This window comes from Podarcis vaucheri, assembly GCF_965113315.1.
Source record: "Podarcis vaucheri genome assembly, chromosome: 1".
NCBI lineage: Eukaryota > Metazoa > Chordata > Lepidosauria > Squamata > Lacertidae > Podarcis > Podarcis vaucheri.
Genome location: NC_138759.1, coordinates 21,746,729 through 21,818,817, shown reverse-complemented (window position 1 = coordinate 21,818,817; position 72,089 = coordinate 21,746,729). Strand labels below are relative to the sequence as shown.

At 41.2% G+C, this 72,089-nt stretch overlaps 1 protein-coding gene across 4 annotated transcripts; it reads right to left on the bottom strand.

The window, feature by feature from the left end:
* Positions 1–21,468: 21,468 nt before the first annotated feature.
* DICER1 (dicer 1, ribonuclease III) lies at positions 21,469–71,752 on the bottom strand. Of its 4 annotated transcripts, XM_082228746.1 has the most exons (29): positions 71,487–71,660; positions 61,934–62,000; positions 60,644–60,739; positions 58,221–58,413; positions 56,709–56,871; positions 56,049–56,179; positions 54,593–54,727; positions 53,192–53,352; positions 52,736–52,904; positions 50,385–50,857; positions 48,797–48,929; positions 47,578–47,820; positions 46,412–46,566; positions 44,761–44,893; positions 43,941–44,016; positions 41,000–41,139; positions 39,722–39,901; positions 38,335–38,548; positions 37,343–37,496; positions 36,729–36,911; positions 35,916–36,021; positions 35,264–35,439; positions 32,309–33,089; positions 30,899–31,054; positions 25,272–26,154; positions 24,875–25,143; positions 23,937–24,099; positions 23,769–23,844; positions 21,469–22,986 (listed from the first exon to the last, which is right to left on the bottom strand). In XM_082228746.1, the coding sequence occupies exons 4-29, from the start codon at positions 58,362–58,364 to the stop codon at positions 22,821–22,823; spliced, it is 5,763 nt and encodes a 1,920-aa protein (XP_082084872.1). In that variant the 5' UTR covers positions 58,365–58,413; positions 60,644–60,739; positions 61,934–62,000; positions 71,487–71,660; the 3' UTR covers positions 21,469–22,820. The 4 variants fall into 4 exon arrangements, 3 of the variants coding, with proteins under 3 accessions (XP_082084872.1, XP_082084873.1, XP_082084874.1); XM_082228747.1 differs by lacking the exons at positions 50,385–50,857; positions 52,736–52,904; positions 53,192–53,352; ... (5 more) ...; positions 61,934–62,000; positions 71,487–71,660 and having other exon boundaries at positions 47,578–47,705; positions 48,797–48,926; XM_082228748.1 differs by lacking the exons at positions 21,469–22,986; positions 23,769–23,844; positions 23,937–24,099; ... (7 more) ...; positions 37,343–37,496; positions 38,335–38,548 and having other exon boundaries at positions 39,769–39,901; positions 41,019–41,139; positions 71,487–71,746.
* Between the last annotated feature and the right edge of the window lie 337 nt (positions 71,753–72,089).

The window sequence follows — 72,089 nt, the reverse complement described above, 5'->3', positions numbered from 1 at the left end:
CAGTAAAGGGTCCTGTGAGCATAAATCGTAAGAGCTTTTGGGAGCTGTTTCCAATTTCTGCGAAACAGTAAATCCACTTGTTTTTATTTCTCCGTTCTGTAAACATTTCTCTGTCTCACATGGTAACAGCTGTTTACAGAGAGCAGCAGTAACAACATGGGACAATGGGATTATAGTATTACATGAATATGTCCAAACCATCATAAAACATAAATAAATCAGAAATTAGAAAATCTGAAGATTATTAAATGGGTTGTATTATGAAGCATAGCACTTCTTGCCTCCTGCTGCAGTGAACTCTATCTGTAATTATTTTCTTCAAAAGCACAAAGCAGTCTTTAACGGCATAAGAATAATGGGAATACACTTTTAATGGTAACAAAAATCAATCCTTTACAGACTAGCATTAGAACAGCTTGTGGGAACAGGGAATAGGTCATAATAATGCTCTATACAATTTTGCATGGGGTGGAGAAATAATAGAACTTGGGGTCATCCAATGAAACTATAGAAGATTCAGGAGGAAGGATTTCTTCACTAGGGATAGTAGCATCTGTCATAGAAGCATAAAATTATAAAGTTGGAAGGGACCCTGAGGGTCATCGAGTTCAGTGTTTCCCAATTTTGGGTATCCAGTTATTATTGGACTACAACTCCCACCATCCCTAGCTAGCAAGACCAGTGGTCAGGGATGATGGGAATTGTAGTCTGAAAACAGCTGGAGATCCAAGGTTGGGCAACACTGATAGTCCAACCCCTGCAATGCAGGAATCTCTGTCAATTTCAGTTCTCTCGGTTTCTCATTTTTCCAACCTTCAGTTCAGTTCTCCACATTTCTGCAGCAATTTGTGGGTTGTTGTTGTTTTTAAAGAAAATCTTCATGAAAATTCATCAGTTTTAGTGCAAATTAATCCTGTTAAACACTTTTTTGCAAGCAAGTTCCCCATATGTAATGCAGTTTTGTATGTTAATTTCACAAGTATATTCATTTTTATGCACATTAATATATGGAGTTTTGCAAACAAGGACTGGTTTGAGAACTGCATCACAAAATATGGATAAGTGTAAGTTTATTGTTGTCTCCCATACTGTTTGGGAAAGTGCCAATTCAATATATTTGCTTTAAAATGTGGAGGGAATTAAATTTCTTCACACACCATGTAATACTTTTATGGACCTCACTATCCATGGCTGTTAGTCATAACAGTTACAGAGAACCTCCAGGCTCAGAGTCAACACACTTGTGAATACCACATGCTATGGAGCAACAATGGAAGTGGGCTGTTGCCCTTGCCAGGTCATGCTTGTGGGCTTACCAGAAACAAATGGTTGACCGCTTTAGGGAACAGTATGTTGGTCTAGACCAGCCTTCCTCAGGCTGGTGCCCTCCAAATGTTGCAGGGCTACAACTCCCATCTCCACGGACAATTGTGCAATACTGACTGGGACTGATGGGTTTCCAGAGGACCCCATAATGAGGAAGCCTGGTCCTGGTGGATGGTGGGTGTGTTGCAGCAAGGCGATCCTTCTGTCCCCATGTTCTTATAACCCACAGTTATTTTTAAATGTCACAAACTAATTTCAATCTAACACACAAAGAGTTGCTGTTGCTCATTCACAGTGCCAGATTAAACCCTGTGGAGTCCCCTAGGCAGTTGAAATCTCGGGGTGGGGGGCCTTGCAAATTATCTCCTAATACTCTCGAATATTCTACTAGGGCTGGAGTTGGTGGGACCTCATAAAAATAAAAATTATAATTATAATAATTATACACACACCGCACATCTGGCTGGGTTTCCCCAGCCTCTAAGGGCAGCTCCCAACAGAATATTAAAAACACCATCAAACATTAAAAACTTCCCTAAACAGGGCTGCCTTCAGATGTCTTCTAAAAGTCAGATAGTTGTTTAGTTCCTTGACATTTGATGGGAGGACATTCCATAGGACGGGTGCCACTACCAAGAAGGCCCTCTGTCTGGTTCCCTGTAACCTCACTTCTCACAGTGAGGGAACTGCCAGAAGACACCCGGAAGTGGACCTCAGTATCCGGGCTGAAAGATGAGGTGGAGACGCTCCTTCAGGTATACTGGGTTGAGGACTTTCAGGTATACTGGGTTTAGGACTTTAAAGGTCAGCACCAACAATGTTGAAGGCGTCATTATGCTTGGGTTTAGAAGACACTTTAAGGAACATCATGAATTCCCAGAAAGCAACACACTAACTCACAAAAATCTTTGTATCTGGAGGTTTCTCATGAACTAAGAAAGCTTGATTGCAATTTTCTTTCAAAATCAAATCAAGATTATTGATTTCGTGGGGCCCCTTAAAGTTGTGGGGCCCATAGGTCAGTGCCTACTCTGCCAATCTGGTAATCCAGCACTGCTCGTTCAGTGATTGCTTGATCGTGGGACTGCCGTGTGTTGGTGAAGAAAAGGATCTGAAATGAACCAGGTGACATGGTTCAGCAGAAGCCTGTTCATCTGTGTGACACAGCCTGCAGATCTACTGATCGAAGACGTGCCTGTTTTATCTCCATATGCTCTGCTGACATGGACTTTATTATTTCTGACAAGACAAAAGTTTTTGAAGGACATTAATCCTAACTCAATATTTCTCAGGTGTTTTATCCCGTCTGAAAAGCTACCAATCCCTACAGACCCTCATTTGCTTCTTGCCCTTTTGGTCGCGTTCTCTGGGATTGATCAACATCGCGCTCTTTGCAGAACCTGCCATGGGGCCGATTTGTCATATTTCTCACACAGAGTTCTTTCGGTGGGGGCAAAGTGGATAGACAAATGATTGCCCTCAAGACAGTAATATGATGCACAGCCGGAATTGTTCTTTTGCCTGTTGTACATAAGAGGAGGAGGTTCAGGATTGAGCAATTGCACACACAGTGCTCTTCTTACAGAGCTCAAGAACAGCCCACCGCTAATGGCTCTTAGGAAGCTCAAGGGCTGACCCATCAGTCGTGAATCCTCCAGGATATGCTAGAGTCTAATCTGTCAGCGTTCTTATGGCTGCCATTAAAGGTGGTAGATATTCAGGTCCTGTCACATGACAGGGTTCTAACCCCTGAAAGGAGTCTGGACCGTGTCATGTGACTGGAGCCAGACCCATAAATACCACTCACCAAGCAGCACTTTTCCATGTCATGCCTTTATTGCACAAGACGATCCTGTTTCCTCTCTGTAATATCATGTTGTATTTCCCAGTATTCCCTGTAGCCTTTAGGTCAGTACTTAGGAAGCTTGAGAGCCTTGGCGTTTCATAAAATCAAATGGATTTTCTAAAGCTAATGAAAGAGCTAAAGTAAGGCGCCAGATGTCTGGATTTGACCTGGGAAGCACAATAATTATCTGCAGGAAAGCCTTTCTCCTTGATGCTGAATATCCAGTGTATATATATATATAAAACACAGCCTTTGCCAACTTGGGCCCCTCCAGATGTTTTGGAGCCACAGTTGCCATAACTGAATCAGGGAACTGTAGCTTTGCACCCTAAAAGAAGCATTAGGCCCCCCCAAATGCCACTTCCACACCACAAAGTATCTCTCTCTCTTCTCTTTGGCGATCACTCATAGCCGAGTAAGATTGTCTTCCATAAACACAGTTTTAACAATGAGTCCATAAGTGACTGTGAAGGCCAATTCTGGATCCACACGTCCTTCCACAGCGGGGACATTGGTTTCCAGGCGGGAGTTGATCACGGTGTGGATTTGTCAAGCCTGCCTTCCTCTTAGCATGTTTCTCCCTTGCGTCCTGAGTTCGAGTGTCTTCTGTGGCATGCCATAGAGTTGAGTCTGGCCCAATTCTTTCTTTTTCCACTAGGCACTGCCAACTATAGCAACTTCACACAAAACCTCACAATTTCAAATGTAATGTTTATTTAGTTTGTCCTGGGTGTATCTAGTCTCTTGGTGTCTGTCTGTCTTAGGAGACAATGGAGGAGTGCACCTTTGGGCGTGAAGTCAAGCTGTTGGAAGGTTGCAGCGCCTGCTGTGGCTGTAGAGACCGATATGGGAGAGACATGTTTTGCTGCAGCTGGGGCAGATGAAGGCATCCAGTTTTGGCGTTTCTTCTCTCTGCACTCCTCCCAGTGGTCATTCCTCCTCTGGTCACAGCTATGGATACACAACATGGCTGCCTGTCTCCAGGCACTGTGGTCGTCTGCAAGGGATTCCTGCATGGCAAGGTTGATGTTGCCAGCCTTCATGTTATTTTTCCAGACATCTTTGTAACACTACTTGTTTATTTTCAGATGAGCCATCATAATGATCATCCATTTCCTCCTAAAATAGATGTTCACCGTCTGCTGAACTTAAATCCTGGTTACCACAGTTGGGGAGTTTGCACGTATCCATGCACATGAGCCCATTTTTTAGGCACACACATTTTGGTAGCTCACACTTCCTTGTGCAATTGCAGGCTGGTAGACGAAGCACAGCCTCAGATGCTGGCAGACTCTCTAGCCATTATATAGCTAGCCACCCATCTCTGACTTCCAGCCCCTGCCCACAGGACTTGGTGTTCTTGGGTCCTGCTCTAAACACCTTCTCCATATCATGGGCTGATAACCTGCACATTGAGCGTGTTTAATTAAACATTCCTGCATGGCGGCAATTGGTAGACCTCTACCTTTCCTTTCTTAGCACAGAACAGGTGGTACCTTCGATCCTCAACATTCAGTGCAGAAAGTATAGGAGCACAAAGACAGCATAAAGACCTGGAGATACTGAATATAACCTAGAGTATCCACGAGTGGGGATGCGGGTGGCGCTGTGGGTTAAAGCCTCAGCGCCTAGGGCTTGCCGATCGAAAGGTCGGCAGTTCGAATCCCCGCGGCGGGGTGCGCTCCCGCTGCTCGGTCCCAGCGCCTGCCAACCTAGCAGTTCGAAAGCACCCTCGGGTGCAAGTAGATAAATAGGTACCGCTTACCAGCGGGAAGGTAAACGGCGTTCCGTGTGCTGCGCTGGCTCGCCAGATGCAGCTTTGTCACGCTGGCCACGTGACCCGGAAGTGTCTCCGGACAGCGCTGGCCCCCGGCCTCTTGAGTGAGATGGGTGCACAAACCCCAGAGTCTGTCAAGACTGGCCCGTACGGGCAGGGGTACCTTTACCTTTTTATCCACGAGTGTACAAGTTATAAGTTAGTGGAGGAAATGTCTGTCAAAAGGTAACAACAAACCAGAATACAAATGAAATATTACAGAGAGAAGCCGGGGGTGGGGGTGGGGAGGAGTTAATCACCATGGTCAGTAAGAAATGCTGTAAAATAAATAAAGATGGCAATGAGGAGGTGCCTTCTCACTATACCTGAAGAACGCTTCTGCATGCATCCATGCTGATCCAGAAGGCTCTGAAGCAGTTCTGGTCTGATCTGCTGACACAGAAGTTGTTATGTGCCTGGGATTTAGGAATAGAATTGTAACGTAAGTGCATTTGCCAGTAAAAGGAAGTCAAGTTCCCTAGAAATCTTGGGAAACAAACAAGAAAGCATTTTTTGAATTGGATCCTTGATTATTCGTCTGCGGAGATAATGGGAAAACTATGGACATGTTGACTTTATGTTCCCAAACTTTCTGCTCTTCCAATTCCATTCTTCCAGGATAGCAGTTGCTTGTACTGAAGTGAACCTCATAATCCCCATTAGTTCCAGTGGTGAAACAAACAATGCCTTGCTCCACCACAGCTAAGGGACTTTCCAGACAATCAGCCTGTAGTGCAGCAAATTGGGCAGTTGTTGCTCATTTGTCACAGCAGATCTGCACAGTTCCCCCAAGGTTTATGCTTCTGTTGCAGAAGCGTAACTTTTCCAGCGCTCAAACCACAATGTGGAAGGAGAAGTATTTCCCTCCCTCCATAGTACATCGCAAGTACAGTGGTACCTCGGGTTACAGACACTTCAGGTTACAGATGCTTCAGGTTACAGACTCCGCTAACCCAGAAACAGTACCTCGGGTTAAGAACTTTGCTTCAGGATGAGAACAGAAATCGTGTGGCGGCGGTGCGGTGGCAGTGGGAGGCCCCATTAACTAAAGTGATGCTTCAGGTTAAGAACAGTTTCAGGTTAAGAACAGACCTCCAGAACGAATTAAGTTCTTAACCCAAGGTACCACTGTATTCTTGCCAGTGCTGTGTGCAGTATGATTGTATGAGCATCATGAACATCTATTGGATCATCATACCTGTGATATGGTTGTTGATGAATGGCGATGTCCATCATGCCTAAATAATTTTTGAATTTTGCATTTAGAAGCCGAGCAGTCTTGCACCCGCACTCACATAAAACAGCCTTAAAACAAAACAAAAACCAGCAAGGCGACCTCCGTCTTCCATTCTGAGAACTCTGCCTTTTCATTTCAGGTATTGTAGAGTTATAGAATCATGGGGTTGGAAGGGACCCAAGGGTCATCTAGTCCAACCTCCTGCACTTCAGGAATTACAGCTGAAGAATCCCTGGCAGATAGCCATCCAACCTCTTATTTAAAAACCATTAATTAAGGAGGTTATGCATTTACTTATATCATTTCTGCTCTACTGCTCCCATCCCAGCTACGTAACACGGCTCACAGTATGAAGAAAAAACCAGGACCATCAAAAATAAAAATAAAAATGGTCCACAGCTCTAAAGCAGTATAATTCAAAATCCCTTTAGAATGACAACAAAAAATGAACTGGACAATTCATTATTCATTCTGATTTGCTCTCTGCCGGTTTTATGTGCCCTCTCTGAGTTTCTCTGGATTGCACACAGGATTTTCCATTGTTTTGTTTTTATTTTAAGCAGTAGACACAATTCCCTGAAGCAGCCCTACTCCCACACTATCCATTAGGTAAGGGCTGAATGGCATATTACTGGCTTTGAATCAGGACTTAAGGGGCTATTCCACAAAGGCTAAAACGTGATAGCCTTTGCTTAGGCTCTGCATTATATTTGTCTGGCAAGTGGAGCAGAGTTGCTTGGCACATTAAGGATATAAGATGAGCCTGCTGGGTACATTCTTTCACCTTTGGTGGACGTGCCCAAGGATTAAGGCTTTCTGGGAAATGAGCTATAATGAAATGAAAAAGGTATTTAAATATACCTTCCTGAAGAAACCAGAGGCATTTCTTCTGGGCATTGTCGGCCAATTGGTGCCGAAGAAGGATAGAACTTTCTTTATGTATGCTACAACAGCAGCAAGAATACCGGTACTTATTGCAAAGTACTGGAAGACACAAGATTTACCCACTCTGGAAGAATGGCAGATGAAGGTGATGGACTATATGGAATTGGCAGAAATGACTGGCAGAATCCGAGACCAGGGAGAAGAAATGGTGGAAGAAGACTGGAAGAAATTTAAAGACTATCTACAGAAATACTGTAAAATTAATGAATGTTAAAATGATGTTGGACTGAAAATAAGTGGTTTTGGTAGTAAGGTTAATAAGAATATGTAAATATAGATAGTTATTTGGATGAAAAGATATAGTTATAATAGGTTAAGATTATAGTGTAAAGATAAATGAAAGAGGGTAAGGATTTGCTGAAAGGACTTTGTAAACGGGAATACAAAAGGGGAGGTGTGAGGAAGTAAAGGAAATAAGCAAATGAACTTAAAGATATTGAAAAATGGATAATTTCTTTTTAAGATATTGTTCTTTCTTTTTTCTTTTTTTCTTTTTCTTTTTTCAACTATCGGCTTTTTAGGTTTCTTTTTTCGTGTTAGTTGTCGTTCTCTTTTCTTTTTTTTTCTTTTTTGCATGTGTAATGGTTGGTTTAATTATTTTTAACTTTTTTTAAAAAAAATTATGTTTTGTATGTTTTGTGTAAAATCTCAATAAATATATTTTTTTTTTAAAAAAAAAAGATGAGCCTGCTGGACTAGGGCAGGGGCACAAATAGACCAGCATCCTGTTCTCACAGTGGCCAACCCAATGAGTCTGATGGGAGTTGCAGACCCAAACTTCTGAGAGGTACCAGGTTGGCAAAAGCTGATTTAAATTGGGCGCAGATATGGTCAGGTTTGTTGTTTTTTAAGCGCTTCCCACAAGTAACGGCAAAGGGCAAAAAAGGGGGTGAGAAGGTCACATATTCATACTCTTATATTTCTTCATTTATTTGATTTGTATCCCACTTTTCCTCCAGGGAGCTGCAAGTGGTTTTTGCCTTCCCCATTTTATCCTCACAACACCCCTGTGAAGCAGGTTAGGCTAAGAGGCAGTGACTGGGCCAAGGCCACCCAAAGAGCTTCACGGCCAAGTAGGAATTTGTACCCTGGTGTCCCAGGTCCTAGTTCAGTACTCTAACCGCTACACCATACCCATCAACTGCCCCAGAAAAAAACGGGGCATCCATTTTTTGTTGCACGACAATGGTGCAAAATGGCCACCGCTATCCCATGCAATTTCAGGCTGCACTTTTTCAGGCATAGCACCCATAAACAAACATTTTGGGGCAATGTGCCCCCAAAAGGCACTTTTGCATGGGTCACATGACTTACACAGAAGTGCGGGCCCAGAAGATAACATGCAAATAAATATTTTGCAGTTTAGTTTTTCAGGTTTTAATTTTGTTTCTTTGTCATGTCTTGTGTTATTTATTTGTTTTGAATAGTATGTATGTATGTATGTATGTATGTATGTATGTATGTATGTATCTATATCTATCTATATCTATATCTATATCTATATCTATAGATATAGATATAGATATAGATATAGATATAGATGATATAGATATATATCAGCAACCTCGTACCCAGTGGCTCAGGAACACTACAAAAGAACGAAAGATCAGTGCATTTTGGATATTAATGGTTAAAATAATAGAATCATTGAGTTGGAAGGGACCCCAAGCGTCATCTATTCCAACTCCCTGCAAATCAGGAATCACAGCTAAAGAATCGCTGATGGATACAAGAATGCATTATATTAGGGAAACTTGCACTGTGAAATTATGCACATGAGGGAAAGTTGCATACCAAAATGTGTTATGTTAGTAAAATTCGTCATGAAATGCTGATGAATTTTTGTGAGGGCTTTAAAAATGATGAAGAAAAGAAATTGCAAACCGGCGTGGAAAGCCGGAGAGCCGAACATAAGAGTGGGAAAAGGAGAAATTGAGAGAAAGCAAACTTGACAGATTCGCCCATCCCTTCGCTCTGCACATGTTGCCCCCATTCCAGTTTACATTTGTCAACCATAATTTATGCCCCTGCATAATTCATTGCTTAAAATAAATATTGAAGCCCAAGAGGAAAGCTCTGTGCAGGATTTGTAACGTTAAAACAGAAACGCACACCAAAAAAAAAGTGCCAAGTAAATGGAAGTTGTGGTTAACTTCAGTTCCAGTCTTATTAGCATTCTCTGGGAGTACTGTAAAACAGACTTAGCATTTAAAAAAATTGGGGGGGGGGGTATTTTACTAGCCTCTATTGTGTCTGTTGAACTGCTGCTCTGTCTTTAGTACAATCTCCCGCAATCGAAATCTTCTATTAAAACCACCTGCAGGGCTTTGTCAGCTGAGGCGAAGGCTGTCAAATAATGGGCCTGCTTAAGCCAATACAAGTCATTAGGACGGAGGTGAATTAGAGATCTTGACGTTGCCAATAGGAGCTATCTATGATCAATTGATACCTTCCTCTGATAAAGTGGGGCTCCGCAGAAGACACCCGCTCCCCCCCCCCACGGTCCGTCCCCCCCAGCCTCATCCACCTAGGCCTCTAGCCCTGGATCCAATTAGGAGTGAGGAATACCAGGCCCGGGTTTGTGCTGAAAGGCCATCAGTAGGCCTATCCATTAATAACTCTCCAGTGCGCTGTACATTGTAATTGTCAGGCTGCAATTTACAGTAATCCTCCGATGCAAGGGGGGGGGGAGAAGAAGAAGAAGGGGGGGCGGACTTAAAGAGCTGCAGCTGATTTGAAATTCATACAACCAGTTGAAAGAGAGAAAAACAAGATGCACGGGTTAAAAGGCCAGAGCGTGCAAGTGTGTGCGTTGAGTGACAGACATTTTAGTACTAGCAAGGGACCATATTTTAAAAGGTCACTGAAAACTTTTGGCTTGGGCCCTCTGACAAACAATGAACTTTCCATATATTTATTTGCCATCTCTTTGTTTTTACAGCAAGCAGAATAAATGAGTTAAATGACGTTGCGGGGGCCTGCACATTGTCAGCACAGGTTATAAGTCATTATTAAACTCCATCAAATCAGACCCAACCCGGTCTAGGCAACGAGACTAAAAGTTATTTGCATTCCTTCTGTCATAAAAAATCATATCCCCTTACCCCGAGACTTTCGTTTCTTTATTAAATGCAGCCACAAGAGTATTTCAGGTCTGGCAACGTGAGCTCAGGAAACCTTACTCTGTATAACTCAGTGTAACAGCTTAGAACCAATTCCACTAAAATGTCCCAGTTGAGTGTATCTGGGCACTCAATCAAGAAACACATATTACTTTTAAATAAGATTAGCCTTTCTATTTTGCTGCTTAAGTTAAAACTTTTCATGTCATTCTCTGGCTTTGTGTAAACCCCAAACCTTCCTTTCTGGGGTTTTTTTTTGGGGGGGGGGGATGTGTCGCACAAAATTAAAAACCTGAGGCTAAAGGTGTCTGAGCAAACGTCACCTAATGGCAGGGCCGGCTGGTCGGTGACGAGCAAGTGCTATTAAAGAAGATGGATTTCCCTTGTGCTTCCCTGGGTTTGTAATTATGCTGGAGCGGTTAAGTGCCTTTTCCTTCCAATGGCAAAAGCAGCATCTCTGAGTCAAGGACTTAAATGACCTCTCCTCTTGCCCTTTCACCTTCTCCCAAATCCCAGGTCAATACTTGCAATCCCCTCCACGGTCCTTTCATACCTTGCCATTGGGCTAGAGAACACATGGCCCACTGGAGATTATTGGATTCCAACTCCCATTAGACTTGGACAGTGTTGCCAATAGCCACGGATGATGGGAGTTGAAGTTCCCCACAAGTTCCCCACCCGTCCTATAAAGTAAGCACTGGATGAACCCAATACAGTGGTACCTCTAGTTACGAACTTAATTCGTTCCGGAGGTCCGTTGTTAACCAGAAACTGTTCTTAACTAGAGGCATGCTTTCGCTAATGGGGCCTCTTGCTGCTGCTGTGCCACTGGCACACGATTTCCGTTCTCATCCTGGGGCAAAGTTCTCAACTCAAGGTAATTCTTCCAGGTTATTGGAGTTTGTAACCTCAAGCGTTTGTAACCTGAGGCGTTTAATAAATCATACCACTGTATGAGGCTCCCCCTGCTTGTTGCATACATACCTGCCAACCACAAGATGTTTAGGAATGCCCTCCTGTATATTCCCCCAATTTGAGATCTGGTGATAAGGTCTACGTATCCCGTTGTTCTCTTGTGCTTTATTTTGCAATGCCAAAATTGGCTTCTGAGTGGCTTGCAAGTTTAAAAACCAATAACACAAGCATTGAAGTATAAAAATCCACATTAACATACCCAATAAAACAATTTTGCCAAAACATTAAAAGGTAAGCATCCATAATTAAAACATAAAAGGATCATCATCCATGATCAGAACATGATTAGCATCCATGACTAGGTAAACGTAAAGGGACCCCTGGCCATTAGGTCCAGTCGCGGACGACTCTGGGGTTGCGGCGCTCATCTCGCTTTATTGGCCAAGGTAGCCGGCATACAGCTTCCGGGTCATGCTACCAGTATGACTAAGCTGCTTCTGGCGAACCAGAGCAGTGCATGGAAGCGACAGTTACCTTCCCACTGCAGTGGTACCGTTTTATCTACTTGCACTGGCGTGCTTTCGAACTGCTAGGTTGGCAGGAGCAGGGACCGAGCAACGGGAGCTCACCCCATTGTGGGGATTTGAACCGCCGACCTTCTGATTGCCAAGCCCTAGGCTCTGTGGTTTAACCCACAGCGCCACCCGCGTCCCAGCATCCATGATTACACTTCCATATTTCACAGGTGAAAACAGACACACCTTGGTGATGCCCTTAAGTCTCCTAGAATTGTAGAATCACAGAATTGTAGGGTTGAAAGGGAACCCTACAACTGAGAGCCAGTGTGGTGTAGTGGTTTAAAGCGGTAGTCTCGTAATCTGGGGATCCAGGTTCGCGTCTCCGCTCCTCCACATGCAGCTGCTGGGTGACCTTGGGCCAGTCACGCTTCTCTGAAGTCTCTCAGCCCCACTCACCTCACAGAGTGTTTGTTGTGGGGGAGGAAGGGAAAGGAGATTGTTAGCCACTTTGAGACTCCTTCGGGTAGTGATAAAGCGGGATATCAAATCCAAACCCAGGTGTCATCCAATGCTGGAATCACAGCTAAATAATTTCTGACAAATGGCCTTCCAACCTCTGTTCAAAAACCTCCAATGCAGTAGAGTCTACCACCTTCCAAGGCAGAGTTTCCCAAACTTGGGTCTCCAGCAGTTGTCGGACTGCAACTGCCACTATCCCTAGCTAGCAGGACCAGTGACCAGGGATGATGGGAACTGTAGTCCAAAACCAGCTGGAGATGCAAGTCTGGGAAACCCTGTTCTAAGGTATTCCTTTCCCCTCTCAAATACCTGTTACTGTCAGAAAGTTCTTCCTAATGCAGAGCTTTCCAAACTGTGTGTCGCACACGTAGGTGTGTCAGCTGCAGAGTGCAGGTGTGTCGTGTGAATGCTGCCTGCAATCCTCCTGGGGCTGGAGTGGAGTTAGTTGAACCTTGTTTGCTAGTAAAAACTGAATTACTGTGTTGCAAAATGATGCATGTCTAAAAAGCATGTCACCAACATGAAAAGTTTGGAAAGCTCTAGCCTAATGTATAGTCTCATTCTGAGGATCGCTGGCCAAGCCCTCCAGGCACACCAAACACTTTGATGAAGACTGTATTCCAGTTGCTATATGCTAGGGTTGCCATATGTCTGGAATTTCCAGGACATAGCCGGAATACTGCAGTTGGAAGCAGTGTCTGGGCAGAAATGGCAGAAATGTCCGTGAAAATCCTGGTGTGTGGCGATTTTGCCCAAAAAGCTCAACACGTTTGGCCAAAAAAAAAAAATATATATGGCAACCCTACTATATGCTGTATTCATTCACCCCAAAGTAGCCTGCAGCACACCACTTGAAAAAGGATAGGGAATGCTATACTAGAAATATATAACTGTCCTCTAATATGTCAACTCTAGTTTTAAATAAACCTCAACACACAAGGCCAGCCCAGGACATTTTGCAGCTGGAGGCAAAGGAAAAGATGGCCTCCCATACACTGTTCCAACTGGGAATGGGGGCGGGGGCTTCCGAAGTTGATGGGCATTGCTATTAAAATGGTGTACATGGGCCACATCTTGTGATCAGTTACGTAGGGCAGGGCTTACTCACCCCCACCCCAATATTTTATTCAAGTTGGCACTTCTGCAGGAAGGTACTTGAATGGTCCTTTGTAACAGGTTGTGGGGCTGAACCTGAGGGCAGCAGACTGGCTGTGTGGCCTAAATACCGTATTTTTCGCCCCATAGGATGCATTTTCCCCTCCAAAAATGAAGGGGAAATGTGTGTGCGTCCTATGGGGCGTATGCAGGCTTTCGCTGAAGCCTGGAGAGTGAGAGGGGTCGGTGTGCAACGACCCCTCTCGCTCTCCAGGCTTCAGGAAGCTATCCGCAAGCCTTGGGAGCCCGCGGGAGTTCCCGCCAGGCTCCCAGGCTTGCGGACAGCAGCCTGCATCCCAAAGCCTGGGGCGCCCTGAGCAGCGCGCCCCGGGCTTCGGGCAGATATCCGCAAGCCTGGAGAGCCCGGCGGGAGTTCCCAAGGCTTGCGGATAGCAGCCTGTTCTGGGGGCTGGGGAAGCTCGGGCTTCCCCCGCCCCAGCCCCACGCCTGGGGGGGGGGAATAAAACTTTTTTTATTCCCCCCCCAAAAAAAAACTAGGTGCGCCCTATGGGGAGAAAAATATGGTAGCTCTGTCCTCCAACAGAGGGGAATGCCCCAGGAGCAGCATTCAGGAGGAACAGCCAGGGTTACCAACTCTGATCACCACACTCGTCGATACAGTGGTACTTCTGGTTACATACGCTTCAGGTTACAGACTCTGCTAACCCAGAAATATTACCTCGGGTTAAGAACTTTGCTTCAGGATGAGAACAGGATTCGTGCTCCAGCGGCGCAGCAGCAGCAGGAGGCCCCATTAGCTAAAGCGGTGCTTCAGGTTAAGAACAGTTTCAGGTTAAGAATGGACCTCCGGAACGAATTAAGTACTTAACCCGAGGTACCACTGTATTTGATGTCTGAGGCAGGTACCTCAACCTGCCTAATGGTTTTCATCTGCCAATGGAAGTAAGTCTTGGTAGCTCCCACTGCCTGAGGCAGCAGCTTCACCCTGCCTAATGGCGCATAGGAAACTGTTTTGCTGGTCTGACTATTTGCCATTTAGCTGCCTCGCCAGCTTGCTGGTTCTCGGATCCTTATAACTAGAGGTGCTCTGACCCTGAGCTGTGGTCCTTTTTCACGCGACCATTTCATTACGGAGTGAAATGATTCTAGCCTGAATGCCCTGTTGCTAAAAGTGGTTTGGGATAGGAGGCAAGACTGTATGTGGAAAAAAGAATCATATATATGCTATTAAATCAACGAAACTCCATTCATCATAGGTGATGAATTCTGACTTTGTGAATTTTGAATAGGCAGTTGCGACTCCATTGAGTTACTGCAGAGATTGGTTATGAAGAGTGTTTATGAATTGCTTTTACAGTTCTTTCTCACACGAAAAGTAGTTTTATGACAGCTTATGGCAAGAATTGATGCTGGATTCATGCAGCATGATTAGACCTTAAAATATTTTCACTGGGATTTGTTCACTAACGGTATATAATGAACCTTAATGTAATGAATTAGAAGGCTGTGTGGAGAAATTCTGCAGAAGTCTTATTCTCTCTCCCCTCCAATCTCCCCCGGCTTTTAAACTTGCAGTTTCTATTTTAAAGCAGCAAATCTCAGGTCGGCATTTTACAACCATGGCCCCAGCCCCCAGATGCTCTCACACCATAAAAAGCTGTGCACGTGTTGCTGGGCAGGAGAATCTCTCGTGCTGAATAAATGGATGTCAAGTCAACTTTGACAGAGGAGTGGGGAAGGAGCAGAGAACAGTGGTTCTGCCCCTCAAGCACGTGATTAGACCTCTCAAAGCTAGATTTGATCACACACAATTTTGCTTCTATGGCCACAATCCAGGGATCCATCTGTGGAAATCTCTGTCTCACTACGAATACAAAAGAAAGTTCTTCACACAGTGCATAGCTAAAATTGGATAGCTCTGAAAGATAAATTCAGGGAAAATAAGGCTGCTCTGGTCCATGGGGTCACGAAGAGTCGGACATGACTAAACAACAAGGCTATCAAAAACTACTAGCCATGTGAGCTACATTCCATCTCCAGGGTCGGAGCTGCTGGAAATCACAAGTCAGTAAGATTAGCTCACTGATGGCATTTTCCTCTTATTCTCACTATTATCTACTGGGTAAGAGCCCATTAATTTAATGTGCAGAGCAGTAAGGCAACCTTGATCACTCAGCTACTAGCTCTTCACTTCCACATTACTAATGCTCAAGTGCAATGAATACAGTTACCTGGAGTGCTGTTGTTTTTAAAGTATATGACTCCATAAGATCTGAGTGTCAAGTTACGATTCCAAATACATTTTGTGAATATTTGAAAATAGATATCCCTCCTCCCAAACTGGTTTCAAACCAAGAAATGCAGTCACTTATATGATATCCTAGTCACTGTTGTGAGTTTTCATACATTTACTTTTTTCCTCTGAAATTGTAGTGAAAGAACCAACCTCACCCCATTCAGCCATGCTTAGGAAATAATTGAATGACCTCAGCACAGTCATTAGCTGTCAGTCTAACCAATCTCTCAAGTGTGTTGTGCAGATAAAATGGAGGAGGCAGAGAATTATGTACACTGCCCCAAGCTATTTGAAGGGCAAGGTAAAACGTGATCAATATTCATGTTAATACTAACACTTCTACATTTACATGCATTACATAAGGCTTTAAGGAAAACAGTAAACACAAAAATGAACAGACCATAACTTTATTGGAGATATATTCAGCTACAATTATTACAAAAAAATCTATTAAAGGTAATTGTGATCCATAAGGTGCAGACTGCAAATTTCTGCAGCATGATTACAGTATGAATGAATTACATTTTATGTCCCTTAGACAGCTGCAGCATGTGATGGGAAATATTTTATTGTCCATCAAATTATGTTATTCATTCTACTTGATTTTAACCATCTTTACAGTCAAACTATTTACAATAAAAAAGCCTGCAATTTTCAATGCTTGTTCAACTTCTGTTTCTCTAGATAACTTGCTGCTGTAGTAAAACTGAGTGCATCAATCATATCAATTTAAACAGTCTGTGGTTATCCAAATTAAACATATGCAAGTGGGGAAGCTATAAAAGGACTTAGGAAATAAAACTGATAGATTAATGTTGAGTTACTCTTCCATGAAGTTGCAATTAACGGTTTTGGGCTGGATCAAAACTAAGATAGTTGAACTTAAGTTCCATTGAAAGCAATGGATCAAACTTGTCGTAAGTCCCACTGATATCTATAGGAACTAAGTTGAACTCGCTTAGTCAAGATCCAACCCTTTGTATTCTACCTGACTTTATGGATATCTGTTATCAGACTTCTGCTGGTGAAAATGTAGGTTTCAGTTACATTTCATGGTTGTAAAGTCTTAAGGATTTAAAGACACAGTCTTATAAATATTAACACATCTTCGCTTCACTGAAAGTGAAAATATTTGCCATTTATAGTGTAACATTGCCCTAGGTTCAGTCTCTTTAATTACTCACACACAACTAATTCCATTACATTCAATGAGGAAGGTAGAACAGCGCATGGCTCAAATATTGTCAAATAACTTTTTTTCCGTTAGAAAAGGCTGTGACTTTGGGGAATGCCAGTTTATGCCACTTGCAGATGTAGCCTTACCCCTTACAGGACTTCTCACAGTTCAATCTGGTTAAAAATTCTGCCCTCTGCACTTGACCAGATGATACCTACAGATAGATCCCTTTGTATTCAAAACGAAGGAGAAATCTTATTGACTGTTATGTATGCATGTTCAGTGAATTTACAGCAAGGCAGGGCAAGGGAAGGGGGCTGGGAAGAGTCCGTTTTAAATGTTAACCGTTTCACAAGACAGTAAAAGGATGGCAAAAAAAGACACTGCTGTGTTCTGCTTGTGCAGTGTGGATCTCACGCCTCCTTTTTGCAGCCCTTTGCATCCACTGAAAAGATAGGGGAGGGACAGGGACTGGTGGCCAGCCAAATGTTCCTGAACTACAATTCCAATCAGCCCCAGCCTGCATGACCAATGGTCAAAGATAATGGGAATTGTAACCCAGCAACATCCAAAGGTCATAGATTCCCCATGTCTGGGTTAGTGGATCTCCAGAAGGAAATAGGATGAGGTGTGGGTAGCTGCATCTGGGAGAGAAGACTCATTGGAAATTGGAGAATACCCCTCCCTTCCCCCTTGCAGAAGCACCTTCCAGTCATGCAAGGGGCTCTCTGGATCCTAGAGCAAAGTCTTTCTTCCTTAAAATATAGAAAAAGTTACAGACAAAAAACCAACAAATAGCCTATTTCAGTTGTGCAATTTAAGTGACACATTGCAGGTATTCTAATCATCTTTTTTCAAATTCAGTAAATCAAAGCAGCAGCAAGGCCCAAACCACATTAATTCCTCTAATTAAGTATCTTTCTCCTTGAAATGAGGTAAAGCACGGTACCAAGTGCAATGCTTATTTGTGCTAAATGAACAGAACAGCACAAAACAAAGCCATAACAAAAATAAAAATGCAGCATAGTTAGGAGGACTGTTTTAAGTATACAGTGTAACAGAACACACAAACACACACACAAATCCAAAATTAGGTTCATGCCAATTAACCCCTCTGCTGTCTACATGAGGGGTCTGTGTGATACATTGTGAAGACAGGCTTGCAACAGTCCATTTCCTCTCATGCTTGTAGCATGTCAAGGGATTTCGATCCCAACCTTCAAAGGGTGAGATTTAGGTCTAAATAGCATACATTTTCCAATACTCCAACTGTACTAAAAAGGGGACGTGGGTAATGCAGTTGCACAGCATGGAAACTAGTGTGTTTTTGCATTCTAACAGCATTATGTAATATTTGAATTAAATCATACAGCAAAAAGGTTGTTGCATTAAACACGCACACACACAAACAGCAGCAGGACCTACATTTACCATTGGCCCCTACTCAATATTTTCAGTTTCAGTTCATTAGCTTTCTTCAACAGGGAGGCATTGAATACTTCTGATTAGAGAGTGTAATTATTCCTATTGCCATCAGGCTACACTCTTAACCTTTGAAATTATCCAAGTATGAAACATTTATGTGAAGCATTTACTATCTTTCAGTCTCATGAGATTGGTTTTGATTTTACATATGGCATTTCACAAAAAGAAAAGAAAAACCAAAGCTTATATATTTGATTGGGATAATACATGCCCTTTTTTTGAATTACAGAAACTTGCGAGCTTCTAAATGCTGATCTGGGCATCAGCAAAGAAAACTATCAACATTAGTAGCTATTATTTACTAGAGCTGCAAAATCCTTGCTGTGGGCTGCAATTGTAGATTTAACAGTGTTTATTCATAAACTACCTATGCATGAATAGAATTTAGATGGTAATCCTCAATCCACTTACCACTGAAAAGTCTTGTTAAACTCTGTTTGCAAGAATACTTTTACAGCACCTCAGATTAGTGGTTTGAGGACTACAGCTTTACCTAAACGTTGTAACAAATGTCACAATACAAAGCTAAATTTCGGGAATACTATGCATGTAATGGGCATTTTCACAGACATTTTCACAGCAGCTGCTCATACTGAAGCTGAAAAGGGCCCACTGGAATCAGCTGGAATCACCTGAAGGGTGTTTCTCTGTGCCATCCTGGACCCAGGTAGGTTAGTGCTGCCTAGAAGTCAAAGGCAGGAATATCAATAGGTTCACGGGAAGTTTTAACCTCTGCGTTCCTGTGAGCAGTCTCCAGGTACAGTTTTGCCAAGCCAAGAAGAAGAGACAGACAGAAGACCACGCATACCACATGCAGACAGGTTGAACTCAGTTAAACATCTCTGTGTGTGCATATAACCACTCCCCAAAAGTTTGATCTGTAGGCAGCCATTCATGGAAAAAGTAAGATGCGGCCCTGGGTGCCAGGAGGAGAAACACCCTTCAGGTGAGCTTAACAGACCCTTCTCCTGTACTGGCATACGGGACCCAGATGGGATGTTTGAAAGCTGACCAATATCAATAGGGTTATTGGTGGCTGCCTAGGGTGGAGGAAGCACACTTTGTAAGACTCATTTTCCAAAGGCCACTTCAGCTGAAGCAAACAGGTCTACCTTATAACGACAAATGACCCTGTAGCTCCCTGGCATACCTCCTAAAGAGGTGTGTTGGTTGAAAAATGCTGCTGGAGCGAGCGGTAAATTTGTTGTGGTGGGCAACTTTAGGAAGTCACAAGCCAGGGAAATGCCAGCCTTCATCTGCTTTGCCCGGGTTGAGGGCAGAAAAGATAACAACAAGGAATCTTTTTATGTTTGAGTCCTAGAGATGTAGCGCTTTAAGGTATCTTAGGGAGTGCCACACTTTCTCAGTGGGGTGGAGTGGGGAGCTGCAGAAGGTAGGCAGAATGACCTCTTGGTATCAGTGGAAGGTCAAGTTGGCTTTTAGGATGAAGAAGGGATCCACGTGTCTGGGGAGGTGCACAAATGTTTGGCCAATGAAGCCACTAGTCTTGTCAGTACAGAGACTTGAGTGTCTTGCAAGGCTCCAGAAAATACTTGGATGCCCAACATTTGGACACAGTGGCCCTGCTTCCCATAACTTTGCCCAACACTGCTTTCATACGGAGACTTGAGTGCAAATCAGGGTAGTCATGACATACAAAGGCAGGCCGCAGTGGCACAAGCAGAGCAGGCACAAGCCCTGGCTGTTGTGCAACAGGTGCTGCAGTAGGCTGCTGCTGAATAGGTTAAGTTGGGGGGAAAGAAATTTGCAATTTCTGCTAACAAAAATTGCATGTCGTTAGTTAATTGTAGCTGCATGAATAGGAAAAATTATTTGACTCAACAGCTAGGGAGTTTAATCAGAGAGGGAAGACCTGGGAAAATCAACAGTGGGAGGGGTAGAATCCATTGCAGAAGATATTTTTTTTTTCGGAATAAAAATGATTTTAACAACAACCAAACCTCTCACACACAGAGACAACACAAATTGTAAGAGAAAAATAAAGCTATCTGAGGTAGCCATGGTGAGCTAAAAAGCAGGAGGATGCTGAACTCTGACTAGGACTTGGGTAGATGGGAAAATCCCCCATGGAACACAAAAAGCAATCAGTGAAAAATACAAACAGATCAAAGCATGCAAGAAGAAAGGAAATTAGAAGGATCCTGGCCAAGTTCACAGTACAAAAAGAGCAAGTAAAGAAAGAAGCAGGTGAAAGTAGAAAATGCAAGCCTGAAGCAGAGGAGAAATCAGAAACCTTCCTAAAGCTGCTGTTCTCGAGGAACGTATTTGAAGACCGATTCCAGGAACAGTTAAAACATCCTGTGACTCTAATGACATTCCCGTCTTCGAGCTCTAGGCAGCACTAACCTACCTGGATCCAGTGTGCCAGCACGGAAGAACGGTCATTTTCCAAACTGAAAATGAGGCTTGCTTCCTCATCCAGGGGGGTGGGGGTAGGGGTGGGGTGTCTGCAGCAAAAAACAAAGTAACATTTGAGCCATGTGTGTAGTTCATCCTTGCACATGAGCTTGTCTTTTAATCCTTCCATTACATTTTACTTGCTCACTATGACTGAAGTCACACAAAAATCTTTCATTTCACTGTCATCGTTAGAAAGATTTGTTAAACTAAATTCTGTATTTCAGAAAAAGTTTAATGTCTTCTGCCACTAAGGTATGATCCTTCTCTTTTAGAAAGGTAAGCCAGATGTTTTTCCCTCTAAATTTTGAATGCACATGTGTGAGGAAGGGGGGTGTCTTTAACACAGAACACAGTATTATCTGTAATTTAACACATAAAACAGCATCAAGAGCAGACCACTGTGCTGGAAAACATTAAAGAAAAAACTTGCTCAGCTCTCTCAAACTTCAAGCATAATTAATGGGGTAAAATTGCAGCAAACCTCTATTGATATTGGTGGGAGTGCAAGACGACCCACAGCTTTTTAAACAAGGTAAAATTAAGAGGTATTATAGTTACAGTGCAAAAATTAAAATTTCAAGCATAATACATACACATAGCACCAAAAACAAACAAAAATGCATGCAAAAGGGAAAAAAGACACAAAAAGAACAAAGAAGAACTGAGGTATTTAAGTGAAGGGTGCCTACAAATATCTAAAGAAACTTAGGCATAGCCTAAAAAGTATGCTTTCATATCAACTGAAACAACAATAATGAGCTAGTTATTCTAAGGTAAAGGACCTAAATCACAGATGTATCAAAAGTATGGCAATTTCTCTCACACAACAACTTCCATGGCATTTAACAGCACAGCTTTGGTAGGTGAAATATGCATGCAATTCTGAAAAGTACAGTAAGAAATTTACGTGGAAATCGCTCTTAAAGGTGTAAAGGTGCTCCGTTTGTTAAATATGTATCCAATATAAAATCTGCAGCATATTTTAGGTGCGATATGTCAAAAGTTCTTTTTAAAGCAACAGTTTGCACTGTGCAGTTAGCTAGTATTACAAAGTTCCAATACTGGAAGCAATGCCTGCAATCCACCAAGAAAATCTCTTGCACAAGTCCCTTGAAGGGAAAGGAGGTTCCACAAGAGTGATGGACTGTGCTCAGTCTCGGTTTCTGTAACAATGGAAATCAGCGAGAGACTTTTCTGTTTGCAATAACAAATAAGATCTGTACTAACCATTTCCTCTGAATTGTTAAAAAATAACCTCACTACATATATATGAATACGATTTCTATTACAGTCCTGTAATAAGTTAGGTCACAGCTAAACTAACATGTTGTACTGTAAATATGGAGCTTCATCATTGTAAAATGCGTTCTAAAAATGAAGGGAATGTAATACAGTTTGCTCCAAGGAGTTCAGAAATGAAAGGTTGCATTAGTGAGGGCTTATGTACTTTTAAGGCAAGAACCTTTTGATGCAAGACTATGCGGCATCAGTTTTAAAATCTATCTGATGCCAGACATTTCAATTTAAACCTGTCCCTAACAAACAAGTGCAATAATGATTGGGAATGCCATCTTAATGCAAAGATGGCATGGAAAGAACAAGGACAATACTGGCACACTTAATCCTTACACCAAATCATCCGGTGCAGTTTATAAACTGCTTCGTGACTGGCACTAGTGCACAGATTTGAGGAATTTCAAGATTACTATATATATATACATATATATATAAATCTAGTAACTGCAATAGGCATAAGCTCCCTGGCCTTTACACACTAAGCAAAGCTGTACTGACAAAGTAAACCAAAGATACCTGACAACAATTATTTTGAACACTTGCTAAATGTCATCATTAAAGCACTCTTGTGATTAAACAAAGCAGAAGTGAGGAAAGAAGACAAGATTGTGTTTGCGCAAAAAAACCCTATAACTACATTTCGTTCCAAAATTATGTGTACATGTTAAATGTTGTTAGCTATTTGTTATCAAACTTTAAATGCTGTCTTCAGTTTGTTCCTCTCAACATATATCTTTTAAATTTCTCTATTGAGTGTGTGGTTGTTGTTGTTTTTAAGAGGTGTCTCAGCTATTTGGAACCTGAGGTTGATTTGCTTTGAGGCTTCGTAGAGCTCTTCTTGCTGCAGCAGATTTGGCTATCCGATAGCTTCTTCCAACACCTTTGAACTTTCCCTTTCCTACAACTTCCACAGTTACTCTGACCTTTCCATCATAGGTTCTTTCCGCAGGACTGCGTGAGTGGAGGGGGAAGCAGGAAAAACAGAAATAAACACATATGCCAATTAAAACAAAGATACTCAAAGTGGAATCAATTCCGGAAGAATAACCATGTTAATCTAAAACAGTGTACGGTCCTGTGAAACACAATTTATTGCAACATGAGCTTTTGTAGAAGCAACAGCCTGCTGCAGGGATGCATAAAGTATAAAGACATTGTGTACATATACAGACATGCATCCAGTGGGAGGAAACAAAATCCCATCACATACTTCAAATGGAAGCAAAAGTGTAGTTGGAAGTTCGTTACTGTTTTTCCTCAGTTTTGAGATTTCTTTTCCAGAAGAGTATGTCATTAAAATTATTACAAGGACACTGGGTGGCATCCAGCTAAGCAGTTCTACTAGCAGACGCACTTCTAACTGTGCAGCAGAACATCCCACTCCTTCTCCCCTCCGGTCCCTAAATCTGCTCCAAAGTACTGGAGGAAACCCTAGAACATATTAAAGGGGTGTACAGCAAGAGGAGGAGGTCCACTGTTAGGCCAAAAAAAGAAAAGCTTGTGCCAGCAGAGCTGTTTAGCTAGACATCACATATTACTATTAACTCAATTTCTTACCTGACCTTCAATATAAGGTCACAAACAGTTTTAAAATGCAGCAATTTTAAAATACAGGGGTTTTTTCAATAATACAAATATAATTCCTATTATACAGTAAAACACAATTATAATCCATTGCAAGGTGCATGACTTCAGGAATATTTTTCAGAAATATTAAGCAGCTTAATTCTTACCTAAATTTAGCTGTCTCTGGCTCCATTTCCAGCAGCTCTCGTACTGGGGAACGGGGCACGTTTGCAGAGAATTTCTCTGTGATTAAAAACAACAACACCATGTTTGTAAACCCTCTTAACGACAAACAATGAATTACTGAACATTTCTTCTGAGAGCTCCAATGTTACCTATTAATGGCCTCATCATTGGATAGTACACTTGCCAAACCATTTCAAGAGACATTCCACTATCCATGTAAATGGCACCAGCGAGTGACTCAAATATATCCCCCATGGCCTTTGGTACTTCTATGTCCTCCTCTTTTTCTTCATCTTCTTCAGATCTTCGGAGCTAAAGCAAATACCAAAACAAAACTGTGTTACAAAACTGTTGCAAATTTTCAATTATAAAGGATTTATTCACTCAGAACTGCAAATTTCCAACTTCGAGACGAGCAAGAATGGATTAAACAAAAGTCTGACATTAAACTGGTATTAAGCTAGCTTTGATATCTAGTCCTCCTCCTGTGTGCTATTCAAGTTCCTTGAGATCAGCCTTCTTTTTCTTAAAAGTTTTCTGTTCTTACAGCTGTGAAGAAATGTTTGAGCAATGCCTGTTGAAGTCTGAGAAGCAAGAGGGTGACTAAGATAATCAGTGACTGGGAACAGGCTTCAGTGTCCCCCACTCCCAACTAAATAAACCTCCAAGAATTATATGCAAAATTGTAGCATTATGCAAAAGAGAAATGGTGTAAATATGCTCCACTTAAGTAATTTATACTGGTCTCAGAACACTGTTTTTATTGGCACAGAATTTGAATTACTTGGCTACAAAGTTTAATTTAAAAAATAAATACAAATGCAACACACAGCCCTGGTCATAGGGTCAGTAGTTCACAATAATTCTGAAGTAGTGTGACAAAAGTCCTTGCTTGTATGCGGCACAGACAAGGATGAAATTTAGAATGCAGCCAGAATCCAATAACTAGTTGCTATTCACAATGTCCTATTCAGTAGAAAGCCTCTACTTGATCTTGCCATGTTGTGCTAGATGTTTAAATTCTTCAATATAAACTCACACTAAAATGAGCTTCAACACACGCAAATGATTTTCCAGTGCCACTAACCTCGGAATCCATTCCTTGCATTTCGTTTTTTTCCATCTGAAACTGCACAAAGTCATCAATAACATGAAACAGCTCGGGAGAGACAGCTTTGAAGTATTTGTGGTAGTCATACTTTACAGCCAATGAGGCAAAGATGGTGTTGTTAACAAGAGCAGATCGCAGGTCTGTTAGAACTCCAGGAGAGTGCTGCCGTGGGTCTTCGTAAAGGTGCTTGGTTATGAGGTAGTCCAAAATTGCATCTCCCAGGAATTCCAACCGCTGGTAACAATCTTAACACACAAGGGTTGAGGGATTGGCAAGAAATAGACAGCAATATAATTAACAATCCTCCCAAATAATCTGCATCTCTTAAGGCATGTAAACTTAATGCAAAAAGGGGATTTTTCACATGACTTACCAGTAATGGTGTTGTAATGATAGGAGGCATGAGTAAATGCCTGAAGTAGATAAGCCTTATTCTTAAAACTGTAGCTAATTTTCTTCTCAAAGTTTTCAAAGCCAGATATAAGGTGATGTAAGGTTCGCTCAGCATCTGGATGATCAAACATACATCTTGGAGGAATCTTTAAACAGCCATACATCAAGTCTTTATACAGAGAAGACTCTTGATTGGCTAGAGAGGCAGAAACACAGATTGCTGAAGAATGTTTCTGCTGGTGGTTAAAATGCTCTCTGTAGGAATACAGAGCACTCTCCCAATCAGTTTTCTTAATAACCGGAAGCACTTTTAGCCCCAGTGAACAGAGGAAAAGCTGGGCAGCTCTTTCACCGCAGCTGGTCAGATAGCAGCCCAGAAGGGCTTCCACACAGTCTGCAATGCTTTTGTCAGCAATGCATTGTTCTGTATGTAAGTCATAGGAGATGGACTGTTTTCCAGCATCAATACCACAATTTTCCTCTGATGGATTCCAGAAACCCACTACAAAGTCATCCTCTTCAACAGCCTTGCTAGGGTCTAGATAGCACATTGCATCCCAGGAGCTGTAATCAAAATCATCAAAATCTGATGCAAACTGGACATTAGTCAAGGTTGATTTTTTGGGTGCTTTCCATTCATAACTGTTATCAGTGGGTGAAAATGGGGAAAGGGATATTTTCTTCACAAATGCTCCAGAACCCATTAACATATTGTCAATGAATTTGATATGCTCCTGATCGTATTCCATAAAGTCATCCTCAAAGTCAGCTTCCTCCTTGGGTACTCGCCACATTAAGTCGTCATCATCGTCATCATCATAATCACCATCAAGTTTTCCATTAGACATCAATCCCTCTTTTGCCTGAAAGTAGGAAAAAAATAAGACAGGAAGACAGGAAGGGCCACTTAGTTTAATTACAAAAATAATTCCACAGCATCACAATAAAATGGTTGTGGACAGTATTAACTATGCCTTTCTTTCTTTCTTTCTTTCTTTCTTTCTTTCTTTCTTTCTTTCTCTCTCTCCTACATTAGATCTAAATACATTATTTATGCTGTCCAAGAACTATAGATGCCTGAACCACCTAGAAACAATGCTAGGCATTGGGAGACACTGTTCTACAGTGTTTTCAGTCCTTTTTGGAAAGTTTGTCTCAGAATGTGGCACAGCAAAACTACAGAGAAAACAGAAATCTCTATTATCTTGGACTACTGCAATTATATTGTGCTTAAGCAGAAAAATGTCAATTTCTCACTTTAGTAAATAGAGCTTTTTGCAAATCAGTGAGAAGCCGATTTGCTCAGCATGAATGAAACCAGTTTAGACTATTGTTAAATTATATCTATAAACAGATGCAAGAGCTGTAGACCAAATATTTTAAGCAGGGGTTGACACTGATGTAAACAATTACTCGGATAGTACTGAAACACCATGCTAGGAATTTGATAGCTTGGTAAATGCCATAGGTTTAAAGAAAGTTTTAGCTTTCAGATACATATTATATTTGGGGTGGGGGGGATCACAACAAATTGTGATTTTTTTTAGTTTTAATACATAACATTTTGGATATTCTGCCAACACATTGTTTTTCAATTATGATTTAGGACAAGAATGATACTGGAATCAAATCTGCAAAGTAAACGAAGCTAAGACTGAAATACATCCAAACAGAAACAAGCCATTTCCTTTCCAATGCTCTTTCGTTTTTACAATAGAGTAAGAAGAGACAATGAGGGACATCCAATTGTGCCTGTGAACCAGTAATATGAATGGACAATTGAACATTGGGTTTTCTCATCCCTGCAGTCCCTTGTATGCCTCCCAAATCTGCTTTGGACGGTTATGTGACCTGAGCAATAGGCCTGGGCAACATATCAATAAAAGGTAAAGGTAAAGGACCTCTGGACGGTTAAGTCCAGTCAGCTATGGGGTTGCAGCGCTCATCTCGCTTTCAGGCCGAGGGAGCCAGTGTTTGTCCGCAGACAGCTTTCCGGCTCATGCGGCTAGCATGACTAAACTGCTACTGGCACAAAGGAATATTGGACTTTTTCGTCAACACAGTGTGCGCAGCGACTGGAGCATAGAAATAAAAGGCTGTCCGCAATATCTTTGCTTATTTTTATTTTCGAAAACGTAACAGTCAAAAGCTGCAAGCTATCACCAGTCCTCACCAGCAGCTTACAAAACATTTGATCAACTTAAATACAATTTCAAATAATCAATTATCCTATCACATCCCTTCCTGCATCCGGTGCAGAAAGTAACTCCCCTTTCTAATTAGGGGAAAAGTCAAGAGACCACAGGTGTGCAGCTAAGTAGGTCAAACTGCAAACATACACCTGTGAGCTTCAATTAACCAACCCCGTTCCTGTGTAGCATCATTGACCACTTTAAGATAAAGAAAAACCAACATGAAACACTGTGACGGAAACCAGAGTGCAGGGAAACACCGTTTACCTTCCTGCCACAGCAGTACCTATTTATCTACTTGCACTGGTTGGCAGGAGCTGGGACAGAGCAACGGGAGCTCACTCGGTTGCAGGGATTCAAACCACCGACCTTTTGATCGGCGAACCCAAAGAGGCTCAGTGCTTTAGAACACAGCGCCAGGACTGGTATGAGGAGCAGGCCACGATATCAGCTTCACTGAGTAGTATATCACTGGTGAAACTGCCACTGCTCCTAAGTCCCTCTGCTAGCAACTTCTTCCAGCGAGCGTTGCTAGCAGAGGGACTCAGGACAGGAGCAGTGGCGGTTTCACCAGCGATATATCTGCCCTCATACTGTGTAGAGAGAGAAAAAAGCTGCATTGGTGAGGTGCCGATACAGCTTGTTCCTCCCTCTGCATCTTTTAACTGGTCGGCTGAGGAGTATGCGGTTGCTGCCCCCTTCAGCCGAGCAGTTAAAGGATCCCCCAGCCTGGCGCTGGCTCCCCCACGAGTGGGAAGAGCACCGGGGACGGGGAGCCCTCTCCACCCTCGGTAGAGGGCAAAGGATCCCCGCTGCTCTCCCCTCTCATCCACGAGCAGGAAGAGCACTGGGGATGGCTCAGCTGGGCATCAGGAACCCTCACCACAGGCTCCTATGGTGACTGCAATAGTGAGGCAAGAGAACAAGTTTTCTTATGGATCAGTATCTGGTTAAAGAACATTTTCACAATGGTGGGAATCAGTGGATTATTGCAATGACCTTTACTAGGGTTAGTGTTGTTTTAACATGCTCATTAGCAATGAGGAGTCGTGTGAGTGCTGAGATGGTCAAGTTTGTGGATGACACCAAACTATTCAGGAGGTGAAAACTGAAGAGTTCCAAAGAGCTCTTCCAAACAATCAAAGACGATCAAGTTTAATGTAAGTGTAGAATGACTCCCATCTTGCAGCAAAAACATCAACTGACAGGACCTTAAAAGGCTGTGACTATGAAAGAGATGCTACGTCTTTATGGATGAAGAAGATGCCAATGTAGAAAATAGTGACAAGGAAAATAATAATGTTAGGGATCAATTTTAGCATAGTCACATTTGAAATATACCAAGCATAGCCTGATATTGTTGGACTACAACTACCATCACCCCTTACCATTGGCCAAGATGACATCTCTCTCTCTCTCTCTCTCTCTCTCTCTCTCTCTCTCACACACACACACACACACACACACGGAAATACAGTTCTGATTTGGCTATTTCAAAATTCCCAGATTTTTTATTATTATTGCAGAGTGAGTGAACAAGACTCAGACGGACAGAACAGCTTCTTCCCTTTTTTCCTGAGGAATTCCCACAATCAGTGCATTCAATCTATACAGCTAGAGTGTAATGGATTCCCTGTGTGCTAGTGCTTGTCTTATCCGTATACCTTCAAGTGTTTCATGGTGTTGGCAGAAACATTCCCCACCTTCATGTCCCCCTCTCAATTTGTGTACCTTCCCTTTCTATAACAGCTCACGTGCTGCTAAGAGATTATAACATACAAACTATATTACATGTTATGTGCACAAGTTATATCATTAAAACCATTCCATTTTAAGAGCATAATAAAATAATACTGTTTGAAGTGAGTATACTTGAAACGTTTTACTCTACAATAAATATTTCACAGTGCAAACATTAACAGTCTTTCAGTGTGCCCTCTGGTGGCTCTGTAGTCAAAATATGAATTTCAGAAAACTGATGAGCTCAAATAAAGAATTATTTGCTTTTTCGAATCAAAATATGAATTTTTTAATGGAGGAAAGCTAATCATAAAGCAAAGGACCACTGTAGTCCCCCCCCCTATTGAGCTGTTTTATATGAATATTGAAAAAGAAATAATAAAATACAAACAAGGCTATTATTCAGGAAGTTATATTACCAATGAATCAGCAGAAGTCTAGCAATCTTTCTAGCAATTTGACATCTGATTATTTTTACCAGTCAATATTCTTTACTCAACAGTGAAAGAATTCATAATACTAGACACATCTGGACTTTGTCCAAACACTATCTGTGTCAGTGTTTCCAGTAAATTGAGCGACGGCTTCAGAACTCCAGTAAATCCCACTAGGCAGTGACAGTTTTGGCAAAGCAAGACAAATATTAGTTCAGATCTATGTTTTTGATCCTTAATGAAGATTTAATGAATGTTAATGAGCTAACAGTCCCATTGCAAGATGCCAGCAAGATGACACCCCACACTGAAAGCACTACAAGTAAAACCTTTACTTTTGTACTCCCTGGGATAAACACACCAGCCACAATATAATGCAAGTCGCATATGAACCAAGCATAAGAAAAGATAAATGTAAACTCACAGCTTTCCCTACATCCCCTCTTGGAAGGAGAAGAGGATTGCTTCGGTCCAGTAAACAACATGCAAATCTGTACATGCAGTCTTACAAATATTTCCATGCATATTTATATATCTGTAGAAGCAAATAATTACTGCTCCTGAGAGGAGGGGAGAAGCATGTGAACCTGAGGATACTGACTGGTAGTTCACGTAACACCAAACCATGGTGAGGGCTACATCTGAACCACCTTGTGTTTGACACTGCAGCAAGTGCATGGGGCAGAGAGGGGTTCTTAAGAGACAACCCTCTGCCGTGAGACATAGTAAAAGCTGCATACACACATCTTTAACCCAGACAATCTTGCTCTTTTGGTCACACGAGGCTAGAATTGCTGAAAACACATTCTTTATCAATTTCCATAATAGGTGCTAGCACCAAGGTAAAAAGGCCATCTAGATTTTAAAAAACCCTTATTTTTCATGAGTATTCATCTTCATTCATAGCAAAGAGATAAATGTTCCTGAGGGACATTAGGAGTTTCCTAACAGCACGCCAAGGAAAATATTGACAGTATATTTTCACTGCAAGTATTTCTGTTCTTTTCCACTTTATTAGTGAACCAATTTCCACAAATTGCCCTTTGTTAGTACTCCAACATCACTTTGCTCCCTATTTTTATTAAAGCAGTGGTTTAAGAGGAGTTAAACACAAAGATGTAGTAGGTGATATTCTGCTGAAGTATGATAAGAAGCAGAAACCCCATTTGCCTGTTTCACTTGTAATGATATACTTATACACCAAGACATTCCATTTTATATGTATTTCAACAAAGGCTTACCATTTCATCTTTTTCCCATTTGTCTGTATTACTCTTGTCTTGGTTTACTATGTAACCAGGAGGAAGCCAGTTGACAGGTGGGTCAAAAATAGATACCACCATGCGACTAGGAAGCCCTTTCTTTTTTCCAAGACGATACAAGTTACAATTGCTGACCTTTAAAGAAAAAGAATTTATTATAATCTATAGGCAATCAATAATTCTGAGAACACAGTAAACACAAACTTTGATTTAAAACTTCCATTTATAAGCTTAATTTTGTGGTAAATTCCCCCATATATCTCAAAACCACAGCATTTAAATACACACACACACACCTCCATAATTGTTATCTAACTATGCTCAGATATGGGCTGTTACCTACTATTTGTGGTTTATCCAAAAAAAATTAATATACAGTCCGTGTGAAGGACAAGGAATTAGGACAAAACAAAGCTGCTCTTAAGTTTAGGGTGACATGATATAAGATAAAATCCCATGCTCCTAATATTTGCATTGTATCTTTTATTGAAATCAGGAACAGTAAGCTATCATGTTTCACACTCGAATCAAAAAGAAAAACTCTTGGTGAACAAGGATATTGTAGAAATGGGAAAGGTTGAGGAAAGGGCAGCCAAAACGATCAAGGGGCTGGAGCAATTTACCCATGAGGGTTTACAGCATCTGGGGATTTTTAGCTTAGGGAAAAGGAGGAGAGTAAGGGACACAACTGAGGTGTGTGAAATTATGTATGGTGTGGAGAAAGCGGATAGATAAAAGTCTATTTCCCTCTCTATTTCTAATCTAAGAACTTGGGCAATCCCTAATCATGCAAATCACTGTGCGAAGTGCTTCTGCAGATTGGGGTGAGCAACAAGGGGTGGGGTGGGGCAAGTTTAAAGGGAGGGAGAGTTGTTCAGGTGTGGGGAAAGGTCAGCTGCCCCTACTCAGATATATTCAGCCGTCCCTTCTCAGTGATGATAAAGCTGCTTGCCTTTAGAAATCCCTATTAATTTATACTAGCATTGGTTATATACATTCAAAAGCTGCCTTGTGGAGTCAGACCACTGGGTCTATCCAGTTAAATACTGTCTACACTGACTGGCAGCTGATCTCCTGGTTTTTGTCTCTCCCAAGGTAGAAATGCTAGGGATTGAAATGTAGGAATTTTTGCATGAAAAAAGGTGTTCTTCCATTGAGCTATGGTCCTTCCACACAGCATATTTCTATCCTGCCCTTCATCCCAGGATCACAGAGTGGTTTATAAAATCACAAAAATACTTAAATCATGCTAACAAACAAATAAATCCAGTGGCTGAAGTTCTTAAGAAATCTGTGCATTACAGTGCTACTGGCATACCCATCCATTTCCATCCTGTATGTGGACTTATTATTTTTGGAACAGTTAAGGATCATGGAAGTATTACTCACTTTTTTGCTTCTCATATACGACAGGCGTCCCTCATGAGCATCAGGGTAAGTGCAAAACAAATATGTAGTGATGGCATGCTTTAGAAATGAATCACCAAGCATTTCAAGACGCTCCAGATTAAATCCATCGCTAGCATTTGAGAGAGTCAAAGCCTGAAGAATGAGACCAGGGTTTGGGCCAAGGGTTTTTGAGGAGTATCCCTTGGAAGGGCTTGTTACAGAATCCATTCTTTCCTTTGAAAGATCACAAGCATCTGAAGCACTGGTGTTCAGGGCCATTCTGGGACATCCATCTGAGGTAGATTTGTTAGCATTTCCATCAAGATATTTATTACTCAGTAGAGTACATTCATTGCTGGGCTTGAGCTGGTTCTCACTGTTGTATAAATTCTGAATAGGATACGAGGTAGTTGGTTGTACAGGTATTTCCTGCCTGGAGTAATTTAGCTGATTTCCTTGGCAAAAGTCTCGGCTAGCTAAGTCAAAATTGCCGTTGGCAAGATTTTTATTGTAAGAAACACCATTAACTGTTGCCAGTTCTACCGAGACGTCATTTTGGAGTTTACTAGGTGACTCAATCAATGTTCTGTTGCTCACAGACATTTGGTCATGCTTATCTGCAGAAGAGGTTTTATTAGCACCTTGATATGCAGCATTTTCAGGGACTACAATTGCGCTGTGCTTAAAATAATTTTCATTCTCTGCTACAGAAGAGCTAGAAGCAGAGATGAAGGATTTGCTGTCAATAGACTTCTTCCACCCAAAGTCCAGGTTAGGATATCTGTAAAATAAATTAACTGATTAATCATGTGTACACATACATGTAGATAGATGCTGATGTGATGATTATTTTTTACTGTAAATGTTAATTATCTGAAAGCATTTTAATTGATTTTGTTTTTACTGATAATGTTAACTGTTCCTGTAAACAGTTTAGAGGTTTTATGACAATCAAGCAGGATTATTGGTCATCCTCTCCCATCTTTGGAAGAACTGTACGGTTCCCGTTATCTTAGGAAAGCAAATAACATCCTGCAGGATTCATCTCACCCGGGACACTGTCTGTTTGCACTACTGCCTTCTGGCAGAAGATATAGAAACATCAAGTCAAAGACAAATAGACTGAAAAACAGTTTCTATCCAAGAGCTGTGGCCCTTTTGAATGCTGTAACTCGTTAGTGTGACCTGGGAGTTTGATGGGTGTGGTGTGGGTGTGGCTGGAATGTGGTTTGTTTGGTTGTTGTTGTTGTCTTGCTTTTGTTGTTTTAAGGGATGGCATCCAATTTTGTTGCACTTGTGCAATGTTGCACTTGTGTAATGACAATAAAGAATCTATCTATATAAATTTTGTTAGCTAAATAAATAAGGCACAGGGCCACAACGTTGGTGCTTTCCATCTACCTACAACAATCGCACACCCAAATAGCCCAAACTGAAAACTGCTTTGGGAACTCACATTCCAAGTCAGCTCCTGAACAGGAATTGAGCCACTCCTAGTAGCAAAAGAGGAAGATCCCACTCATAGGAGCCAACTTCTAGGGGCCAATGACCCTCTCCCCCATAAAATATTTGAGGAGGGCAGACCCCCGCAAAATTGATGGGCATTGTGATTCAAATGGTGTGTGTATGCTGCATCTTGTGATTATGTGGGGCGGGGCTTACCTCCCCCCCACCCCAATTTTTTACTCAAGTTGGCACCCCTGATCCCGCTGTAACACTTCATTATGCTGGGCAGTGGGCACAGTGTAACAGTTTGATACCTATATTTTTTGATAGATGCTGGTTATAAAATACAAAGAACCACAAGCGGAACAATATAGTTGCTTGCACTGTTCTACAAATACGTGAGCCACATGCTACTATAAGAACTCTGAAACTACCGTATTTTTCGCCCTATAGGACGCACTTTTTCCCCTCCAAAAATGAAGGGGAAATGTGGGTGCGTCCTATGGGGCGAATGCAGGCTTTCACTGAAGCCTGGAGAGTGAGAGGGGTTGGTGCGCACCGACCCCTCTCGCTCTCCAGGCTTCAGGAGAGCTCCAGCGCCAGCCCCACAAGGTCGGGGGACAGAGGGAGGCGGAACGCCGCCATCCCGCTGTCTCCCGAAGTGGTTTGGAGGCTGACGGCGGGGAGAAGAGCGCTTCTCCCCGCTGCCTGCCCCACCACTCCAGGGACAGCAGGGAGACGCGCTGCGTCTCCCTGCTGTCCCCGGACCTGATCGCAAGGCGGGCGGGGGGGGGGGGGAGAAGAGCGCTTCTCCCCGCTGCCTGCTGCCTGCCCCACCACTCCTGGGACAGCAGGGAGACGCGCTGCTGTCCCCGGACCTGATCCCCAGGCGGGCGGCGGGGAGAAGAGCGCTTCTCCCCGCTGCCCGTCTGGGGATCAGGTCCGGGGACAGCAGCGCGTCTCCCTGCTGTCCCCGGAGTGGTGGGAAATAATTTTTTTTTCTTTATTTCCCCCCCAAAAAAACTTGATGCGTCCTATGGGCCTGTGCGTCCTATGGGGCGAAAAATACGGTAAGTGCCTAAATTAGTTCCCTGCCACCCAATTCCTTTTCCTTCTGCCATGCCTTTTAGATGAATGATAAAGTCTGGGATTAGGAATAGTCTTTTTATTGATCCTGGTAAGCTGCTCTGGAAGACTTTTTTGGTGGATGCATGGGATAAAAATCCTTCAAAGACACAACTACAGAGGAAGAGTCTGCATAGTGCTATAAGAGGCATGCTATATAATATATATCATGCTTGCACATCGAGAGCATTATGTTTCAATTTAGCTTCAATTATTGCACAACATATTAGGTGTGAGGTGTATAAATAGCCCTTCCATGAGCAGAAGATGGTTTCTACATATGGAAGGCACACCTTTGGCAAATGAGAAGCTACCAGAGGACATAGCAATGGCAAAATGTCAGACAACATAACTTTATAGAGATTAACTACAGTATTCCAATACCTGAAATCTGAAGGAAGTGACTTAACTCCTACACCTGCATCAATGGCGGTTTGGGATCTGAGTTCCTCAGCTGTCAAAAGGCAGTGAAGACGATAAAGAATGCTGGGGAGGCAAACTGCTTTTCTCCACAGCGATGCTGGAATAGGATGGATAGCACAGAGTTCTGGAACCAGAATCTTTAATAAAGAAAAAAAAATGCCTTTAGTCTCTCGATATTTCAGAGCACAGGTGGCAACCCACAGTTTAAGGACCTGATTTCCCACCAAGGTTTTATTTCTACCCCCTTCCCTTCCCCAAGACCAAACTAATTTTGGCAGCAGCAGCCAAAAGGGAAAGGAAAAAAGGGAGAATATACAGCACTGGGAAGGATAAAAGCCCAACACCTTGATAGAGTTGCAGATTCCCACCCTACCCTCCACTCATCAGATCGAACATTTGATGAGTTTGGAGTGGGAAACAGCTTCTCTTCAGACAATCTAAGTGGAGGAGTGCATACCTTGGAGGGGGGGACGTGCAAAAGCGTGCGTGAGGTGCAGCCTCCAGAGGGTTGGGGCAAAAGTGAATACCGTCCTCAGACCAAAAGTGGTTAGTCAGCCCATTTTAGGGTACTAAAGAGGTGCTGAACACCATAAAATAGGAAATTTGTCATTACCTGTTTGTTCTGTAGACTTTCCCACTTAGCTTTCCTCTTCTCAGCACTACTCAGTGGAAGAGCTTTCCCCTTCTGATTCAGATGACGAGGAGTCAAAAGATTAAGTCTAAAGAGAAAATGGGAAGGGCTGTTCTTTAAAACATGCAGTATAACTTTGCATTTCACCCTGGAAGGTGGTGCAAGGAAAAATGAGGAAAAGCTTGATTAAAAGATGTTAAAACCAGGGATGTGGGAAAATAATATTAGATATGTTACCAGACTTAGAGAAATTATTTTTGTTTCCCTTGAAATTCCCCAGATATTTCTCCTGAGCAGGAACCACCAAATGCATTTCAGGTAAAAACTACCGTATTTTTTGCTCTATAAGACTCATTTTTTCCCTCCTAAAAAGGGGAAATGTGTGTCCGTCTTATGGAGCGAATGCAGGCTGCGCAGCTTTCACTGCGCAGCGATCCCTCTTACTGTTCTGGCTTCTGAGATTCAGAATATTTTTTTTCTTGTTTTCCTCCTCCCAAAACTAGGTGTGTCTTGTGGTCTGGTGCATCTTATAGAGCGAAAAATATGGTAATTTCAACTCTATTTAACAAGTGGGGCCTGCAGCAAAATATTGCAGCACGGAGAGCAGCTGTTCTGGATTCCAAGCATTACATTCTATTCTTCCCCTTCCCATATCTCTCTCTCCCCACCCTCTCTCAAACATACGGCATTCTGCAGCCAATTTTTTCCACTTCTGCAAACCTTGAGAGATCCCATGTTGACTATATTGAAACAATACAAATTAGAACTATTTTAAGCTATCAAAACCCTCTTTACCTTGAAGATGTGTGGTCCACATCCAGCAATGGCTGGTTGAGATTGGTCAGGTCAAGGTTATACTTGGTTTTATAATATTCAGCAAAAGTTTCATATTCTGGGGAAGGAAATTTGCTCAGTGGAGTAAGATCTGTGTAGACATCAGCAACATAAAATCGATGAGGCTGATCAAAATTTCGATACCTAGACAGAAGCAGATATTTGGGTTGCAATGTCAAATGTTCTGCTGAACAGGTTCCCTAACATGACCTGAAGTTATACATCAGAAAAGAAGTCCTACTATACAACCACAAGCAAGTCCAAAATAAAATATAAGTTATTTCCATTAATGCTGAGTGGAATGACTGGATTTATCAAAATAGTTAAGCACTGGCCAGGACACAAAGGGCTACTCTGGGCACATCCAGTAATCTGTGCCAATGATAATTTTATTGGTTTTAATTTTATTTTTTTATTTCATTAACCATATTATTTTTTACTTGGAGACTCTCCTGCATATCAGGAGGTGAGCTCCTGTAAGCCAGGGTTAAGCATCTTTAACCATGTTTATATCTATGAAATATTAGCAGCTGACAAATACTGGTCTCTCTCTCTCACACACACAGTATAATCACCTTGGAATGATAACTGCATCCTGGTAATCTTCTAATTTAAAAATAAAAGGTGTCTCTTTCGTATACTGTGTACTGGGAATGCCTGTACGTGCTTCAGATTTTTCAATATCTTCCATAAATTTAAAATCAATGTCCAAAGTGCTGGAGCCATCAACTTGAAAGAAAGAAAATGTATTTGTTTTAGCTGTCAAAACAGATTTTTTTTAAAAAAACAAACCCCCTTGTGTACATTCCCAATCATCATCCATTTACCTATTGTAGCAAAACCTACTAAGTCTTAATGCTGCAATAGATCTGTTAGTATCACAGGACTCTTGCTGAACTATAGTTGTAATCCACAGCATCAGGAGGGCATTCTGCAGCCCACAACTTCTAAGAGAGCACCAAGCTGGTTATCTCTGCTGTATTATATACCTCTGATGTAATTCCAACTATAACCATTACCCTTTTCTCAAACTGTGAATCTAAAATAAACAGAACAATTCACTGGATACAAAGAAGAATAGAAATTAGCCAATGCAAACATATTCTGCACAGGAGTGCCTGAAGTGATGTAAGGGGTAGCTTCTACAACAGTTGTAAATATCCTGTTTTGAAGTGCAAGTGGAAGAACAAAGCTGGATTTATTTCATTTTTCTTGTACAATGCCCCTCACTTAAGCAGAAAACCCCTTCTGCATGCAGATGGATCCAACCCATTGTATATAAAAAACTCCCAGGTTGTGGAATTCCCTACCCATAGAGGTGTGCCTGGCACCTTCACTATACAGCTTTCAACGAACTCTCAAAAAATACTTCTTTACCCTGTCCTTTGATACCTAAGGTGTGTGTTTTCAAGACCCACCCACAAAGTATAATTTGTTTTAACTGTTTTTAATAATGATTTTTAAATTTCCACTGGACCTTCTGGGATGCATAATAATAATAATAATAATAATAATAATGACAATAACGATAATAGCAAATTAATATTTACAACAGCCTTCTCCTCACCAACATTAAGAGGTAGAACACAATAGGCTGAATCAGCGTCGGTAGGTCTGAATTCTAGTGCAGGTTTCTCAAGCCGAAGAATGTGAGAGAAAATGTACTGGTGAAGTCTTGTGATCAACTCAAGCATTTGTAAAGACAAAGTGAATCCTGATTTCTTTAGCTCAATAGATATGGTCACTTCTCCCGAGCGGGTATACACAGGAAAGTGAGGAATCTGAGTGAAGAAAGGGGGGGAAAGACAAGTCAACATGAGATTGTTCCAACAAAGAACTGGCCAAAGTGCTAACGTGCAACTATTTATGCATAGTTTTTCTACCTGAAGACAAATGGCTGGAATCTCATAATCACAGTAATACTTCTGGATTGAGACTGGCTGAGTGGGGAAGAGAACTGATGGACAGAAATGTCTCTCCAAGAATCTCTAAATTCAAATGGATTATGGAAGGGTATGTGTGGCTTTGAGATTTTGGGGAAAACTTTTTTTTAATTGCTTGGCATATCACTTGGTAGGGCTAAGCCCTGGGTACCTAATGGACCAGCCTCCACTGACTTTTAATCATGAAGTAGGAGAAATGAAGAGTGGAAATAATGCAACAAGCTAAAATACCAAAATTCATTAAGCACCATTAATTGCTTGTAGTCATGTTTCAAAGGTATCCTCTCAGCTAACAATATAAACTAAATAAGTTGGGGGCGGGGAGGCTCAGTCGAGCATACCTATAAATCCACCGCCTGGGATGTGAATGGCTCAGTGGTCTAAACCACTGAGCCCTTGGGCTTGCCGATCAGAAGATCAGCAGCTTGAATCTGTGCAATGGGATGAGCTCCCGTTGCTCTGTCCCAGTTTCTGCCAACCTAGCAGTTTGAAAGCACACCAGTGCAAGTAGATAAATAGTTACCACTGCAGAGGGAAGGTAAACAGCGTTTCCGTGCACTCTGCCACTCGTCATGGTGTCCTGTTCTGCCAAAAAAGGTTTAGTCATGCTGGCCACATGACCTGGAAAACTGTTTGTGGACAAATACTGGCTCCCTTGGTCTGAAAAGCAAGATGAGTGCCGCAGCCCAGTCGCCTTTGACTGAACTTAACCATCCAGGGGTTCTTTACCTTTAATAAATCTACCACTGTCTGTTTCCAAGTCATTTTTATAAGATACAAAAGCCACTTGATTGCGACATGGAAAGCCACAGATACCAAAAAGCCCTGAGCTACTGCTTTGAAAGGATAAATTATGCTGGAATGACTGAGGCAACTCTTTGTAGTGAGCTAAAATGAAATGATTTAAGTTTGTTTCATGAATATGAATGAGTGATGTGGCACAATGACATGCTTCCAAATCTGCAACATCTCAAAGCAGACTAGATAAGACTACAAGCACAAGTTTACTACCTGAGGTATAGGTTTGGCTGTCAGTATTCCAAAACATCTTGCAGTATCTTCAGGAGGATATAGCTTTCGCCGCCTGAAGTTGAGCTCATCAGGTAGAGGGGTAGTTAATACCATTCCAATTACATAAAGGTAACAGGGTTGGTCAGGTTTGGGATAACTATCCGTCAAACATTCTGGAATCTATAGGTATAGGATAAATTGAATTTATTTTTAAAATAAAAAAGTTCCCTTATGAATCACTTTTGTGCTTATTTTTTTACTTATAAATTTATCTTTGTACACAAGTAGTTTAAAATGGAAAAGACAACAGGATAAAGGAATACATTTCAGTGTGCATTCTGAGTGTAAGCAAAACAAGAAGATCAGAATCTCTGCTCCACAACGTGCATAATTTCTACCCTTACAAGTGTTCTGCCACAACAACAGTAAAATAATAAATCTGCAAATAGAGTGCAGCAGTATGGAACAAATAATTCATGGAGTGAACTCTAGCCTACAAAATGCACATGATCCAATAAGCTGGTGAATCTTTGCAAGGACTCTGGCTGCACACGGGGGCATAAAAAGCAGTGTATGAATACATTTGTTCTTGTAATAAAGTAGTTCATTAAGCAACCGTTTAAAAGATGGAATTGTTAAGAGTTAAAGGCTAAGTGACTTTACTACACCATAAAACTTATGGGTAGGACTGTAGCGTAGTGCTAGAGCACCTATTTTGCACGCCAGAAGTCAGAGCTTCATTCTCTGGCTTTCTGAGGACTTTCACACTGGCACTAATTAGTCCTACATCTACTTGGCTTAAGTAAGAATGCTGCAACATGCGCCATCAACCATGTCTTGTATCACACAAGCAAAAACCTGAAGTAGCAGCCTGCCTTTCTTTACTCTGCTGTCATTTAAATATAAAAAGTACTATACATTCTTAAATGAAGCAAAAAGTATTAATTTTTCACAATGTCAGATTCGCGTCCACAACATAAAACTTTCTACAGAATTATTTCCTCCCTCAATCTCCTTCTCCACCTGCCACCCCCCAGATCTGAATGGAAAAAGTCTGTCTTAGCCTATGCGATCATAGTATCCATTACTCCGTGGTAGAGTATCAAGACTCCTTTCCCCAAACATATGGGAATTGTTGTTTGCAAAACATTCCTGTAGGACCTTGGGGTTAGTCTATTCATATCCTGCCTCTGCTATGCAACTTAGAAGAATCTTAAGTGAACATGGTTCAACACCACAGCACAGTCACACATAGTGAGGGCACAGAACTATACTAACAGCTTTAGGGTAGCATTGCCTTCGTTTTGTAGAGCCTGGCCTTCCTGGAACACTGGTTTCTTCTTCATCATGCAAATCAAGTTCCTCCTCATATTTCACTGTCTCTTTCCCAACAGGCATCAAGTGATCATCCAGTTCACCTAAAATGCATTGATAAAGAACAAGTTATAAATCCAATTTTATTTCATAAAATGTGGAAATATCTATCCCTTCGGGGCTGGGGGAACTTTTATAAGACCTATGATAAAAATGTTGAGGAACTGTGACATTTCAGTGAACTCAGTAACAAAGCATCAGCAGTCAATCCACATGCACCTTATATTCTTTGCCAATGAAAGGTCTTAAATTCCTCAGTTGTTTAAGGCAATGTCGTTTTTTGGTTGCTTTTTTAAAAACCTTTCCAAGTACATGCAAAAGAATTAAAAATAATCCTTTGTTGGAAGTGACAGGGAACTTAATTTCCTGCACCAATGGCTTGGTGAAAGCTGCCTAAATTTAAATAACCGACGAAAAGCTTTTAAACGTTCTCAGATGCTACACTATTTTTGTTAAATGCTATTGTTTAGAGACCAATCTATAACACTTAGCATCTAAAAGTAATATATTCAGCATGATCCTATTCATGTTTACTCAGAAGGAAGTCCCACCAAGTTCATTGGGCTTTATTTCCAATACACGTTTGCATTATTCCCAAACATATTGCCTGGGATCCAGACTTGTGAAGGTGGAATTCCACTCAAGCAAATGGCATGGCCTCTCCTCTTGACGATAACCCCAATAGTCTCAAAAAAGCTGCAACAGCTGGCAAAAATGGGGTGGGGTAGGAGAGTTATAATTATGTTTAGTTGTATCTATTAAAAATGTAACGACATCTATAAAAATCAATAAAAAATATTTACTACAACAACAAAAATGCTGCAGAGGATCTGAAGAGCTTCCATAACAGTGGGGGTGAGAAGAGAGGAGTTTCAACTTGTGGAAAGAATTGGGGGAAATCAAGCTAAAATACCTTACAAGTGACCCTCACGAGTTAGAGGTGGGCACATGGGGGCTGCATAAAGGAGGAGGTGGGAAACTGGCATTTTATGAGTGGCCTTCCACTCACACGTTTTTGGCTCCAAATCCTATTTCCCTGCAGCCAATGATGTATCAGTTATATAATCAAATATATATATATATACAAGTCAGAACACAAACCCAAACTTTGGCTCAGATATGTTGACGACACCTTTGTAATTTGGCCACACGGGAAAGAAAAACTAGATAGCTTCCTCACACATCTCAACAGCCTACACCCCAAAATACAATTCACTATGGAAATAGAAGACAACAACCAACTCCCCTTTCTTGACGTCCTAATCTACAAAAAACCTGATGGCTCCCTAGGACACACTATCTACCGGAAAAAAACACACACCAACCGCTACTTACATGCACAATCACACCACCACCCTGCACAAATAAACTCCGTAGCCAAGACTCTCATCTCCAGAACCAAACGCCTGGCTGACAAAGACCACTTGACAACTGAGTTACAGAATCTCTCAAATGTGTTAATCGCCAATGGATACCAGAAAAACAAGGTTACGAAGCTAATCCAAAAAGAAACACCCCCCAAAAACCAAGACACAGAAGAAAACAATGGCATGGCCCTCCTTCCTTATATCAAGGGCACTACAGACAAAATCAGCAAAATCCTCCATAAACACAATATCAAAACAGCCTTCTGCACCAACCAAAAAATAGCCAATATCCTCAGAAACCCAAAAGACAAAATCCAGCTGGAAAACCAAGGGGTCTATGAAATACCCTGCAAAGTCTGCCCAGCCACGTACATTGGACAAACAAACAGACGAATAAATGCACGTATCGCAGAACACAAGAATGCCGTCAAAAAAGAAGAAAAAACTTCCTCTCTTTTCCAACACATGAAAGAAACAGGACACGAAATTAATTTTGCAGATTCCAAATTGCTCTTTAACATGGAACATCACCACAAGAGAATAATCATGGAAGCCATCGAGATAGAGAAACACCCTCACAACATGAACAAGCGTGACGACACGTCCCGCCTGCCAGACATCTGGAAATTAGCCCTCCCCACAAAAACCGACACCAGAACCAGAGGCACACAGAACGCCGTCACCAATCAACCACACCAGACCCAAACCCAGACCCTCTCCACAGACATATTACAGACTCCATCCAGTAGCCAAACTATAGTGGCACCTCCGGATGCTGCACCCCCCTGCAATCCCTACACAGATCTGGCGGGCACAAGGCACAAAATCACAGCTCGCCCCTATACACGAAGCCAAGCCAGAGCACAACTAAATGCAGCACAGCCATCTTCTCAGAAAAACTCTTCACAAGCTCAAGAGGTCAAGACACGAAAGCTTTAGCAACTAATCTACACTTAATGACCCACCCAGGGGTATTCAGAATATCACTCATGAAATCACTCAAGATATCCCTCAAGTAATTAAGGAACAAAAGAAGAAAAGGCACACTAATCTAGGAACTTCCTCTCTGCCCAGAACGTTGGAGGCTATACACCACACCCCTCAACAGTATTTATAGGAACTCAAACACCAGATTCTGCTCTGTTCCAGTAACAAGAAGCCGAAAGCACCAGCCTGAAGATGACGAGTGAGACCTCGTCGAAACGTCGCCCAGACACCCCTACTCTTACACGGGAAGACACCCGAAGATACCAAAACCTGCATTCCTGTACCCGTGAAAATCTACGAAAGCAAATATATATATATATATATCTGGAGGAAGTGTTCCCAAATTTCTGTTGTGCTTTCCACAGTTGCATGAAATGTTTTTGGCAGCAAATATGTAGGCGTTGACAAGCATATCAATAAAAAAGTACAAAATTGTATCCTTTAGGATTTTCATGACTAAATAAATGTTCCTCGCTTTCAAATATGCTTACCAATCTTATGCAATTTTTCACAGCAAATAAGAGCAACAACTCTCTCTGCCAATCTTGTACAATTCATTGGAGGACCCTAGAAATAAAATTTGAACCAATTGTATTAAAGGAAGCATATGTTCTCATACTCGTGTGTGTGTGTGTGTGTGTGTGTGCGCGCGCGCACACACACACACACACGAACAGCTCCTATGCAAAGGACACCTTAAATAATAATAAAATCACATTAAAAACACATGGCCCTAAATAGAATAGATAAAAATTTGATTACCAGCACAAGTTGTTAATTTTTTCTCATGCAGCAGTAAATAAGATACACGGGATCTTACTGTATAATAAATACCAAACCACAGATGATTAGTGAACACAGAACATGAAGGAATAATATATTTTCCTTTAGATTCCAAAAGCTCTGTGCTGAGACAGCTGCTAACAGAAACTGGGCCCGGACCCAGCTCAATGAAGCACTTCCTATGCAATTTCCAATGAGTTCATTCATGTCTTAATATGCTAGTCTAGTCAGGATGATGAAAAAGATTAAGATTATCTTTTCTCACTTCCTATTTTGGGCTCTATGCTCTACAGTGTTTAGAACAGTCAACTGTGCCCCATTTGATAGTTTTAGCTGATGCAGCATAATTCGCTGCTTGCACCAATTATCGAGCTTATGGCAAATCCATGGGATCAAGCTGCCAAGCAGAACAGGGCTGCAAAATAAGCACTACAGCAAAGCGTTATCTTAAACTAGTGCCAATGGAAAAAAGTAGAACTTTGAACATATTCCAAGCATAAAGTAACCTAAATAAACTGAAATACTTACAACTATTGATGCCCGTAGAGGAGAATTGATAGGTAGATAAAGAGTTGAATAAAATGTGTTATCAGGCAGTTCTCTAGTTTTACACTTGGGAGCTAGATGAGTAAACGGGTCACTTGGCAGTCTAGCACAGTACCTATGTAACACAAGATTAAAGATAATTAAGTTATTCTAGGAAAGAGCCATGCCACTAAAGAATTTAAAATAATGCATTGGGTTTACTCTGGGAAGGGGAAAGTGAGTATCACGTGCTAGCCCTGCTTCCAATATCCCTGCAGCTGCTCCACCTCTGATCTTTTTGAAAATTCTACAGGAAACCTGAATGTTCAGCTGAACACAGTTGCAAACTGCCTCATAATCAGAAAGGTTCCTGGTCACGTGAAGGCTGAATGTACTTATAAGCCCCCTCAGAACTCCTTGCTAAACAAGGAAAGGTCAGGGATTTAGTGGAAATTTTTAAAATCAGATACTAGAAATGAATGGGGAAGGAGGAGCCAGTATGTTAAAAGTCAAGGCTGTTAAGGAATGAACAGTAATAACTATCTGACAGCCATCGAGCGGGAACAAATTGAGCTTAAGGGCAGAGAAGTTCTAATATACAGTGAGAATGATTAATTCAGTTGTTAAAGCTTAGGTAAACTGGATTCTCTGCTTAAAATTTCAGTTAAAAATGAGATTTAGTAGAACATTTGTACACCAGAAAGTGTTACAGAAATAAACAGTGTCCTAAGAGTAAGGGGGGGACGCAGGTGGCGCTGTGGGTTAAATCACAGAGCCTAGGACTTGCCGATCAGAAGGTCACGGTTTGAATCCCCGCGATGGGGTGAGCTCCCATTGCTTGGTCCTTGCTCCTGCCAACCTAGCAGCTCGAAAGCACGTGAAAGTGCAAGTAGATAAATAGGTACCACTCCAGCATTTCCGTAAACGGCATTTCCGTGTGCTGCTCTGGTTCGCCAGAAGCGGCTTAGTCATGTTGGCCACATGACCCGGAAGCTGTACGCCGGCTCCCTCGGCCAATAAAGCGAGATAAGCGCCGCAACCCCAGAGTCGGCCACGACTGGACCTAATGGTCAAGGGTCCCTTTACCTTTAAGAGTAAGGGAGCACCATGCATGGGTAAGGTGGGTGAAAGGCAGTGATTAATCAAATTTGAGGCCTGTCCACTGTCTGCAGCCAGAAAGGATCCTGCCAGCAGAACTTCCACCCACTAGTGCTTGGCTCTAACTCCAACCCAGCACAAAGGGGTTTTGTGTTGCTGTGTAAGACATACACTGGTCAGCATTTATTTATGCCAGTGAGCCATGCTAAGTGGAAGATAACATAGCAAGAGAGCAGGGTAACTGGTATGATTAGTTGCTTCCCTGAGCGGAACAATTTCAAGTTCACAGAACAATACTTGTTGATCCTTATAGGGGGATTTAAAACATAAGCAAATTCTTCTGTACCATTAAAACATTCTTCCGCACGAGTATCCTAATAATGATATAAATCAAAATTTTTAAAGATGTGATTGCCTTATTCTTTTAATAAAGGGAAACCATAGCACTACCAGAACAATTTCCTCAGATCTAAAGACAGTTCCCCTCAGGCTAAAGCAGGCTGTATTAGAAATTCAGCAAATTATGTCAAAATTGAAACACCAATAAATTTCATACCTATTAATGTGCCCAATAGCAGTGTTTATTGTGACTCTCGGACCGCCGTCTTCTGGTCTTAGCACATATGGTGGGAATATATCATCGTCATCTATAATGGGTTCATTTTCGGTTTCACTAGTATCCACAGACTTCGAGCATTTGTTCCTCAGGATCTTTAAAATATACATATGACAGTGATGATAATTCTATGTAACTCAGAACTGATCTATGTATTTTGCAAAGTTTAATGTCTATTTTTTCCCCCTGTTCTCCATGCATTTTGACACCTCTTAAAATATAGCCAAATTTTGCAATATCAATTGGTTTCCAATATCAAGAAGCTGGATTCTAGCTGTACAATTAGACATGATTTTGAATCAAGACGGCAGACTAAACCTTTCAAAACTGCAATGATTTTTCCCCAGACGCTTAAATAATTCAGTATAAGAATGTGGGGGAATGAAGAGAGAAACTACCTAGAGCTGTATTAAGCAGCTGCGGCTAAGCCCTAGCTATGTTACAACCTCCTCATACTGTATACAAAAGCTACTGACTAGCTCCAATAACTGATTTGCCACTTTTAGCTACCCCCACCACCTTTAAAGAGGGCACTTGCCCTGGGCATCACAAATGGAAGGGGCTGAATCAGTATTGGCCAACAGTACATTTTGTGGGAAATTTGCAACCTGTTACAGGGTGTAGTGAAAACAGAAATGGAGGTGGAAGTCTCAAATGAATGTTCATACCTGGAATATTTGTCTAAATTAAGGAAAGGGGGGGGGAGTCTTCCATCCTTTTACTCATCTGCTATGTAGTAGGCCTGGGGGAAAAGGCTGGCCAGATCCTTTTTCAGACCCTGAGGCACCTAGGGACTGAATTTTTATTTAACCCACCCCTCACACTTTACTCACTAGGCCCCTTCCTGCAGCTTTTCCAACCCATCCAAACAACTGATATTCAAACCTTCTGCCCTAGTCACTTCCTCCTATCATTTTTCAAGGCATAATTTTCAATTAAGCTTGGATTCTCAAGTCTCCAGCCCTTAAGTCTTCTTCAGCCCAGGTTCACCATATTTCTTCTAAGAACAGTGTTTTGATTGGGGCCAAGCACCCTTTCCCCCATTTTTATTGCTGCTTGAGTGTCTAGCAATTTTTATTTGTTACTCATTCTCTTTTGCCACATACCTTCTCAATTGCCTTGTATGTTTTAAGATCTTCTTCAAAACATTTGATTTTGTCTGAATCTGCTAACATGATGTAATTCGAGATAGGTGCCCTGGCCCTTCCTTTGGACTGCACATAGGAACGATATTCTGTGGGCAAATCAAAACGAACCACCAAATTGCATTTTGGTATGTCAACACCCTCTTCTACAATACTAGTTGCAATTAGTAAGTTGGTCTCGTGCGCTCGAAATTTTCTAAGTACCTACAAAAGCAACCAAGAAGATACATATCTAAGACCAATCAGTTATTAAATCATCAGCTTGACAAAAGTTTAATACATACTTCAGAATTCAATAATCAAGTGTACAAATTTGTTCACAAGCCATCAGTTAGCAAAGACAGGTTTTAACCAGAAAAATAATTTTGTAATTAGAAAAACAGCTTACTAGAAAAAAGTGGGATTTGAATACTTTCAGCTCTTCTTCAAACTAACAAGGTAAATATTGTAACAGCCCTAGAAGCAAACCACTATTTTTATCACCACAGAGGCCTTTGATAGAAACCCACTGGTTTTGAAGTCTTTGATGCAGACGATGGAAATCAGATCACACAGCAACTTTGGTCTTACGGGGGTGGCGGACACTAAAGAATTCCATGATGTTGTCTGTTCTATTCCTTCTTAAAAACAGGTATTATTCACCTTTGAAAGCAGGCTGGCACACTTTTGCCAAAGTGTAAAACTAAAGCCCGTTACATTTTTCTGGGGAGGAGGGACCCAGCCTGTTAAATTTTATCGCTGCTTTTAGAAAAAAATATGATTTTGTTTTAAAAGTTGCATTTTTCTTTACATTTCATTTTGTGTGTGTCACTCACACAAAAAGAACTAAAACTATCAGTATTTCAGAAACAGGGCATTTACAGTACCTTCACGGAGACTACAAATCTGATATCAAAGTAACATTTTGAAAAACAGCTAAAGTTTTAAACCAGGAATAAAATTTTTCATTCTGTAGTATTCAACATAAACCTTAGCTCATAAGAAGTACAATTTCAGCCAGCTGCTGTTTGTCATTTTTGTTTTAAAATTCAGGTTTGCTTCAGAAACTCATGTGCTTCTACATACTGATCTATAAGAACTATGCAGAATTTGTAAGATGCAGAATCTCTGGACTTTGCAAAGGTTCTAAAGGTTAAGCAACTATACAGCATTTTTGTACAATTATTTTCATTAAAGTTACCTCTTCCTGCTTTCGGAATTCTACTTCCATCTGTTTACTACGGGGCTGATTCTTTCCAATGCCATGTCCAGTTATAAAATTGCTGCTGATGTAAGCCAGCTCTGGGTCTTGTTTGCCAGCTTCTTTTATCAACCTAAACACATTATACACATTTTGGAAGTAGTTGAGAAAATAGTTGAGAAAAATGTAAGCTAATCATCTTCTTGATATCAAGGTGGCATTTGCATTTAAAATTCTTAAAATAAATTCCTCCAGTGGTTCTATACCCGACACAGAGAAAGATAGCCTTACTTTTGAAGAATAAAAGAACATCAAGAACATTTAGTTCATGTATTCTTAATGGTCCCAAAGTCTAGAAGAGAAAATATTGTATCTAACAAAATAGTGAGTGCCAATTTAGTTGGGACTGATTGTCACATAACCCCACCATGCAGCAAAACCAAGGTTCTTATTTCTGAGAAAAGCGAATCCATAGGAAATTCCTAGTCTCTTGGAAACCTGTTCCTGGATTTAGTCATTCTGATGATAAGCTTCCACTGGCTTAATTTACACATTACCCACTTGACAAGGGAAGATTTAAAATCCATCATGCTTTAAGTGGCCTGTGGTTCTAACAGCCTCTACAAGTAGCCATGGCCAGACCTTGCCCTGCCCTGCCCTACATTTCTGTGAAGGAGACTGCTGCCATATATTCACACACAGCAGTGCTTCTCTTTTCTTTGGCAGAGAAATCAAGGAAATTGCAAGTGTTTTCCTTTCTTGCTCTCTCTGCCAGCAACTAATTTTATCCCTCATTGGGAAGTACAGTGGTACCTCAGGATGAGTACTTAATTCGTTCCGGAGGTCTGTACTTAACCTGAAACTGTTCTTAACCTGAAGCACCACTTTAGCTAATGGGGCCTCCTGCTGCTGCCGCGCCGCCGGAGCACAATTTCTGTTCTCATCCTGAAGCAAAGTGCTTAACCTGAAGCACTGTTTATTTACTGTTTTAGTTGTTGCTTTGTTACAAATCTTGTATACCATAAAGCAGCCCAAATTAAATTTGTTTCTGTTAACAAGGCTTTAGTTTTTCCATTTATGAAGAGGACATGAATTGTGGCAATACACAAAACTAGTCAGGATACTTTTAAACAGAAAAGTGGAAGTTGTTTTATCTCTATATACATACATACATACATACATACATACATACATACATACATACATTAGTGCCTTTCTCTTATTACTCTGTATATTATCACCTTTCTTTGTGTGCCTGGTATTTGTGGTAAAAAAACCTTCTGAATTCTATTTAAAAATTATCCTAAGCTTTTAAACAGTTGATAACTACATATTCCACATAGCCTTACTACATTTAAATCATTTAAATAAATTTAGAAGTTGCTTTTGCTAATTCTTAAAGGTTTTTACGTTATGTTGTGGCTATATAGACCATCTTTTTCTTCTTTTTATGAAGTGTGGTTTGCAGATATTTGCAAAAACTAGCAGGCTTCATGAGCATTTGGACATATTTCTTCTATAATAATTCCGGATTAGCGTTCAATTAGCTCTTTTGTAATTCATAATTTTTTTTTTTAAGGAACCATACCTGTTCAAAACAACTGCTGTGTATCTTCTTTCCACAAAAATAATTCCACATAAAATATTAGTAAATGGAGAAGGAAAATTAGTTTCTGTTTTCTCTTTCTCCTCTATTTCTTCATCTTCGTCCTCATCCTCAGAATCACTCCAGGACACATAATTATCCTGATTCCGATTATTATACCACTCAACACTTTCAAACTGTTGCCGTTCATAGGGCTTGTATTTACGCAAAATTTCAAGCAGTTTTATTACTTTTGGGGTTACAAATTTCAGGTCAAGTGAGGCAGGTGAGAAGTGCTCTTCACAGAGTGCATGTATTTTCCTTAGGAAAGTATCTGTAAACAATAAAAATTTCCTGTGCAGCTCCTCTTGCTCATGCTTTATGTACTTCTGTAGCTCTCTCACCATCATCCCAGCTACTTTATCAGCACACCAGGGTCCCAGAACAAGCAACACTGCTCGGCAGTCTGACAGTATCTGCAAACAAATTAAATTCATCAGTTTGGTATGGCACTGTAGCAGTCGACACAGCTTACACTGAGCCTGCAAACCATTATTTAGAGCAGGGGTTGGCAAATTTTTCTGAGGCCGGTCCGGTCCACTCCCCGGCAAACCTCTCGGTGGGTTGGAGCATCCATGCCCATGCGCAAGCTATTTCCAGCGTGTGCGCATGTGCACAGGTGCTCCTCCGTCCTGGAAGTGAGCCGGAAATAACGTATATTGGCACTCCTCCGGGTGAGGAGCACCTGTGCAAGTGTGCACTCGCTATTTCCGGTGCACTTCCAGGACAAAGAAGCGCCTGTGCAAACGCACACATGCTATTTCCAGCACTCTTCCGACCCAGAAGTCGGTCCCCATGGCGAGAAAAAAAATGGCACCATAAAAAAAAAAGCATGGAATCCCCACACCAGGAAACTCATGGGCTGGAACTAGCCCATGAGCCTTAGGTTGCCGACTTCTGATTTAAAGGGTGGGGGGAGAACTGCAATTTACATTTGCTTCTTTGTAGATAAACTAATGATACATACAGTGGTACCTCGGGTTAAATACGCTTCAGGTTACAGACGCTTCAGGTTACAGACTCCACTAACCCAGAAACAGTACCTCAGGTTAAGAAATTTGCTTCAGGATGAGAACAGAAATCATGCGCTGGCGGCGCAGCGGCAGCAGGAGGCCCCATTAGCTAAAGTGGTGCTTCAGGTTAAGAACAGTTTCAGGTTAAGAACGGACCTCCGGAACGAATTAAGTACTTAACCCAAGGTACCACTGTAAAGGGATTACTGTTCCAGATAAGTATCATTTCAGAAGGCAACAAAGGAAGGGAATGAACTGCATAGCTACATTTTCCTGGGATTTTGTTTTTTTTAAATCACACATTGGTCTGGTTTGATAGATGACCAGATTCTGAATGCTAAAGGTTTAGCAGAGAGACATGGCAGACAATCACAGAATTGTGCATCAATACTTGTTACCATACTTTGTGAAGAACCTGTAGTTCTAGGTAAGACACACGAAGGAGGGTTCATCTAGAGATTCTGAAATTTGTTCCACTGTGTTTTCACTTTGCTAATTAAAAATAGCTTTCACAATTTTGTTAGTTTCGTAAGCAATATTGTGGAAACACCATGGGGGTGAAGTGGGATAAAACAAATCAGTACACCTGCAGCATGATCTAAGGTTATTATGCGCTAACCGTAATTTGTCTTGATGTCCAAACTGCACAAATTATCATTACTGCAAACTATAGTATCCCTCCATAACAGATCCCGAAACTCATTGTGTCACACTGGTTCAATATGCCAAGGAAAACTATAGTTGCCATGAAAAAGGCTGTGAGGGAGGGAATTGGAACACCCAGGAAGGTGTGAAGATTAGAAATATACAAGTTCATAAAGCAAGTTCATGACTGAAACAGATCACAGCCTGAACTACTTTTTCTTGCTCAAGTACAAGCTGCTTGTAGGGAAAATCTTGGAAAGTTTCTACTGTATATTTGTTCAGATGTCATAAAATAATCTCAGACTAGGTAAAACAAGGGACAGATTCTGAGACATGTAAAATTTTGTGGTACTGAGCAAATTAGCATCAAGAGTGACCTCAGTCCCCTGCCTACCACTTGGTCATTATTTGAAGTGCACTTTCTTTCCCATACTTGGCTGAAGTACTAAAGACTGATATTCTGGAGAAGTAGCTGAAAATGTATGCTACCTTGCCAAACTGATTGTCTTAATAATGAGTACGAATAATTTAAAAGTGGCAGTATTTCTGGAAGAAAGCAGTAAATATTTCTATTAAGAGGCTAGACCAAACTGCAGTTAAGCAATGCAGGAACAATGATAAATCATGTGCCCATACCTGTTTAGAAATTAAGGTAGAATCTCTCTCTCTACACATTACAGATATGTTGCAATCATTCAGAAAGTGAAGTGCATCATCCAGCTCCGTTAACAACCTTTCATAGAGCCCACTTTTGTCAGCATATGGTCCACAATCTACCACAATCTCACAAGGCTGAGAAGTATACCTTTAACACAAACAAACAAGCTTGTCAGCCACATTTTAAACTGCTATTTAAATGGCACAATTACAGATTTGGTAATTCTAAAAAGCTATATGGGCTGCACAGCAAAATGCAAATTCAACCTGGCCTTACTTTATTGAAATAGGTTTAAAGAATGCTGTTGAGTGTTTAGATTAATTTTTATTTAAAACAACAACAGCACACCAAGCATATAGATATCAAGTCACCTCTTCCAACGCGTTTTTTTATGAATAGTATTCAACACAAAATTCAAAAATAACAAAATGTACCTGTCCAAAACCACTAAATCAGTTGCAGTTTCCGCACTACTCTTTAGAATGTTCTCCAATTTCTGAATCTTCTCTTCCAACTCTGCTGGATCACATTTCCCATTTAAAATGGAAGCTGTTAATCCTAAAATTCGGGGGCATGATGGACAACTCTCACAAAGCTGAAAAATAAACCAGAATAACCTGCAATGTTAAGTTTGCTCTTAAGTAGGGTGGGGGGGGATCCAAATCAAGAAAAGGAACCCAGTGGCGAACAGTGACGTTCTGCACCTTCTTTTCCAGCATGACACAAATCCTAGAGGAGCAGAATGAATAAGAGAAGAGGCTTACTGAACTCCTGCAGGGGGGATGAAAAAAAAGAGTTCATGCCTCACACACATAAACCTGGTGACCCCAGAACTGGAATTGATCCTTCTAATATTTTGATATTTAAAAGTAACAGGACTTTTATTTTAAACAACTTTTCAAGTTAGTGGAGTAGGATAACAGTTTTGAAGTCCTATAGGTCATGTGATCCTAAATAAGGGAAAATTAATGTAGCTTCAATCCCTCAACTGCATGCTTCCAAAGGAGGAAGCCCAAGAACTCTGCAGAACCAGGTGCAAGCCCAGGTTCATTGATTTGTGCAATGTAATGGCTACTTAGTAAGCTCTCCTGATGTTTCTGATTTAACATTTGGCAATGAGAGGTCACCACAAATTTTCTGCCAACTCGTTCACTGGATAGTTTCAAGGAAGCCTGCCAACATTTAAAACAGCATCTAGTGCTCCACTTTTAGACCTCCTTGATGGAACATGTTTAATCAGGCCAATTCCACCTTCATTAGCCTCCCAAAACTTATAGCAGGCTTCTGACTCTGTTAACCATTACAGTCGGCGGTGACTGAAGAGAACTTCGAAACGTAAGAGGCACAACTATCCTTGCACACTGAGGACAAAAATAGTTTATTATTGACCATTCTGTCTGCACTGGCTCCGTTCCCAGTCACTTTGCAGCATCTGATGAGCAAAGAAATGCAATCCCTCCACCCCAATCCTTGGCAAGTGGGAGAACTATTTCCTCAAGGGAAAGCAGCTGGCACGAGAATGAGAGAAATACAGAGAAGGAAGCTTGGTGCACACTGAGTGAGCAGCAGTGCCCACATGGGGGTAGGAATGCAAGTCAAGGAAAGCACAGACTTCAACCAGTGCTGCCTATTATGGTCTGTTCATTTATTCTAGAAGCAAGGGGGAGGTGGATACCCCCAATTTAGAGAGTAATCTGAAGGCCAGTCCAAAAACGGATAAAAATTAATAAATGCCAAGGTAAGTTAAATATTAATGCGTAATATGCAAACTCTTCAGTTTGCCTACTTATTTGTTTTGTCAGTGGTTAAAGCTATATAGAAGGGTCACAACCTACCTGCATAATTTCTCGATAGGGGTGATCCTGAATTGCAAGATGGCACTCATCAAAAATAAGAAGATTAATGTTTGACAGGGATAAATGGTCATTTTTAAAAATATTCAAAGCGACACGACAGGTCATTACCAGAACCTGAAATATGAAGAGATGGAAGAAAAAAACTGAATGTTATTTTATAAGATTTTCAGTCCGCATTAATAAAAATTAAGCATTCATTCTTCCCTCTATACAAAATGCAGGTTAAAACAAACAATTGACCATTCACTTGTACCTGAGACAACATTAAGTGAAGTGAATTTTAATTCTGCCCAAAGACCACTCAACTGAAATAAAATATTCCATTTCCATCTACACTAAGGACCAAACTAGACTTGTGAGCCTCTCCAGGAGCCTTTCTGGCTAAAGAGTGGGGTATAAATCTTTTGAACATGCTGCTCAGTAGTGACTCCCCATCTGTGGAATGCTCTCCCCAGGAAAACACATCTGGTACTGGTTTTTAGGAGCCATGCTAAACATTTTAATCTACCCAGGTTTTTAGTGGTTAAGTAGTCTCTACTGTTGTGCTCATCTTTTAGTGGGCTGGGGTAGTACTGGAATATAGGTATGAAATGCCTACAGATAACCTCCATAGCATTTTATACCCCGCCCATCTAGCTGGGTTTCCCCAGCCACTCTGGGCAGCGTCCAAGAAAATATTAAAATACAGTGGTCTGTTAAACATTAAAAGATTCCCTAAACAGGGCTGCCTTCAGATGTCTTCTAAAAGTCTGGTAGTTGTTTTTCTTTTTGACATCTGGGGGGAGGGCATTCCACAGGGCAGGTGCCACTACTGAGAAGGCCCTCTGCCTGGTTCCCTGTAACTTGGCTTCTTGCAGCGAGGGAACCGCCAGAAGGCCCTCAGTGCTGGACCTCAGTGTCCGGGCAGAACGAGGAGGGTGGAGACTTTGCAAATCATCCTAAAAACAATAAAACCTTAAACTATGACACTGGTTTATAATTTGCAGGGGCTTATGGTATATTAAAGCTATGGTTTTCCCTGTAGTGATGTATGGAAGTGAGAGCTAGACCATAAAGAAGGCTGATCGTCGAAGAATTGATGCTTTTGAACTATGGTGCTGGAGGAGACTCTTGAGAGTCCCATGGACTGCAAGAAGATCAAACCTATTCATTCTGAAGGAAATCAGCCCTGAGTGCTCACTGGAAGGACAGATCCTGAAGCTGAGACTCCAATACTTTGGCCACCTCATGAGAAGAGAAGACTCCCTGGAAAAGACCCTGATGTTGGGAAAGATGGAGGGAACAAGGAGAAGGGGACGACAGAGGACGAGATGGTTGGACAGTGTTCTCAAAGCTACCAGCATAAGTTTGACCAAACTGCAGGAGGCAGTGGAAGAGTTGGACACGACTAAATAACTAAACAACAACAACAACATGGTATATTAATTTGCCTTACCTGATACTTAGCAAATTCTTGGTTCCATTTCTCTTTTGTCCATGCTTCAGTTATTTCCAAACTTGAATACTCTCCCACTTTGAGATCTGAATGTGTCCTAACAGTTGACACTTGCTGAGCAACTTGGTTTGCTGTATAGGGAAGAAAAAGTGGAATTTAGGCAGCAAAGCAACTACTTTGAAATGGGATTCCAACTGTGTACATGCAATCATAGGGGTGATTCCATAGCAAGCATTTAGTGTGTGATTGTCATGCTTCATTCACTCACATTTTACAGGGCATCCATAAAATGCAATCAACCAATCACTGTCATCTTTATTTTCTCTGTAATTCTTCTATTTTTACCCAACAAAAAATTTTACTTTCAAAAAAAAGTTTTGGCATGGGGGTGTTAAACAAGCTTTTAATTAGTGCTAGGTGGCCATGCTTTCTTTTTTTAATTAAAGAAACTGGTTAGGACCAGAATTAACATTCCTGTAGTATAGTGTTAACTGTAGTATAGCACCATAACACCTTAATACAAAATTAACATTATAAAATTATGGTACTACTTAATTTGAAAATGCTATAGTATTGCCCACTAATTTTATGGTACAGTTTGAACACTTATCCAATCCTTATCAATTATGTCCCGTACAAAAATGTGTATTACTTCCTTACCAGAGTTGACCAAGAATACTGTTCTTTTCCCATTTTTGTTAAAATCTCCCCTGATCTGATAAGACAGTTCTTTAATGAGTAGTACTGCAATAAAAGTCTTCCCTGAGCCAGTGTTTAAACAGACTATTGTATTATGATCCAGAGCTGCTTCCAGCAGTTCAACCTGTATTGGCAAATAGAAAATGTTTTATTTATTTTTTTAAAAAAGAAGCCTTAAAATTACATGTAGACAGGTTTCAGCTGACTCAATGAAAGACAATTCAAGACACAGATGTCTCTCTGATGTATCAGCCAAAGAAAGTCAATGAACTGCATACCTAAAACATCTAAAAGTCTATCTGACATTTCTCCTTCCACCCTGTGATATACCTTTTGGAATTTTTCTGTGAACGCTTTACACATGGAATAGTTGCAGTACAGCAAACTGTCATGTAAAGTTTTCAACAGGACCTTAAGATCCTTATCCCCTGAAATCCTCTTCTAATATAACTTTGTTGCATGGATGAGCTTACAGGAGTAGTGACACAAAGACTTCAGTATGAGCAACAAATGGCTTACCTAAATCAGCTCTAAAATATTTAGTATTCAAACCTTTAAAACAACTGACGTTGTGTGAATTTTTCATAAAAGTTGTAATTTGCCAGAATCACTTTAAAATGCAGAGCAGTGTTCTTGAAACATGCAGTTCTGAAAGTTTTACTGAGCTCTTATTTATTTAGAATGCTTATGTTCCGCTTTATATCCCCATATATCCTCATCATCCCTGACCACTGGTCCTGTAAGCTAGGGATGATGGGAGTTGTAGTCCCAAAACATCTGGAGGGCCGAGTTTGGGGATGCCTGCCTTAGAGGCTCTCAAAGTTGTTTTAAGACTTCCAAAATAAAAATCATAATTAAGTCTGATATCAGAACAGAAACATCATATGATGGCAGGATTATACAAGTGGCATTTCCTGCGCTCATCTTTGTTTTTTCTTGGTGTTTCCACATAGTTCCTGTCTACTAGGAAGTAGAGACCAGAAGACGTCCTCTCAGGCAGGGGAGGGGCTGAGCAGATGGAATCATTCAGCCCATGACAAAGGCAAGACACAGGTGACAAATAATAATGATAATAGAAAAGAAAGTAGTTCCATTTATGCACAGAGGAAGACTGCTTATTGTCACGGATGTTTCCTCACATATTTTTATTCACTCTTATTTATTTAATCTTCATCAAAGTAGCAACTTCATGGTAAGACTATGAGCACTTTAATCAAATACTCTTCTGTTTAGTCAAATATCCCTCAAGTGTGACAAGCTAATTGCTGGCGCTATAATAAATTATCTCAGTAAGCCCAAGACACTAGTGCTGATATCTTCACTGCTTCTAGTGTTAGCGAAGAAGAGAAAAGGGTCTCTTTTCACTGTGGTTCATTCTAATGGAAATGCATGTAAGACGGATACCAGCCTCATAGTCAGTCTCCAGGAAGCAGCCAGATTTTGCTTAACAAATATTAACATTGTCATTAGTACCTGGTATTTTCTTGGTGTGTAAATATTATCATGAATTGCTTCTTGTTGCCATGGAAGTCCAAAAAAAGGACCCATTGGTGAGGAAGCAGGGGTCATGAGTTGTAGTCCTGCCATGCTGAGGAACTGCAAAGCAGGGCTTTTCATTCATTCATCCAGTGTTTCTTTCATTGCATTTTTGTTCCAACACAGCTTACTGTGAGGGGGGGAAAGAGCGTTGAAACCAGTTACTAATCATATCTTACAGAATAAAAATTAAAACTTTTACAGTATGACTTTTCAACTCAGGTTTTACGTTTTTAAATATGCCCATGGAATCTTCAAAGACAAACTACAGGCAATATTCCAGTATGATAAAATTCAGCCGAATACAGGCAGCAATGCTATCAATAGTAATAATAATAGAATAAAAGGAGTATTTGCATAGTGTTCTCAATGTTCAAAACGAGTCGTATAAATCATATCTCACTGCAAGTGCTATGTAAATACCACAACAGCTATGTAAGTAGTGCAAATGGGCACTAGGTAATGCCTAAAGTGGCTTGCCTAAAGTAACTTAGGGAGTTAGTAGCAAATATAAGATTAAACTGGCAACCTTCCAGATCATTGCTCTTTCACCACTACATTATATGAGCTCTCCATCCTGGACAGATTATGTTAATCACTTAAGGACTAACTCAACTATATTTCATGGACTTTCAACTTGAATTTTGCATACCTACCTCCTTATGGTCTTGTGCAGTAAACCAAAGAATATCATATAACGTTTTTAAAAATCCGTAAATAATTGAAAGTTTATTTCCACATGCCACGGTTGGAAAATTGAGACCAAACAAGTAATGGAAAGCACCACAGATATACCCAGCAAACAAGGCAGTACCCACTTTCCCTATAACATGCTCATTCAGTGCAGTTAAATGAAGAGGAACTCAGATGATGAAAATACTTGTAATCCTGAGTTATACCTGTCCTTGCTATTCTCCAAATTAAACTGGAATGTTCTCTCAACCTATAGCACTTAACAGCAATTATTCCACTACGTTCTCACTGTAGATTGCTATGGGCGGTGTGGGGGATAGCCTCCATTTAATTGCACTTTGAAAAGATACTAATGCTATAAGCCAGTGGTTCCCAACTGGTGGTCTGCGGACCTCAGAGGCTCTGCATTACCCACCCAGGAGGTGTGTGGCAAAATTAACATAACAAAAACCACCACAGAGATATCAACATTTTCAAAAGTAGTGGTTCCACGACTTGGTTTTTGAAAAACAGTACTTAGCTGATTGGGAACCGCTGCTATAAGTAGTTACTATTATTAATGTCAAACAATAACTAAACAATTGAAGTGATTTGAAAACTTATTTTAAATAGAAATGTCCACAAACAAGATCAAAATAGGTATCACCTCTACCTGCATTGGTGAAGTTGCAGGATAAGGCACATCACCACCTTATCCAATCTCTGCCTAGAGTGCAAATTCTATGTGAAGGTATTGAGAGAAATAATGCTTGACAGGGGAAGATAGTTTGCAATTGCTTTACCCTACCTGATCCCTTAAACATTGTTAAGATATAGGCCACACACTGGTAAATAGTGATATTAACTTCCAGCTGCCACAAGAATAGAGTTCATGGACTAAGCTCAATATAAAGTCATACATATATTTTGTGCTTTGCATTAGTTCAATTCTCTTTATACTGGTTTTGATTTTATTTTAAGGGGGCATTAACTCCAAACAAGTATGTTGCAAGTACTTAATTATACCAGTTTCCTGTACAGAAAAGAAAACCTAGATATTGAAAAAGCTATGAACCAATAAACATAACCACAAAAAGTACTATCACCACTTTAATAATAAGTCGTATATAAAGTTTCAAAACTAAACTCCTCAATTTAACACAATATAGATTGCTTTTTCAGAAACCCAAAAAGTTTTGTTTTAGAATTATTAGCAATATACAGCAATTCAAAAAAAATATGGGTGCTGCATGGGCCATTTCGTACGCGGATTTAACCTCTCCGGGGAAATCCGAGCTCAACAGGAGATTGGAACTTCACAAAGGTGCCGTGAGCTCCGGGAAAAAAACCAAAAGGAAGTTTTGGGTGCTGGGGACCCAGCAGCACCCCTGGTGTATCTCCCCAAAGGCAAATGATCCAGTAAAAGGGTTTGGAAGCTTGAGGGGATGGAGGCACGGGTGCGATGGGGGTCTACTCGCTACTGCTGTTGAGCGACGCCTCTGGTTCCGATGGCAAGCTGAAATGTTTGTGCTGATGGAACGATCAGAAGACCCCAATGGTGAATTCCTCCCAACAGTCGTAAGAGAAATTGAGCAATGTGATTTGAAGTTTTCTTCCAAAGAAATGCCAGCATTATGTAGACTATTTAAAAAGATAGTGATTTCTGATTGAATTAGATACAGACTTACCATATTAGTTTCTGTGCCCTCTAAGTATATGTTCTCTGAACTGCATTTTGACACCATTATATCTGCTTCGAGGCTAACCACATTGCTGCTCAGCTCCTGCTCAATCAATATAAGAATATTGTTAGCGAAGAGCTAAAATACTTTTACACATATTAAGAATAAGATTCCATTCAAGATTTCAGTCAAAAGTGGATTTCTATTTGTAGTTTCTCTTTAGAACAATTTATAATACTCAGATAGCTGATGTACATAAACTGTGTTATTAAATTTGAAATAAAGTGTTATTAAAAACAAGAAGGGGTGGAGAGAAAAAAGTTAGTTCAATCCATCTTTGGATGTGCCAGCCCTCCCTGCAACCGAAAATGTCAGTTTTTGAGAGGGCTGTCAATGAAGAGGATGGAAAGACCCAAAGGAACTCCTGTACAAGGAGCCACATATGCGGGAAGGGGAGGAAATAATGCATTAAGTGACCATATTGACCCTAAACAGTTTTTGCTAGATTTGAGAGCTTTAAAGCTAAGTAAAGAAAATTATCATGGTAAGCCCTGTGTTATACCACAAATCCCTTGTATCTAGAAGCTGGGATAACAGAAGTTCCTGAATGAATATTTCTTCCACCACCCCAGTAAAAATGAAAAATATTGTTATTAAAAGGATAAACTCTTCAAGTTTTATTTTATAATGTTAATAAATTGAGTTATACAAAAATGGTGAACATGGCCAATATACAACAATAAACCAGCATAATAATTCTTCATTAAATAAAGACAAATATTAGTTTTAAGAAAGAGTCCTTTTTACATATGAAGCAGCAGGGATAATGGCTTCTACTCTTTCTACAGGTTGAGTAAGAACGTGTATATTTATACTTATCAAAATGACTAAAGCAGCAAGGTTCCCAGCCATTGTAGAAGATACATATAATCATTTTCTAAAATATGGATGCCATTTTTAAATAATTATCCTTGAGAATTTAATAAGATCATTATGCAACATTACATTTTAAACGTAAAAATAAATAAATCCATACTGGTAAAAATCATCAAGGATTTGGTAACCACAATATAGAGTAAAAGTTTTACATTTTATGTACTGAATGAAAGACAATTTCCTACTCCTAATGAACTGTTCAGAAAGGGAAATAGTATGCTGATAGCAGGTCATTTTTAAAAGTTAAAACAAAGTCAGAATAAAATGAAACAATCTTAATGAGTAAACTTCTAGCCCAAGTAGCATTTAAAAGTTAAGGAGCACCATAGCATTAAGGAGCACACGTTAGCATTTTTCTACCTTGAATCTTGATATTGAGCTTATCCAGAGTTTCCAAGCCTGTAACTTTGTTTCAAACCTAGATATCCTAGAAGGCAATAAAAAGACAGCACATTTTCAAAAACTCTAATAAAACCCAACCACACCATGCAATACTCTTCATCCTTGCATTTTAATGTTTAGCTCTGGAGAACAGCACATTACCCTTCAAAAGTCCTTTTTGGCCAAGGATGCAGACAGTGAGTGTCTGAAAGATTAAGGGCCTGAACATATTAGCTTATTTTCTACTTTACCTGTTAAAACAATTGTTCACTAACATCAATTAGGTTTACAACTGGTTCTACTTCACTTTCTTTCACTATGAAAATGAAATCTTAGGGAAACTTAATATTCACTTTGGAGGAATTCGAAGTTGTGCTAAGGCAATCCTTCTGCCAGACAGAACGATTCCTACTGTCTTCCCCACTTCACACTATCTGCTGTTCTGGGGTTTCTCCTGACCCACCAAAGCCATTTGGGGGGCACAGGGGGGGGGAGCCCTGATACGCAAGCCGAGTTCCTTGTGCAGGGATTCCACTGACGCGATTCATTAGTTGAAAACAGCCCTATGTTATAGGGCAGAAGTGACTGGCATCCATTTTATTGCAAATTTCAAACACAACTACCACATTATTTATTATACATACTGAGAAAAATGGCAAAACAGATAACCATTGCCCATTTGTGTGTCCTCATTGCCCATTTGTGTGTCTTCATGTAAAACAAGGAAATGTATCAACAACCCCTTTCCCACTTCACTACGAGAACGGTACAGAAATCAATGGACACTTATTGGTTTTAAAAATTAAATGTTAATAGGCTTTTCAGTTTAACTGTTCTATTTCCCATGCATTTTAGCCAAGTGAAATCAAATTCTTAACAGCATGCTTCTAGTCTGTGTAGTCCAAAAACAGCCTATTTAGCAAAGAGCAAGACAAAATTCATCCACAGGAGTTGAAAAAGCAGTTCACTATCAGTGAAGAATATTGAGGCTATTATCAACAGCAGCTTTGGGGTGTGGGTATTCAGGTTCACATTGGGAAAGTACCAAAACAAAATATCCAGCCAGAACTGTTAATCTTCCTATCTCAGCTGTAACCCAGATCAAGGGGTGGCATGGAACACGATTACAGTTTAGATGGTCCTTCTGCAATGAACATATCCCCAATATGCGACAGAAATTCAGCACACAGCATAACACACTATTTTGTGTCAGACTACACCATCTTCTTTCCTCATAAATTTATTATACCCTTCCGGCTAAAGCAGGGTGGGGAACCTGTGGCCCTCCAGATGTTGTTTGACTCCAGCTCCCATCATCTCCAGCCACCGTGGAAATGACAGTCCAACCAGATCTGCAGGACCACAGATTTGCCATCCTGATTAATCCCATGCTGATTGTGTGGGGCAATGATTATTCCACACTGCAAACCAAGTAAAGATACCAGACCTTGAAAAGTTTGCAGCAGATGGCTGCCCTTGCTAAAACCATGGTGAAACCACAGGAATCTCAGCTGTAGTTTCTGCCCAATGTTTCTGTAATAAATAGGTATGGTTATGCCAATGAACACAAACCTGCTTCCTTTTTCCACAGAAACTCTGCGGTTGCTTTCAATCCTGTAAAATTTCACTGAATTAAAACAGAATTTAGTCTTCCCTGGCAAGATAAAAGGTAATGCTGCCTTTCATTACAATCAGAACATTTGTCTGAACAGAAACATTTCATTGGTCTATCCCACCTTGACACTGGTAACTCATCACTTCAATCGCCAAAATATTTAAGATTAAGATGGAGGCCATTAGTTTTCCTCAAAAGTGGTGTAAACAGAAGAGTAGAAGTGTAGCTGACAGAAAAATATAAACTGGATACTGCTGCCCTCGGTGCAGCAGGCCCTTTCAGTTCCTAAGCTAACATACTGCTAGACAGGCTTCACGCAAAAGACTGAGCCAAGTTCTAGTAGGAAAGTGCAAGCTTACATCATATTACCATGTTGATTGTGTTGGTGCTCTCCTCTGGACAAAAGGCCTGTTGCAGCAGGAAGGCAGGCAGGCAGGCAGGCAGCCAGCCAGCTTCTGTTTGATGGTCAAAGTCATATACCATTTGCCAGGAAGCATAGCCTCACAGCAGCAATACTCCTAGTCCTAAAGCAGCACCACTCACCAGTAAATTTATTTTACAGATAAAGATCCAATGTAAGGAAAAGGAATATCTGCTAAGTATGGAGCATGCTGTTTTCCATTTTATTTCTTTATGCAAGGAGATTGTGTGACCACAGTACGTACAAAGCCATGTGTGTCATATAAATGTGTTTTTATTTGTGCAACTGCTAGTTTAATCCTAGCATACATGCCCAGTAATACTAAGTCCTATGCTCTAAGAATATTGTAAAAGTTAAAGGCTCCATATTGCTTCTTAGTGCTGGTCTTTTAAAATGCAGACACTGAAATTTGGCAACTCCTTAGTTTGAAGTATAATGAAACCTACTTAAATTTTAGAATTCCAAAGCTATCAAAGTTTAACATTAAAAGCTTTTTAAAAAAATGCACCGGATTTTTCAGGATGCAATTACTTTCAAATAATAATGCGAAATATGAGATTTTGAACACAAAAACTATCTAGAAATACCTTTAACACTTTCCCTCCAACTGTTAAATCATTCACTTAAGAAAAAAAAAGGTGATAAACCAAACTGAGACTAATCTTGCAGTCAGGTCTGCAGAGTCAGTTTTTTCCATACTTTATAAACTTAGGACTCACTGATATAAGCTTCCTTTTCCATAACAACACTAGAGGCAAATGGTAGAGCTGGGGTCTTTTCAGAGCCTCAACCATTTTTTACTTCATGGGAGCATAGCAGCTGCCTATGTGTGGTTTCCAGACACAAGATTTGCATAAATGTAAATCATATACTTCTCTTTTCTACACTACTGAGTTGGAGCTGGCAAACTGCCAAACTATTCAAAGGAAATGTGTGTTCAACTCATTAAGGAATGGCTGTGCCACATTTCTCACCAAGGAAGCCCTTTAAACAAGCACTTTCTATGCAGACATCATCAGCCCTAGCTAATTTTCTTAAACATGGGCTTAAATGTCCCAGACCTGTAGAATGGCATGGGTCTTGAAACTTAGGAAGCTCCCCCCCCAAAAAAAACCAACAGTACCCCTCCCCTACACCAATTGGAAAGCTTCCAGCTCCAGAACAACCTCCAAGAGATCAAGCCAGTTACAGCTCATGGATGTTTCCTGCTCAAACCAAGAGTCTTCTGCATACAGCTGGAGAAGCTTGTATCAAGTGCAATCTGGATGTTGAAGAATTCCCCTGAGTGAACTCACTTGGGCAGCTAATGTGAGCAAATCTAGCAACTTCTGGAGGCCAAAGGCAACTTATAAATTATCTTCTTGTACAGGGGAAACAATATCCACTGTTGAGGCCTGAAATAACATACATATAGCACATGGGTCACTAGAGTAATTCTCATAAGGCTCCCAATTTTATAAGGTACTTCAAAAGTTTACCGTAAAGGAGCTATAATCATATCTTGTCTGAAGACTAAAGATATTGTCACCATTTCCCATTCTACTGGTTGTATCAGGGCAGCAACGGCGTCTCGGTCATTCATTCCCTGAGATAAAACGGTGAAGTGCTAGAAACGAGGATAGAAATGCCAAAACAGTCTAGTCGCCACTAAGGGGGCAGGTCAGCAACACTTTTATTTCTTATTTTGATAAGCATGAACTCATACACAATTCACATAAGTGACACATTGATAACACACATTTTTAGCAGAAATTGTTAATACATGTTTAATTTGATGTTGACAATAAAAATATTACTTCAGTTTTCAAAACACTCTACTTTATTGTTAAACTCCTTAACATATACATTTACATTTGAAAACTGAGTTCAGCATGCTCCTTAAGAGCATAAGTCATGAAAACTTCTTGCATGAAAGGACGGTCAGTCTACATGTGGAAGCCTTTTTCCATATCCAGGAGATCTATCCAAATGGTTCCCACTGACTTCAGACCTCTGTTCATTTCCTTGCGCCAATTTGAAGGAAATGTGCTTTAAAGTTTATTTTCCCACATTTTCTTTCCTACAGAAATTTTGCTAGTGCATTAATTATATTATTTCTATATAATTATATACATTTATGTGTGAAAGCAACATTTAGCATATTTGGTGCCAGGCCATTCTGTTGTTAATTTTCAAGGTACAGAGGAAGACTTTTGTTTCAACTGTAGCATTTAAAGCAACCTTTACCAACCTGGCTGGAACTGATGTAATAGTTATAGTCCAGAGCCTCGTTTCAAGAAAATGTGTGTTGTTAGGTTCCACCTGCAATCACATCGTTCACTTTATATACCTCTCAAGCACTCCTAGCTGTGCTCTTATAGGCTGTTAAACAATTTCTTTGAATACAGAAAGTTTGTTGTAGCACTTCCAATTACTGGATGGAGGTTTATTCCACATGCCTAATTAAGCAAGATCAGAAAAGAAATGTATTAAATGGCTCTTGCCCTGTAAAGGTTACATATGATTGAAGAGAGCGAGCTCACTCTCACGGATTTAGTTTAGCTGTATGTGGGCCCAGCTAAACTATCAGAAACCAAATACAGGATGCAGAATACCAATTTTGCGTTGCCATCACCCACTCAAGTAGTTTCAGCTAAGGTTAGAAGCATGTGAATAATACTCCTAATTTGGAAACACTGACTAGCTCTCTGCTTCTCTCCAATATATCTCTTGGGTTCTAGATTGCAACCACCAGAGTTCATGAACTTGTCATGACATTCATTGTTTCGCTTCAGATAAAAGCATCTTCTAAAACCACCACCGTAATTTATTGATCTGTCCACTTTGTGACAGGATCAATATTGTGGAATTTCTAACTTCCCCTTGAAAGAGGAATGGGGAGCCTGTGACCCTCCATATGCTGTTGGATTTCCATCAGTCACAGCCAACATGGCCAATGGCCCAAGATGATGGGGGTGTAGACCAGCAACATATGGAGGGCCACATGTTCCGCATCCCTGCCCTTTTTTAAAAAAAATGCCTGCTTTGACAGTAGGATTATTATATAAATGATTACATTATTACATTTATTACCTGCCCTTCACCACCAAGACTCAGTGCAGGTTACAACTATTTAAAATTCAGTATTAAAAACAGTTAAAACTAATCACAGGACTATAGTAATGTTCACCAAGTTACTACTGCTGCCAATACTTCTTGGCTAGGAGCATCCACAATCAGAAAGAATTGTATCAAGTCTAATAACCCATTCTGAGGCATTACTATTTTTTTAATGATATCCTTTGCAACATGTGCCCGATTCAGCAAGGGACTATACAGAGAAGCAGGTATATTCATGCATATCCTAAGCTGGAGAGGAAACTGAATGCATGGACAGGGAAACTGCTGCACATGATTCCCCAGAGCAGTAGGAGCCACTCTTACAGAGAAAGGGATGGCCAACTGAAGTTGCCTCCAGTCAAGAATGGCAGGTGAGGGCAAAGTTTGAACAGTTCAGCCTCACCTCATCTCATCAACCTTTCAGATAAAGACATAGGCAGGAGAGAATTGAATAATACCTATAAATTAGAACGTAACCGGAAGGATGATCAATTTTTTGGATGAAACATGTGAAAAGGCTGAGGGCACATGCCCTCGAAGGAAATAATATTAAAAATATTAGCATGAAGACAAGTAGTTCTAGGTTGCATTAGAACTGCTATTTAGATATCAGGATATTGATTATTCTAGTGATGTTGGATATATTGCCCAAAGTATAGTGGAATCCCTTGTGCTGCATAAAAATAAGGTTTGGATAAGCGATAACTTAACAGCAAGGAAGAAAAACTTGCACAATACCTGGAACAAGAAGATGGTCAGAATTCCTAATGTTATAAAAGTCTCAAGATTTCAGGTAATTTTCCATAAATATGCATAAATATCCATAAATATCTAGCTAGGGGCTCTCAGATACACAGGAAGTAGCTCAAAGCACAAAATAATTTATGGGCTCATTCAAAGGAAGGGCAGGGTATGAATTTAATAAATAATAGTCATAAGATGGGTCAAGTGTTCTAGCCCTTAGAATATTGAAGCTCTCTGGTGTCAGGTATACTTTTTGTTGTAACTGAATTTCTAGTAGATATCCTATTTCATTGTGAGTCGCCTTGAGTTCCTTCCAGAAGAAAAGTAGAATACAGATTTTTAAAATAAAAAAATTATTTGACTCTCATACCCAAACTTTTTAACTAAGGTACACAGTTAATAAAAGGTGAAAAAATTATACGATCTGAAGAGAAACCAGAGTTCAAAGAAATAGTTAAAAGGACTAATCATTTCTGGTTGTGAAGTCAGCTCAGCAATTATTCTTTTGGCATTCTTAACATTGCGGCGGTGTCATAACTGATCTCTGATGGTTTTAGAGTTTGACTTGTTGAAGAATCAGCTTCCATTTAATACATTTTCAGTAAATGCTAAAAGGCTTATTTCAATTTGGGGAGGATACAATCACACAGTCCTGATAGATAGTTCTGACTGTAGTCCTGACAGCACCTGTCCACCTCCACCAATTCATAGCACTAGCAATTACATCCATTTCTCTGCAGTTTACATTCAAATACTATGGCTCTTATGGGGTTGCCAGTTCTAGTGACAGGGCATTATATCAGCATAGAAAGTAGGCTTCTGGATAGTTTCCTCAAAAAGAAGCTTTATAACCTCTTCCAACCTTCACAACTTGCCCTTCAAGGTGTAGAATTGTACAGTAGTACCTCAGGTTAAGTACTTCATTTGTTCCGGAGGTCTGTTCTTAACCTGAAACTGCTCTTAACCTGAAACACCACTTTAGCTAATGGGGCCGCCGCGCCGCCGAAGCACGACTTCTGTTCTGATCCTGAAGCCAAGTTCTTAACCTGAAGAACTATTTCTGGGTTAGCGGAGTCTGTAACCTGAAGCGTATGTAACCCGAGGTACCACTGTACTCTGAGGGACAAATTACACATAACATCAAGAGTGGTGGACCTGTGGCCCTGAATATATTGTCAGACTCATTTCCATCAGTTTCACTTGGCATGGTCAATAGTCAAGGATGATGGAAGATGAAATCAAACAACTTCTGGAGGATCATCTGTTCCCCATGACTGCTTTACAGAGTTGCCTGCAACTTTTTCCTTTCCTTTGTAACAAACATGGCATTTGAAATTGCAGTTAGGAAAAAAGAAGGGGATTAATTAACCCTTTCTCTGCTAGTAATTTTGCCTTCCCAAAATTGCCTCACCAATCAAGCTTCTTTTCCCCATGGGAAAAGAATACAGGGTGGCAGCAGCAGAAATAATGGTGCAGATATTCTTATCAGGCAAAGGGTGAAAAGACAAAGTTCTTGAAGCAGCAACAAGTGTCAGAAACTGTAGTTAACGGGAATCAGAACTGTAGAGTTGGAAGGGACCCTGAGGATCATCTAGTCCAACCCCCTGAAGAATTAATTCCTCTTCCCCAGCAGTAGCAATGGGCACTTTTGTTAAAGCTGTGAAATTTCACTTATCCCTTTAAGTTCTTTAAAGGTGATAGCTGGTACTGTATATTGAAGAGAATGCAGTGAATCAGGATAATACTTGTAGAGTGTTACCAAGGGGCAAAATTGCTTTATTGTTGCTTGGATGAACAAAGAACCTCATGAAATGTTACTGGATAAACTGTAGGATCACTGTTCCATAGCAAACTATCGAACGCACAGCCCAAACATAATGAGCATGAAGAGAGCTAGCTTCTTCCCATTACTGAGACTGTAATGGGCCAAGATTATACAGAATATAAAATACTACCTCTGCATCATGTGATTAGTGTCTCCTTACACTCATCAAGAGCAGAAAATTTGCTACAATACATCAAGGGAATTCTGCTTTAAAAATCATGCCTTTCAAAAGATTACTCTACCACAGTAAAACATCCAGTTTATTATTTGGTGTTACTTAAAGCTTGATTGATACAGTAAACATAGTAAACAAAACCCTACCACCACCTTGCCCTCACTATGAAGTTACAATTCCAATCTACTCATGGAGCCACGAGGGAAACATTAGAAGCAGCAGTGAATAAAATTCACATCTTTTTTTGCTCAGTTGCAAACAGAGGGATGAAAAGGGAAAATATATTTATTCCAAGAAAACCGAGTTAGTTTAAAGTGTAAGTGTGTGTGTGTGTGTGTGTAAAAGAAAGAACCCTCCTGTTATCCCAACAATGGCAGAGACAGACAGCAGGAACAGACGTGAGGCAGCAGCGTGCACAGGAAAAATCGAGGTTACCAGACATCTCTTATTTATTCTAGCCTCGTTGACATGGATCAATGGCAGTCACTTCAATTCAAACCCCTGTAAGCCCACAGTGTTATAGTGAGACCCCTTATTTCTTGGGACATTGTGTTCTGGTAATCCTAAAGGACAATGGATGAAGTAGGACAAGGAACTGGGAGGAAAAAAGAAGAGCATGCCTGCGAAAGCCCATTTCTGCTGCTGCTGCTGCCCTATGGCCCACACAATTGGCTGGGGTGGGAGACAAGGAAGCACATCTAGCTGCTCTCTTAATGCAAAGTGTGGCAGCCTCATGAATTATACCCGTAGGAGCACATGGACGCTGAACATCCCTCCCCTCCACAGCCTGATCCATACCTCATTTTTTAAAAAGAAAATGGAGAGAGAGAGAAAAGAGTCTCACAGACCCCAACGAGACTTGTCTCCACAGGAAGCAAATGCTTTATCGAGCACCACCATTCTTTTTAAAACAAAGACACAGGATGTTTTATTTGGCATTACTGCGGGTGTTTAAGACAGAAATGTGCCAGTAGCACGGGTGCCTTCTCGGAACTGCTGGGTGAAACTTATGAGCTGCATCCAACGTTCATCACGCTCAGCGCACATGGCTCCCATGGGCCCCGTTAATACTAGTGGATCTACTCTTGAGAAGGAACGCAGCCTTAAGGGGGATGCATTTCAGATTCATGGGCGGGTGGCCGGAGAGGGAAGAGCATTTGATCAAAAAATAAAAAATAAACAGAGAAAACGTTGGAATTCTGAACCCTTCTTCCCCCCTGGGAGTTCGCCAAACTGCAGAAAGCGGGATATCCCCGGGGAGACAAAGAGCAGCGGGAGGAAGCTTGCTGCGCGTGGGGAGGAGGAAATAAAGCGAAATAAAGGCGACACGGCCGCCCACCCCCTTTAGGGAAACGGAAAGGAGGCGGATTAAGCTGAGCGGAGGCCCGACCGCGCCGCCTGGGCGAGACATAGACAGACACCGGGAGGGAGAATGCGAGGCTGAGAGGAAGACAAAGGCGCCCTTCCTCCTCCTCCTCCTCCTCCTCCCACCCGGCGGCGGCCCACAGCTCCGCTGAGGGGAGAAAGAAAGGGAAGCCGCCCCCCCCCCCCGCGGCAAGTGCTGGGCTCCAGGGCAGGCCCGTTGAGGAGCAGCCAAGCGAAGGAGGCGAGCGGGTTGTGAGGGAAGGAGAAGGGCCGGGTGGAGCCTCCTACCTGCCAGGCGGGACCCAGCCTGGAGCTGCCCCGGTTACAGGCGTCGCCTCATTATGCCGCTGCCGCTCCTTCCCCCGCCGCCGCCGCCGCCATTTCGCCGCCTCCGCCTCTTTTAACTGTCAGGCTCCTCCATTCACCTGGGCCCGGTTAGGACAAGCCTCCTCCCCGCCCCTGCCTACGCAAAAGGAGCTCCACCCTCCTCCGCCTATAGGGCCCGACTCTGCGCTGCTGGCGCAGAAGCGTTCTGAGAATCCGGGACTCGCCGCCGCCTTCGCTATGCGTAGACCAGCGCACAGGAGAGAGAGAGAGAAGGAGAGAAACCACACTCGCCTGAATTTGCGCCGATGAAACGGCGGGCGCGATTGGAGAGGAGGGCCGGGTGAGAGGTGAAAGGTGGAGGGGCGGACCAATCGGGTGGCGGGAGGCAGTGTAAACGGGTAGGGGGCGGGGCTTCGCTTGGGCAGAGGCTCGCGTGCGCTGATGGCTGCGGCGCGGGGTTGCCAGAGCGCTCGCTTAGTGAAGGGAATGCAAGGGAAGCCCTTCTGGGTCAGTCGATCCGCCCGTGGTGGGGAATCCGCAAGCAGGACCCTGTGGCTTCCAGCA

Excerpts from the sequence above, each read along its gene's own strand:
- DICER1 (XM_082228746.1), bottom strand. The coding sequence starts at position 58,364 with ATGAAAAGCCCTGCTTTGCAGTTCCTCAGCATGGCAGGACTACAACTC. Across the intron at positions 44,017-44,760 it reads CTCTACGGGCATCAATAGTT|GGTCCTCCAATGAATTGTAC; the intron begins GTAAGTATTTCA and ends TTTTATTTCTAG. Across the intron at positions 38,549-39,721 it reads CAGCCAAACCTATACCTCAG|ATTCCTCACTTTCCTGTGTA; the intron begins GTAGTAAACTTG and ends TTCTTCACTCAG.